Source organism: Notechis scutatus, chromosome 5 (genome assembly GCF_049901735.1).
Source record: "Notechis scutatus isolate UNSWTSFEM ecotype Mainland chromosome 5, rNotScu1.2, whole genome shotgun sequence".
In the NCBI taxonomy this organism is placed as follows: Eukaryota; Metazoa; Chordata; class Lepidosauria; order Squamata; family Elapidae; genus Notechis; species Notechis scutatus.
This window is the reverse complement of record NC_142013.1, coordinates 15,995,053-16,067,141: the sequence shown is the minus strand read 5'-3', so window position 1 is coordinate 16,067,141 and position 72,089 is coordinate 15,995,053. Positions and strand designations below refer to the sequence as shown.

The following is a 72,089-nucleotide window of genomic DNA, read 5'->3' as shown; positions in this document are numbered from 1 at the left end:
TTGATATTTCTGGAAAAGTGAGTTTTTGTTCATATAAATATTTTAAATACTATCTGACAGGGCTTCGATGCTATGCTGAGGCTCAGATTTTCTGAGTATCATCAATATTCTGAATCGTTCCTCAAAGTGGTATTTTTGTAAATTTGTTTTAAGACATCTCTGGATTACCTGTGCTCTGTCTTTTCCATATGAACATATGTTTATGAACCAATATTGCTTACAAGTAGCATACACAGTTTAGCATTCATTATTTTACCCTCTCTTTCTGTCAGATGTGAAATCTTGTCATTATTTATAAAGATTACATATTTTGTTTCTTTTAAAAATGCCCTTAATTTCTCTGCATCGTGGGGAAAAATATTATCTATTTATTGTATGGCACATTCCCATCACATTTCAATAAATAAAACATGAAATAAAAATATAAAATATGAAATATAAAATATAAATATATGTCTAGATCACAGATATAATTTTTGCTTCATTTTCCACAGCCAGGAAATCAACAAAGCCTCCATTATAAACTCTATTTTGGCACTCTGTCATTATATGTTGAATAGTTAGTTTATTTTTTCGCCCTGCACTCACAAATCAGTTATGATATTTTGCTCCATTTATAGAAGGTATCAGCACATCCACCATGGCTAGTGCAAATTTGATTCAGTATTGTCCATATTGCACAGGGCTGGTCAAATTCAAGTGGTTATTTTTTTCAAGATGCAAACAGACTTTGACATTGTTGGGGGCAATTTTCTATCCAATGTTGTTTCTACATATTGTGTAAATCAAACTAATCTTCTACAAGTATTTCAACAGTAGAAATAGCTGGGTGTCTGGATCTCAACCTGTTTTGCTCCAGGCAGAAGATTATTTCAATAATCTTCTTGGAGGTGGGCACTTTTTTTCTGTCTTACTTCTGAAGCAGGTGTGTGGCTCAAAACAGCCAGCCAATATGTGGGAGCAGCTTGGATCATCCCACAAACAATGCACATTGTCTCATGCAATTATAACACTCTGCTGCTGAATAAACCAAGCTGAGTGCAGATATTCTCAGCATGTCCATTGCTGAACCCCAACGAGTGCCACACAATTTGTGCAGGATGGGGAACAATGACTGGTTCATATCCATGATATTCCTTAAGTCACACATATCCCCTGGGTGGTCCTAAACAACAGTTATTTCAAAGTGTGAAGTGTAAAATGAAGCTTAAAAGATATGGCAGCCAATTATTTTATTCATTCATTCATTTAGCATATGACAAAATAAAGTGTCAATATAGATATAGATCAGTGGTGGAATTCAAATTTTTTTACTACTAGTTCTGTGGGCGTGACTTATTTGGTGGGTGTGGCTTGTGGTCATGTGACTGGGTGGGTGTGGCTTAGTGGTCATGTGACTGGGTGGGCGTGCTTGGTGGTCATGTGACTGGGTGGGTATGGCCAATTCAATGTCACTCACATCAAGGGGTGACTCAACTGGCCCCTCCCAGCCATTCCTTATCACCCAGCCTCAACTTATCTATAGTTCTGTAAAAATGTTGTTCAACTTTTTTGACTTTATTATCTGCATACTATAGATGTACTTTCATGGACCACTGAAAGGAGGAAATGGCTCACATGCTTTACTCAAGAGTGTGATAGGCAACAGGCTTTTAAGGGGCTGCCACAAAGAAAGGGGGACAATGTATTATCCAAAGAAGCAGAATGCAAACAAGAAATAATGGATGGAAACTGAACAGAGAGAAGCAACCTAAAACTAAGGAGAAACTTTCTGTGAGTGAGAACAATTAACCAGTGGAACTGCCTGTCTCCAGAAGTTCTGGGTGCTCAATCACTGGAAGTTTTTAAGAAAGACCGGACAGCCATTTCTCTGAAATGGTATAGGGTTCACCCCAACGTCCCTTCTAAGTATTATTCTTACACCTTTCCCAGGATTTCTACTCAGAGTTTGGCATCCTCAGTTTTCTTGCCTGAGCTGGGGGCTGGACTAGAACAGGGGTGGGCAAACTACGGCCCGGGGGCCACATCCGGCCCGTTGGTCTGTCCAATGCGGCCCGCCCTGAAAAAAAATCACTGCCATTGGTCTGTCCAATCCGGCCCGCCCCTGAAAAAAAATCACTGCCATTGGTCTGTCCAATCCGGCCTGCCCCTGAAAAAAATCACTGCCATTGGTCTGTCCAATCCGGCCCGCCCCTGAAAAAAAATCGCTGGGTGTGGCGTATTGCCCTGTGCCGCGTGGCCCCAAAGCTGCAAAACAGTGCGGAGCGATCTAGGGGTAGGAAAGAAAAGAAATTTGCAAAGGCCTCGGCTGGGAGTTCGAAATCACCTTCGAGTGTGACCTCTCCGAAGGTGAGTCCCGCCGATCCCCTTTTTTTTCCGGGGCTTCCAGGCTTAAACTTTGCAAAGGCAAAGCTTGCAGGCTGGAGCGTCTTCCTGCCGAGGAGCGGGAAAGGTTCCACCTGGCGGGCGGGGCGGGCTGCTTGGAGCCACCTAAAGCTAGGCCGCTGCTGGTGGAGCCTTGCCCTGCCTTGGTGCCCGTTCCTGGCTCGGCGGTCCTGCTCGGGCGGCACTTTAAAAAGCCTGCTCCCAGCACCCGAGCAACTTCCCAGCAACTTTCGGCTTCGTTTTAACTCGCGGGCGCCAGGCATGATATTCCGCTCTGAAAAAAAAAATCGGGGCCGGCCAAAGAGACCCCCGCTGCGCGCCCGGGAATGCCCGCTGCTTTCCCTCGCCGGGGCCGGGTGGCGGCGTGTTGCACGGAGTCTGGTCTGTGGCTGGCCCAGCTCCCTTTCCTGCCGCTCAGCGGCCTCCGCTCGCACCGCCCGGGCTCCGCTCAGGTATCCGGCTGGGGCTGTCAGGAGTTGCTACCGCACGGCGCAGCTCCACGCGGCTCCAGTCCTGCGTTGCCTCGGGAAGGAAGGCAAAACCAGGAGCCGCTGCTGCCGTTGCAAAGCACCGCCGCGGCTCTTCCTTTTGCCTTTCCTTCCCGAGGCAACGCGGACTGGAGCCGCGCAGAGCCGCCCGGCGGTAGCAACTCCTGACTCAGGGGCCTCCGAGGGAGGGGAAGGAGGAAAAGGGGGGAAGGGTGGGGGGCGATTCCCAAAATCTTGTGCTGACCCGGCCCGTCTATCAAATTTTAAAAGTCAATGCGGCCCCCGAGCCAAAATGTTTGCCCACCCCTGGACTAGAAGATCTCCAAGATCCCTTTCAACTCTTGTTAAACACATGTGTATTTTATGCTCTGGACTATTAACATTGAATGCATGTAAACCCTGAAAAATATGTGGTAGCCCTGGGCAAAAGAAAGGCAGAAAAATCACTCTAGGTGTAAGGACAGTGTAAAATATTAACACATGATAAATAATGGAACAATTAAAAATAATAGCACAGAGTTTTATCTCTCTCGCTCTCTTCCTATTTTTTTTCTTTCTTTCTCTACCTTCCTCTTCTTTCTTTCTTTCTTTCTTTCTTTCTTTCTTTCTTTCTTTCTTTCTTTCTTTCTTTCTTTCTTTCTTTCTTTCCTTCCTTCCTTCCTTCCTTCCTTCCTTCCTTCCTTCTTCTTTCTTTCTTTCTTTCTTTCTTTCTTTCTTTCTTTCTTTCTTTCTTTCTTTCTTTCTCTCTCTCTCTCTCTCTCTCTCTCTCTCTCTCTCTCTCTCTCATACACACATGCACGCGCGCGCGCACACACACACACACACACACACAGAGCACTTAACAGACAAGCATTTTGGAAGCAGCTCCTTTAAATTTCTCCAAGGCTTGAGTGGATTTCCCCCACCCTCTCTGTCAGACCGCACTCCTTCTCACTCCAGCACTTTAACTCACAAGGGGAAAGCGATACTTGCAGTGTCCATGGGGAATCCTTGGAGAAGTTTTTAAAGGACTTGCTTCCAAAATGCATTTCTTTTACGTTGCAAAAGTGCTCCTAGGCTCGATTCACCCCCACCTCCTCTGTCAGACTGCACTCTTTCTCACTCCAGACACTTTAACTCACACGGGGAAAGTGATACTTGCAGCGTCCATGCCTTTCTTCCTTTTCCCCAGGGAGAAAGAGGACGTGGGGAACGGAAAGCTAGGAGAGCGATCGCAAGTGAGCGACCGGGCGACCAGGTTGGGGGCATGGCCAGCCAGGGGTTGCCACCGGTTTGGCGACCCATGCCAAATAACCACTACCGATTCGCCTGAGTAGGTGCGAACCAGTTGAATACCACCTCTGATATAGATGTAGATACAGATACAGATATATAGTAGACAGTACAATATAGGAGATAATATATTAAGATAAAAGCATAATAAAATCACCATAATATGGAGCCATTATTCCAAACTGGTTTCCTAGTTTTAACCCAGTTAATCCTAGTGATCTCCTGGCTATAATCACATCACACCCTATTAAATTATCCCCCAAGGTATGGAAAAAGGGTAACTTTCAATGATGCAAATCTTTAAACAGCCTTTATCTGGAGGAAATCTTTATTTTACGGGAAATGAGTCAAAGAAGAAATTCTAAGGTGATATAAGAGTTGTTGCAAAATACAAGGAAGCAGTGTGGAAAACTGGAATCAGTAGCTGCAAGGCAAATTTGTCAAGTTAATTAAATAAGAATTCCTTCGAGGCATTTTTTTAAACTGTTAGATCATATTCCTATGTTTTAGTTTGTACTAATGGTGCATTTGGCACTCAGCTGGATCCACACATCATTTTTAAAAGATTGTTTTGGCTCATGACTAACTACTGATTTCTAGCATAAAGAAGGGGGCTTTATCACTGATTGAAAGCATGTTTATTCATATTTTCAGAATGCTGACTTGGTCTTTTTTATTTAAAGATGTTAATCACATGTCACAGCAGCTGACTTTTTTTTGTAGAAAAACCCCATTTAACATTTTTAGATATAATATTGTAAGCATCCAACAGGTTTAAACGTTAATAATTTCAGTAGGGGTTTAAGAGATCTGTGGCCCAGTTAGATCATATGAAAAACAAAGTGATGCATAAGCAGCACATATTTACAATGAATAAAGAAGTGTTCAGAATCAACATTATTCCCTAGGTATCTGCAAACTAGACCAGTGGTGGGATTCAAATTTTTTTTTACTACCAGTTCTGTGGGCATGGCTTGGTGGGCATGGCTTGATGGGCATGGTAGGAGAAAGATGCTGTAAAATATCCAGTCAGAAGTGGTATTTGCCGGTTTTCTGAACTAGTCAAAATTTCTCCAGAACTGGTCAGAACCTGCTGAATACCACCTCTGAACAAAAATGGCCCTGGTATCAGTAGTATGAGATGGATTGAGAGACAATAACTAACCCCAAAGTCACTCTTTCTGGGATAAAGTGGGATTTCTAAAGCCCCCCTGAGTTATTTTTGCCTTATAACTGGTATATCAAGGGTGTCAAACTCAACACCCGGAGGCTGGATCTGGCCTATGGGGTGCTTAGATCTGGCCTATGGGGCTGCCCTGAAAACAGCAAAGGACTGGCCCACGGTGCCTCTGCAGGTGAAAACGGAGCTTGGGAGGTCTATGTGGGACCCTTTTGAGCTCTGTTTTCTCTGGCAGAGGGTTGTAGGAAACCATCACAGCCAAAAATGGAACTCAGAAGCCCGTTTTCTCTGGCAGAGTGTTTGGGCCACCACAGGCACCCCCGACATGAGCGATGTTGAGCTGACCATGCCCACTCTGGTTACACCCACTCCGGCCCCCCAAGGTCAAACACAACCCTGATGCAGCCCTCAATGAAATTGATTTTGACACCCCTGTGGTATATTGTTCTCTCAGGCTCTACATTTTTTAAAAAAAATGTATACTTATATGAGCCATGATGGTGCAGTACTGCAGGCTACTTCTGCTGATTGCGAGTTCAGCAGTTCGATTCTCACCGACCCAAGGTTAACTTGGCCTTCCAAGTTCTAATTCCAAGAGCTGGAATTAGAAATGAAACATCTTCAAAGAAAAACTAGAAAGTCCAATTGCCTCTTGGAAAAAAAAAGCACCTTTAGGTCAGCCTTCCGTCCTTCTGAGATCAGTGAAATGAGGAATCAGATTGTTGGGGGCAATATGCTGACTCTGTAAACCACTTAGAGAGGGCTGTAAAGCACTGTGAAGTGGTATATAAGTCTAAGTGTTTTTGCTTTATATATTATTCATTTTTCTTATCTGTAAGCATCCTAGACTCATCAAAGAGTCAGGCAGCCTCAAAAATTGGATAAATAAATAAATATTTACTAAACCTTGTCCAAGTCATTTATATGTATCTTGACCAGCACAGAGCATAGAAGGAAGTCTTGAGGGATAATATTATGCTTTCTTCCAATCTGATGCATATACACTAGATAAATTTGTTGAGTCCAACTGTTTACCCAGCTTTAGCTCAACAAATTTATCTACTGTATATGCATCAGATTGGGAGAAGGCATAATGTTATCCCCCAAGACTTCCTTCCATCTAATAGTAGCATTACTCAATCCATATTTTGTTGTCTTCTTTATTAGAATCTCATGGAAGTCATTGTTCAAGTCAAGATGTACTATGTCTACAGCATTCCAGTGATCAACTGAATTTTCATCAAGAAAGAAAGTCATTCTAGACTTCTAAACATTATATCACACTGTGCTGAACATATTACAAGCAGACGTTTGAGAAACAAAGCAAAGTCATGCTGTGTACAAGATGCTAGTTGACTCCATGCACAAACAAGCAATATCATGTCTCTTGTGGAATTATTTGCAAATTAGGTGCAGCCCACAAAACAGAAAATACCAATCCCTCCACTCCCATCCTAAATTTATTTATTTATTTATTTATTTGATTTGTCAATTGCTTACAAGATAATAAGTATAAGTATATACATAGTTATGAATACATGAAATGGGTACATATAAGAAAAATAAAAGAAACAACAAGACAGGGATGGTAGGCACGTTGGTGCACTTATGCACGCCTCCTACAGACCTCTTAGGAAAGGGGTGAGGTCAATAGTAGACAGTCTAAGGTTAAAGTTTTTGGGGTTTGGGGAAGAAACTACAGAGTCAGGTAGAATATTCCAGACATTGACCACTTTGTTGCTGAAGTCGTATTTCCTGCAATCAAGTTTGGTGCGGTTAACCTTGAGTTCGTATCTATTGTGTGCTCTTGTGTTATTATGGTTGAAGCTGAAGTATTCATTGACAGGTAGGACATTACAATGTATGATTTTATATACCATACTTAGATCAGACCGAAGACGGTGTAATTCAAGGTTTTCTAGGTCTAGAATTTCAAGTCTGGTGGCATAAGGTATTCTACAACGAGTAGAGGAGTGGAGAACTCTTCTTGTGAAATATTTCTGGACTTTCTCAATTGTTTATTTTATTTATTTTTATTTATTTATTTGATTTGTCAATTGTTTACAAGATAATAAGTACAAGTGTATACATAGTTGTGAATATATGAAATGGGTACATATAAGAAAAATAAAAGAATAAGAGAAACAATAGGACAGGGACGGTAGGCACGTTGGTGCGCTTATGCACCCCCTACAGACCTCTTAGGAAAGGGTGAGGTCAATAGTAGACAGTCTAAGGTTAAAGTTTTTGGGGTTTGGGGAAGAGACTACAGAGTCGGGTAGAGTATTCCAGACATTGACCACTCTATTGCTGAAGTCGTATTTCCTGCAATCAAGTTTGGTGCGGTTTACTTTGAGTTTGTATCTGTTGTGTGCTCTTGTGTTGTTATGGTTAAAGCTGAAGTATTCATTGACAGGTAGGACATTGCAATGTATGATTTTATATACCATGCTTAAGTCGGACCGAAGGCAGGCGTAATTCGAGGTTTTCTAGTTTTAGAATTTCGAGTCTGGTGGCGTAAGGTATTCTATAACGGGTAGAAGAGTGGAGAACTCTTCTTGTGAAATACTTCTGGACTTTCTCAATTGTGTTAATATCACATACGTGATAAGGATTCCAGACTGATGAACTGTATTCGAGTATTGGTCTAGCAAATGTTTTGTATGCTCTGGTTAGTAGTGAGATATTACCAGAGAAAAAGCAACGTAGGATTAGGTTAACAACTCTTAATGCCTTTTTGGCTATGTAGTTGCAGTGAGCTCTAGCACTTAGATCATTAGAGGTGAGTATTCCCAGGTCCTTTACAGAGCTTGGGTCATCAACAAGATCTTGACTATTCAGCTTGTATTTTATTTTCTGATTTTTTTACCAATATGTAAGACAGAGCATTTATTTGTTGAGATTTGGAGTTGCCATATGTTAGACCATTCAGATACATAGTCTAGATCTTTTTGAAGGGTAGTAGTATTGTCTGTGGTATTGAACAGCTTTACATCATCAGCGAAGAAGAACGCAATTGCTCTTGATATGATCACAAAGGTCGTTTATGTAGATTATGAAGAGAGTTGGTCCTAGAACACTGCCTTGGGGAACACCACTATTGACAGGTACTGGATTTGATAGGGCGTTCCCAATTTTGACCATTTGTTGTCTGTTTGACAGGAATGCTTCTATCCAGTTATTCAGTTGTCCAGAGATACCATAAGATTTTATTTTTAGGAGTAGTTTGTCGTGTACCACTGAATCAAAGGCTTTGCAGAAGTCTATGTAGATTGCGTCTATTGCTTTGCCCTGGTCGAGTTGTGTAGTCCATATGTTTTTGCAGTGTAAGAGTTGCAGATTACAGGATAGTTTTTTTCTGAAACCAAATTGTTTATTGGAGAGTAGGTTGTTTGTCTCTAAATGAAGGATGATGGATTGGTTAATAATTGATTCCATGACTTTACAGGTGACGCAGCATAAGGAGATTGGTCTGTAATTTTCAACTAGGCTTGGGTCTCCCTTTTTGAAGATGGGAATGACTGTGGCTTGTAACCATAGGTTGGGCAAGGAGCTGGTTCTGAAAGATTTTTCAAAGATTATGCTTAGAGGTTTGGCTATGGCAGCGGATAGTTTTCTTAAGAAGTAGGCACATAATCCATCCGGTCCAATAGATAGAGATGGTTTTAGGTTGCGTAGTGCTTTTTCAACGTTGTCTACTGTAAAATCGATATGTATTAGATCATTATTGTTGTCTGTGGTACGGCTAGGAAACATTGGGCATGATCCATTACTGTTTACAAACACTGAGCCGAAGAATGTGTTAAAGATGTTGGCTTTAATGGTGTATCGCTGCAGTCTTTACCATCAGGTCCTATCAAGGGAGGGATGGACCTTGAGTCTTTTAGTTTGTTGTTTACAAAATTGTAAAAAGCACGGGTGGAATTGGTGCTTAGAAGGTTTTCCTCTTGTTTAATGTGGTAATTGGTGCATTCGGTCTTTATCTGGTGGCATAAATTTTTGTATCGGTTTTTGAAATTAGCAACGTGACCAGATTTGTTTTTCCGCCAGAGTGATCTCTTTTTGGATTGAAGTTTCCTTATTGATATGGGTAATCTGCTTTTTTGTTTTGTTTTTGGAGTTGATGTTGGAACATATAGTTTGATGACTCTTTTGACTTCAAGTAAAAATATGTTGTAATGGTCTTCAACAGTATTGCATCCAGTGAATAGAGATTGCCAATCGAGGGATGAGAGATCGTTATCTATAAGATCATAGTTGCCTTATTTTTTGTGCTAATATCTTATTAATTATCTTATTAATACCTTATTAATTGTGCTAATATCAGATACGTAATGTGGGTTCCAGACTGATGAGCTGTAATCGAGTATTGGTCTAGCAAATGTTTTGTATGCTCTAGTTAGTAGTGTGATATTACCAGAGAAAAAGCTACGTAGGATTAGGTTAACAACTCTTAATGCCTTTTTGGCTATGTAGTTACAGTGGGCTCTAGCACTTAGATCATTAGAGATGAGTATTCTAAGGTCCTTTACAGAGCTTGGATCATCAACAAGAACTTGACTATTCAGCTTGTATTTTATTTTCTGATTTTTTTTTGCCAATATGTAAGACAGAGCATTTATTTGTTGAGATTTGAAGTTGCCATTTGTTTGACCATTCTGATACATAGTCAAGATCTTTTTGAAGGGTAGCAGTATTGTCTGTGGTATTGAACAGCTTTACACAATCCAATCCAAAACCCAATCCACAAATAAACACAACCCAGACAAATATTGATATCCCAATCCTCATCAGAGAAGCCGTTGAGCGTGAACGGAAGCGTCAAACGCCATCTTATTTGGTCTAGAAGACATCAATGTCAATGAAGACATCACAACTGTCCGAAACATCATCAGAGATTATCAAGCATCAACCATCTCCGCTGATGAAATACTTGACATTTCCCGCATCGACCGAGCTCAAAAATAGAGACGGCTCTGTGGCCCACGCTTGTGCAGGGTCATTTGCAAAAATGAATCAAGCAAACGTAAATTCATTTATACTATAAACTCACTCGCCAAAACCAACACCAACCATAAGAACCTCCGTTGCCGCCCTGACCTAACCATACAGCAACGTGCCCGCTCCCGTGTACTCCGCATCGAACTCAAAAACCGTCTAGACAATGGAGAGAAGGACCTGTACATTGACTACCATGCTGACTGTATCAAAAGTAAGCCACGCAACCCAATACTCAGCTTTTACCCTCAACCACAACCCTACCTCAACCCATCCACCATCACCCAAGACTAGGCACGCACGCCCCAACTACCTCAATTCCAACTACTGCCGGCCTTAAATGCAAACTACTCAATGCAAGAAGCCTCGTGAATAAAATACCTGAACTTCTCTTCCTCCTAAATATGGCTAACTTCGACATTATATTTGTCTGTGAAACATGGCTCAATGCATCTCTCCCCAACTCCATTACCACAGTAAGAGACTATCATGTTTACCGATCAGATCATGAAAATCGTCGAGGAGGTGGTGTTGCTATATTCTATAAAAATCCTTACATCTAAAAAATATCCAAGTTACCCAGGAGCTTGCCCTTCCTGAAACCATCATCTGTGAACTATCCTCAAATATCACAATTCGATTCTTACTATGTTACAGAGCACCTGATTATGACATCGAACATGTAAACAAGCTAAATACATTACTAACATGGGCTGCATCCTGCCCATACCCTTTTATCCTTCTTGGTGATTTCAATCTACCTCATATTGACTGGACCCTAAATGATTGTACAACTGAAATCATACACACAACCTTCTACAATGCTATTACAAATCTGGGACTGGAACAACTAGTAATCAACAACACTAGACTAAACAACTGCCTCGATCTCATCTTCTGCAACAGTTTGAACTTAATTTACGAATACAAACTAAAGAACCCTTTTCCAGTAGTGACCACAATATGATTGACTTTTGTCTCAACATACGTCCACACAAAAATCACCACAATGATGTAATCCCTATTGTAACTTCAAAAAGGCAACTATGATCTTATAGACAACGATCTCTCATCCCTTGATTGGCAATCTCTATTCACTGGATGCAATACCGTTGAAGACCATTACAACATATTTTTACTTGAAGTCAAAAGAGTCATCAAACTATATGTTCCAACAACAACTCCCAAAACAAAACAAAAAAGCAGATTACCCATATCAATAAGGAAACTTCAATCCAAAAAGAGATCACTCTGGCGGAAAAACAAATCTGGTCACGTTGCCAATTTCAAAAACCGATACAAAAATTTATGCCACCAGATAAAGACCTAATGCACCAATTATCACATTAAACAAGAGGAAAACCTTCTAAGCACCAATTCCACCCGTGCTTTTTACAATTTTGTAAACAACAAACTAAAAGACTCAAGGTCTATCCCACCCTTGATAGGACCTGATGGTAAAGACTGCAACGACGACACCATTAAAGCCAACATCTTTAACACATTCTTCGGCTCAGTATTTGTAAACAGCAATGGATCATGCCCAGTATTTCCTAGCCGTACCACAGATAACAACAATGATCTAATACATATCGATTTCTCAGAAGACAATGTCGAAAAATCACTACGCAATCTAAAACCATCTCTATCTATTGGACCGGATGGAATATGTGCCTACTTCTTAAGAAAGCTATCCACTGCCATAGCCAAACCTCTAAGCATAATCTTTGAAAAATCTTTCAGGACCAGCTCCTTGCCTAACCTATGGTCACAAGCCACAGTCATCCCCATCTTCAAAAGGGAGACCCAAGCCTAGTTGAAAATTACAGGCCAATCTCCTTATGCTGCGTCACCTGTAAAGTCATGGAATCAATTATTAACCAATCCATCATCCTCCACTTAGAGACAAACAACCTACTCTCCAATAAACAATTTGGTTTCAGAAAAAAACTATCCTGTAATCTGCAACTCTTACACTGCAAAAACATATGGACGACACAACTCGACCGGGGCAAAGCAATAGACGCAATCTACATAGACTTCTGTAAAGCCTTTGATTCAGTGGTACACGACAAACTACTCTAAAAATAAAATCCTATGGTATCTCTGGACAACTGAATAACTGGATAGAAGCATTCCTGTCAAACAGACAACAAATGGTCAAAATCGGAGCGTCCTATCAAATCCAGTACCTGTCAATAGTGGTGTCCCCCAGGGCAGTGTTCTAGGACCAACTCTCTTCATACTCTACATAAACGACCTCTGTGATCATATTAAGAGCAATTGCGTTCTCTTCGCTGATGATGTAAAGCTGTTCAATACCACAGTCAATACTGCTACCCTACAAAAGATCTTGACTATGTATCTGAATGGTCAAACAAATGGCAACTTCAAATCTCAACAAATAAATGCTCTGTCTTACATATTGGCAAAAAAAAATCAGAAAATGAAATACAAGCTGAATAGTCAAGATCTTGTTGATGACCCAAGCTCTGTAAAGGACCTTGGAATACTCACCTCTAATGATCTAAGTGCTAGAGCCCACTGCAACTACATAGCCAAAAAGGCATTAGAGTTGTTAACCTAATCCTACGTAGTTTTTCTCTGGTAATATCACACTATTAACCAGAGCATACAAAACATTTGCTAGACCAATACTCGAATACAGTTCATCAGTCTGGAACCCTCATTACGTATCTGATATTAGCACAATTGAGAAAGTCCAGAAATATTTCACAAGAAGAGTTCTCCACTCTTCTACTCGTTGTAGAATACCTTATGCCACCAGACTTGAAATTCTAAAACTAGAAAACCTTGAATTACGCCGTCTTCGGTCTGACTTAAGCATGGTATATAAAATCATACATTGCAATGTCCTACCTGTCAATGAATACTTCAGCTTCAACCATAACAACACAAGAGCACACAATAGATACAAACTCAAAGTAAACCGCACCAAACTTGATTGCAGGAAATACGACTTCAGCAATAGAGTGGTCAATGTCTGGAATACTCTACCCGACTCTGTAGTCTCTTCCCCAAACCCCAAAAACTTTAACCTTAGACTGTCTACTATTGACCTCACCCTTTCCTAAGAGGTCTGTAGGGGCGTGCATAAGCGCACCATCGTGCCTACTGTCCCTGTCCTATTGTTTCTCTTATTCTTTTATTTTTCTTATATGTACCCATTTCATGTATTCACAACTATGTATACACTTATACTTATTATCTTGTAAACAATTGGCAAATCAAATAAATAAATAAATAAAATAAATAAACATCATCAGCAAAAAGAACGCAGTTGCTCTTAATATGATCACAGAGGTCATTTATGTAGAGTATGAAGAGAGTTGGTCCTAGAACACTGCCTTGGAGGACACCACTATTGACAGGTACAGAATTTGATAGGACACTCCCAATTTTGACCATTTGTTGTCTGTTTGACAGGAATGCTTCTATCCAGTTATGCAGTTGTCCAGAGATACCATAAGATTTTAGTTTTAGGAGTAGTTTGTCGTGTACCACTGAATCAAAGGCTTTACAGAAGTCTGTGTAGATTGCGTCTATTGCTTTGCCCTGATCGAGTTGTGTAGTCCATATGTTTTTGCAGTGCAAGAGTTGCAGATTGCAGGATAGTTTTTTCCTGAAACCAAATTGTTTATTGGAGAGTAGGTTGTTTGTCTCTAAGTGGAGGATAATGGATTGGTTAATAATTGATTCCATGACAGGTGATGCAGCATAAGGAGATTGGTCTGTAATTTTCAACTAGGCTGGGGTCTCCCTTTTTGAAGATGGGGATGACCGTGGCTTGTGACCATAGGTTAGGCAAGGAGCTGGTCCTGAAAGATTTTTCAAAGATTATGTTTAGAGGTTCGGCTATGGCAGTGGATAGCTTTTTTAAGAAGTAGGCACATATTCCATCCGGTCCAATAGATAGAGATGGTTTTAGATTGTGTAGTGCTTTTTCAACACTGTCTTCTATAAAATCGATATGTGTTAGATCATTGTAGTTGTCTGTGGTTCGACTAGGAAATACTGGGCATGATCCATTGCTGTTTACAAATACTGAGCTGAAGAATTTGTTAAGGATGTTGGCTTTAATGGTGTCGTCGTTGCACTCTTTACCATTAGGTCTTATCAGGGGTGGGATGGACCTTGAGTCTTTTAGTTTGTTGTTTACAAAATTGTAAAAAGCACGGGTGGAATTGGTGCATAGAAGGTTTTCCTGTTGTTTAATGTGATAATTGGTGCATTCAGTCTTTATCTGATGGCATAATTTTTTGTAATTGTAATGTGATTGAAAATCTACATAGATTGGCCTGAGGCTTTGATAGAAGTAGGTAACATCAGTATAAGATGGTATCTTTTCTGAATAAAGCAGTAATGATCATTATTAAGAGATAAGGATGGCACTCAAGATGGCGAACTTGACAGCACCCAAGGAGCTGTGGTGGCACAGTAGTTAGAATGCAGTATTGCAGGCCAACTCTGCCCATTGCCAGGAGTTCAAGGTTGGTTGACTTTCCATCCTTCTGAGATTAGTAAAATGAGGACTCAGATCATTTGGGGTGATATGCTAACATTGTAAACCATTCAGAAAGTTCTGTAAAGCACTATGGAATGGTATGTAAGTCTAAATGCTACTACTTGTTCTCTTCATTGTAAACTTTAATTTTATCCCCAGCTTTCCTAAGAGTTTTTCAGTGATGAAGCCAAAGCCAGGTTTTAAAAAGCAGTAATATTTACCAAACACCTGTAGCTGTATTTCCTGACTTTGGCACCCTGCAGGTATATCTGTAGCTTCTGCAATTCCTGAGACACCATGGCAATTGCAGAAAAGTTCTGTTCTGACCACTGCAGCAGATGTTTTGGGGTCCACACCCAAAATACATCTTAGGTGCTGCGACTGTGCTAGCTCTAAAGCTGTAATGGGGTTTAAACCAGAGGTAGTTTTCAGCAGGTTCTGACCAGTTCTGGAGAACCAGTAGCAGAAATTTTGAGTAGTTCAGAGAACCGATGGTAACCTTCCCCCAGGAGTGGGGAGGGAATGGAGATTTTACAGTATCCTTGCCCTCCCATGCCCACCAAGCCATGCCCACAGAACCGGTAGTTAAAAAAAAAAATCAATCCTACCACTGGTGTAAACCCTAAACCTCAACTCCGGTAATGAAGATGATGAAGATGAAGAGGATGATGATGATGATGATATAATGACCATGGTGATCAGAAACACCTAGAATTTGATTTTTGTAAAGACCTTTACACCCAGTGTTGCAATGCCCACTTTCCTTTAAAATATATGTATTTTTACACTGCATTGCAGAACTATTGGAACAAGGCTACAAGCCTTCAGTTCAGCAATGCTAGTCTGTGGACCCTCAGTAGAATGGAAGAACAAAGAACATCATGTTCACATTGTATTACTGTACCATTGAAGAAACAAAGGTAAGGTAGGCACCAAAGTACCTAATGTCCCTGTCCTATTGTTTTTATTTTTCTTATAAGTATCTATCTCACATATTCAAAACTATATTTATTCTTATACCTATATCGTGTAAGCGATTGACAAATCAAATAAATACTAAAATACAGTAAAGGAGAGGCAGACTGCATTTCGTATCAAAAGAGAATATAGGAAAGAAGTTTGACGGAATCCATATATGTAAACATCTAGGAAAACAAAGGAAAGAACATGGATAATGAGAATGGAGCATTTCCAAAAAGGAAAAGGCTGGTATTGGTACAATAACTATTCAGAAAAAAGAATATCTCCTGCAGGCATCATATAAAACATAAAAAGTGGGTGATGTTTGATTGCATCTGCCATCGTAACCTTTTGACTTTCTAGGGATGTCCATGGTTGTCCACTTGAACTCATGAGAAATAGGAGATAAAATAGCAGTCTCTTTAGCATGAGTTATCGCCCAGATGTAGTACTTGCACATAAAGAATTAAGTTCCTGAGAATTTGCAGAAGGAATCCTCTTGTCAGTGATGTTCTCAGAATAAATGTCTTAGTAAACTACATTTGCTAAACCACATATTTCCTTTTCCTCTCATGAATACATCTGCACAAAAATTAGACATTGGAGTTGGGAAAATCCTAACAAAATGTGTTTCTTTTACTGTGAGGGAAAAAAAAACATCTTCCAGTTAACTCTGCAGTCATATCAAAGCAAATTCCTTCCTTAATCTAAATATTTAAAGCACTAATACTATGCCAAAAACTGAAGTGTACTTCTTCAAGAATAGCTTATTCATAAAGTGTTTGAAGGCATATTTCGTAGGTATATAGCAGTGGTGGGATTCAAATTTTTTTACTACCAGTTCTGTGGGCATGGTCTAGTGGGCATGGCTTGGTGGGCATGGTGGAGAAAGATACTGTAAAATCTCCAGCCACAAGTGGTATTTGCTGGTTCTCCGAACTACTCAAAATTTCTGCTACCAGTTCTCCAGAACTGGTCAGAATCTGCTGAATACCAACTCTGATATATAGTATAATAGTTATGGGATGAGGTCTGGGGAGAGCCAAATTTAGGTCTACCCTCAGCCTTGGGGATTCACTTGGTGACTTATTCTTTCATCTCAATCCACTTTACATAGTTGCTTTTATGGGGGTAAAATAAGAGGAGATTCCTCCCCTATACACACATACACACATCACTATGACTTTAACTGTTGGAGATGACCTGACTGAGTCCAAGGATGGGGTCAAATGCATCCTCTCTATGCCCCCATAAGAGACCTAAGTCCAGTCCCCCCACTCTTTGAAGTTCATTGACTCTTATCTGGTGTCAATTTGCCTTATCCCTTAGTAGATCAGATTCTTGTGTATAGTTTGCATGGAATAAACTCATAGTACCTTTGAACTCTATCCTGGTTCCCGATTGCCTCTGCTGGAAATTAATCTAGAGAATAAACAAAAATACGAATAAATGCAATTTAAATTGTATTGGTGTAGACAAATTCAATAGGCTTGCAAAGATATTCACATACCCTGATGATCACTGATCACTGATCATCCATGAATGCTCCTTTTTCTGTTTAGCTTATGGCCAATATATCTAACCACGATACACAATCACATTTGCTAACAATCCTTCTCATCTAAACGCACAACTTTTCCCTTATGATTTATATTCTCCTGGAATTGTAACCTTTGTTATATCGATAAAAGGCATTTGATTCACAAACTGGATGTCCCAATTCCTCATAACAGTTGTGTTTACAACTCTGCCATTTGAAGTGGGGTGTGGAATCACTCTGTTACAATAGCAACTAACAAACACTTATTCACATTTTTCAAAGAGTTAACATCTCTCTATAAACTGTTCTCTTTCTGGACACAAAGGAAGACAATCCTTGATATGTAATCACATTCATCCTTGATTGAGCAGTCTCTGTTGCTCTTAATAGCAGGAGATCATTACAATATGCTAGTTTTAATAAAATGATCAGCTGCCCAGAACCCAGCAGAACATACAATTCTGAGCACACTACTATTCATCCATGTATTGCTACAGGAACTATGCCGATTTCAAGTAGGCATCCAGATGGAATTTGTTGTGCTAGTTGTCTAACTTTAAAGCCATACATGTCACGGGTCTAAGTGACACAAGGAATTTCTTGTCTCCAGTAGTTTCTGCCTCTTCCACCAGTGTCAGATCTGTCCAGCTTGGACAATTAGGAAAGAAAGACCCTTGACTCCATTTATAGTTAAAGGTAAACTTTTACTAAATGCCAAGTGGTTATGGCATTAAAAAGACAGACCTGAACATCCTACATAAGCCCGGGTCACTAATCCTCTCTCCGGTCATCTCCCAGTGACCTGGGAGAAGAGACCCTCTTCTCATTTGAGATAAGTTTCAAATAAGAACTTGTAAAAAAAAAGATTCCAAAGGAAAAACAGAAATAAAATTTAACCACAGTATTAATGCCATTTCAAATATCCTTCAGAAAGAAAACAATCTTTTAAGATGCAAAGCTGTTAAGATGGAAAGCTATTAATAAGAATGAAAATATTGAGCTGGACTTCAACTACTATAACATCTTAGTCATTTGTAATGGTAGGAGTTGATGACTACCAGAAAGACCTAACCTTATGGAAAGCAGAGAGAGAGGGAGAGGGAGAGGAAGAAGGACAAACACTTTCTTAGAAGTGTTTTTCAGACACTGAAAGCATCCTGTTTCTGGCCCAAATTTAGAACACATTTGAGATTAGGTATAAAATAACAACTGCTAAATGCCCAGGTTTAGAAGGCAGGTTTGTGCAAGAAAAGGTGGGTGTTCATAACCCTGAAGGCAAAAGATAAAAATCACAGAAACTTTATACAATAATCTGAGGAAAGTTCAGAAATAGAGTGGGTTGAAAAGGCAGGGAAATTCCCAAAACAAAAGGCGTATCTGAGCCTGGGCTACCTGAAGCGTCATACAAGGTAATGTCTCCACTCACAACAGGAATTTCCCCCACCTAAACTCTACATCTGCTTAGGAAATTTTCTGTCAGGATCAAAATTTGGAAGGACAAGGATTCCAGGAGGAAGGGGAGAATTATTCGGCCAACATTATCTGCTCTCTTACCAATAAATGTCGGTGAATACAATCCATATTTCCTGGCTTCCCTATTCAATATGGAAGCACATAATTCAAAAAGGTGCTTCAGGATGTCTGTCTAAAAGCCTTGGATCCTCCATAGCTTCTCAACAGGATCAAGGTAGCTGTCTGGAGGCACATCTGAGGTCTTCACAACAGAGCAGTTTGAAGAAGATGATCCAGAGGGCTCTTTTGCTCATTGAACACTATGCATTCAATGAGCGAATCCTAATGTTGGCACTATACCCAAAAACTAGTTTGTGTAGAAGTAAAGGCATCAAACTAGAAACTGGGAGATTGCGAATTCTAATCTTGCCTTGGGCACAAAGCCACATGTGTGCCCTTGAACCAGTTACTCTCTCAACCCTAGGAAGGAGGCAGTAGAAAACCATTTCTGAAAAACTTTGCCAAGAAAACTACAGGGTCTTGACCAGACCTCGTTCAATGGGACACAATTGAATGGGAGAAAAAAATGTCTGCCATAGACAGCCACAAGATAGCAGAGGGACATTACTGTGGAAAAAAAATCAGATTTATTATGGGAAGGAGAACTTGAAATGTGTATGTTCAAAATATACAACCAATGTATAAAATATGAACATTTATATACATATGTCTATACTGAGTTTTATAATTACCCCTTGGTTGGGGTCTCAGGGGTGGGTTCTCACCTGAAATGTGTCTCAAAGTGACAGTGACAATCTTATGGGTGGTGTAGGTTGCCCTTGCTGTTATTAACTTACAAGTCAGATAAGATATGTGGATGTGTGGATGTTATTTTTCATGGATATCTCCTTCTTCAGACACCTGACACTGTGAAAAAAATTCCTTACAGGATAGACAAAATGAAAGGAAAGACATTATGAAACATCATGAAAAAACATCTACTTAAATGAAGATGTCATAAAAGGACAAGGTGTAATAAAAGGACATCTAAAAAACACACATCCTGGAAAAAATACCTTACAGACTTTTTTGGAACAGGAAATGGGCTAATCTATATCATTATAATAATAAAAGGGAGATTAGGTAATCATTTCAGTTGAAGCAAGCTTAAGTCAATTTGCAAGGCACCCAAATGCTATATAAGTAGACAGCACATCTTAAAACTAACTACCCCTTGGCTTGGAAGCAGAAAAACAACAGCCAGGATGAGAAGCCTCTGGCTTGTGCTCTTTGGTGGGGCAATAGCTTTTGCTTTGCCTGTAAAACAAGAAAAAGAAAAAACTGGTTCTTATGCACGTAAGGCCAAAGATGCAAATGGAAGTGTATATTGATGCAAGGTAACTGTATATTTATAATAATGTTAGAAATATAGGCAATAGCAATAGCACTTAAACTTTACAGCACTCTCTATGTGGTTTACAGAGCCAGGAATGCCATTAATATTAACTATCTAATCATTATTTTTTATTTCTCACACACATAAATGCATACATGTAATTATTTTATTAAATTCCAGAAGTAAATAGAAAACCTGAGATTAATGAAAATAGAGAAAGGTGAGAAAGAGATTAAAAAAACTCTCTTGCAAAGGTTGTAAAGTGATAGCTTCAAGGAATATAGAATTATCTATTTATCTGAAGATCTAGTATTACACAATAAAGTGTTTTATTTGGACCTCGGGTTATGCTTTATATTTATAAACAAATCTAAAATCTGAAATGTAATCTGAAATCTATCTAAAATATAACGGAAAATGTAACTGCGTTCAAATACCAAAATATTTTCTTACAAAGAGGACTTGAATAATAGTTGGACTATTCACACCCATCCCAGCAAACACTGTGGACAGTTAAAATGATGAAGAATATGGGAAATTACTGGCCTAATCCTGTAAGGAAGGTAGGAAGAAAACATTCTGGTGTTGCTTACAGAAACTGCCTCTCCATTAATTCTTATTACATTCTTGGCAGGACTAGACTTCCTGTCTCAGGAACCTCTCTGGAGTTTTTCCCCCCTCCTTTGCTGATACTTTGCTTGTGTAGAGTGACCATTCAAAGTTACAATGGTACTGAAAAAAGTGACTTATGACTATTTTTCACACTTATGACTGTTGCAGCATCCCCCAGTCATGAGAGGCCAGGCAAGGAGATGCGTGCCTCGATGTGAGTGATGTTGAGTTGGCCACATCCAGCCAGTAACATGTCCATCAAGCCATGTCCACCCAGTCACATGACCACTAAGCCACACCCACCTCCTAAGCCACACCCACAGAACTGATTGTTAAAAAATTTGAATCCCATCCCTGCTCTACCGTGATGCTGGATAGATTGCTGATAGTTGAATCTTTTGTCCTCTAATTTCTATCACTTATAAAATGTAGAACAAGTATAACAGAACTGATGTGCTCATATTGGCCTTAAATAATTAGATATGCATTTGATGAAAGACTTCTAAATCATTCTAAAATGTAAGCAAATTAATTAATAGATGTGTATAATTTACTATTTCAGAGGTACCTAGAAAAATATTACAACTTTACATCAAATGGGCAACAAGTCTTTAGAAGCAGAATCAGCAACCCCATGGCAAAAAAGATCAGAGAAATGCAAACATTTATCGGATTACAGGTAACAGGAGAAATAGACTCCAATACGCTGCAGGCAATTCAAAAACCCAGATGTGGAAACCCAGATGTGGGCCAATTTTCCTTCTTTCCAGGTCAACCCAAGTGGCAGAAGAAACATCCAACCTACAGGTAATTTTTCAACTCAAGGGAAGGTTCACATAATTCATATTGATGCTGAAAGCTTGAAAGGAAGACCTCCTTCTCCTGTTAATTTTTTCTTTCTTTCTTTCTTTCTTTCTTTCTTTCTTTCTTTCTTTCTTTCTTTCTTTCTTTCTTTCTTTCTTTCTTTCTTTCTTTCTTTCTTTTTAAACAATTTTATTTCGGTTTTCACAAAACACAGAAAAATAAAACATCATTTTTTAGTGAACAGCTTGGTTCCAAGTTTTCAAATCTCCATACATATATAATCTCATTTACATATTCATCTTTCATATTCAATTTCATATCTTATCACTATAAATATTCTTTATTAAATTTTCCCCTCAAATACTTCCCTCAGGCTTATTTTATAACTCTCTCATTCATTTCTAAATCTATTGCATATATTTTTCAAGGTTTTCATACTTTCAAAATAATTATAGTTATACTTTTACTTTCCAATTGTCCTATGTACAATTTCAATCCATACCCACATTTTAAACATTGCAAAACAAGGTTCCCCCTATAGTTGCCAATTAAAGTGTGTCATCTTCATATCTTTTTCAAAGGATACTGAACTACACACCAGATATGGAAAAAGACAATGTTGACAAAGTCATTGAGAAAGCTTTTAAAGTTTGGAGCTGAGTTACGCCATTGACATTCAAGAAAGTTCCAGGTTATGCAGACATATTTATCTCTTTCCATTCTGGAGGTAAATAAGCTATTATATATGTACAATCTGATAATATGTTCCATATATAAAGGGCTTATGGAAATATTTAATACATTCATAATTCTTACATCAGGACTTTTCTTAGTCTTAGAACTTTTCCCTTGCCAAATGGAATACACTTTCTACCAATAGTATTTAGATTTTTTTTTTTAAACTATTGGACATTTCACTTTAGAATACTAGGGCTTGAACAGCAACACTTGGAATTGTATTGTGTCCTCATAAACAATCCCACCTACTTGGCATTTAATATTTGTTTTCCTAGAGCAAAGGTTTATATTAGAATTCCAAATTTTTTATTACTATAATTATCCCAAGTAACATCACTGAAATGAAGTTGATCCCTCCCCCCAAAAAGTAGACAGAAGCAAAATTATGAACACAGACATCTTGTGTAGTGTTGTGCATCTACATATAACTCCATGTATGCAACAGCTGATCCCTTGTTGTTGTTTTTGCAGTGACTTTGATGAAAAACTTAGATATTTTTTAAAACTATCTTTTTAAATCCATGATTTTGTTAACCCCCCCTCCTAATAATTGCAAAATTGACAGCTCTACCAATGATGTTAGTTTTCTGGCTGGGAGCCCATCATCTATGTTTGTGTTCAGTATCTTCAAGCATCAGACTAATTTGGAGTTCCAAAATTAAGTCATTAAATTCATTAACTTGTTAAAACTCTTGATAGGAATAAATTTCAGTTCATCTGATCATCCTCGTTTCTTCTGTTGAATCCAAGTACAATTTAATACAATTTCAGTTTTGCTTAAACCTGATGAAAAATTAAAGACATAAACTTGAGTATTACTGTAGTGTAGATCAGTGATCCCCAACCTTTTTTACGCCGCGGCCCGGTTCCGGCATCAGCTGGGTGCCGGCCCGGTACGCATCAGCTGGGCGCCACCATCTTTTTGATGAAAAAGTGCTTCCGGTGACCTCACCGGAGCACTTTTTCATCAAGATAATGGCGCCATGCTCGGTGAGCTTTTCCGGGTAGAAATGGCTTTCTACCCGAAAAGCTCACGAAGTGCTGGCGCCGCCATCTTTTGATGAAAAGGCTTCCGTGAGCTTTCTACCCGGAAAAGCTCACCGGCGCTGGCGCCGCCATCTTTTTGATGAAAGCGTGCTCCGGTGAGCTTTCTACCGGAAAAGCTCACGGAAGCGCTGGCGCGCCATCTTTTTGATGAAAACGTGCCCGTGAGCTTTCTACCGAAAAGCTCACCAGAGCGCATGCCGCTTATTTTTTTGATGAAAACGTGCTTCCGGTGAGCTTTCTACCTGGAAAAGCTCACCGGAAGCACTTTTTCATCAAAAAAAGATGGCGGCGCCCAGCAAGCCAGCGGCCCAGTAGGACCTGTTCCGCGGACCGGTACCGGTCCGTGGACCGGTGGTTGGGGACCCCTGGTGTAGATGGCATATTTCAGAAAATCTATTTCTAAAGTTTACACAAAAACATTAACTCATTTCAGGGACTAAAGCAATGTCTGAGATGAGACAATAAAATATTTTTTTGTTATATTTAGCTCATGGAGATTTTTATCCCTTTGATGGACCTGGTGAAACACTTGCCCATGCTTATGCTCCTGGTCCTAACATTGGAGGAGATGCCCACTTTGATGAAGATGAATTCTGGAGCTATGGTGTAGAAGGTAATAATAAAGATAAAAGATATGAGAATAAAATCATATTAAAAAGTTGTTATTAAACATCCCAAAGATGCTTTTTCAAAAGTCAGCGAGACTTTGTTTTCCTTGAAGAAGATTTGCTTCTCATCCAAAAAGCTTCTTCAGTTGGATGAGAAATGAAAACATCTTCAAAGAAAAACGAAGTCCAGTTGCCTTTTGAAAAAGCATCTTCAGGACAACCGTGACCTGCATGATTGAGAATCTCCATAGACATTCTTAAATATCCTTGTCCTCAAGAACAAAATTGCACAGAGAAATAAGTGTCATGGCCCCGTCAGAGCCTGAATCTGCAGGGGAAGATGAGCTAGAACCTAAACCAACAGAGATTGAGTGGGGGTAGCTTCCTTGTCTTCAGAAGAAAATGGGGAAGGTCAGGGCCTTTCAGGATTAGGACAGCTTGTAGACAGGGAGGAACAGGGGCAAGATGAACATGAGAGACAGAGCTCAGGCAAGGAGCAAGGACCATCTCCTCCCTATCCAAGAGCTTGGAGAGTGGAGAGAAGGCATGACCAGAGCAGACTGAGTAGGCTATTCAGGAGAAGTGTGCCCCACCCCTCTTCAAAAGGCATACCTGGAGAATGAGATTTAAGGAGATGCTGTGGGAAGGGGCATTTGTTGGGAACAAATGCTGAGTTCCTGAAGTGCTGAGTGCCGACATTTGAATTTTCGAAGAATCCTTGCATTCTTTCTGGTGTTCTGTACTTTTGTTTCCTGAACTCTTTGATTTGCCCTGCTGGATTTATGGCTGTGCAGCCCTGGGGTACACAGTGCTGGGCTGGACTCATTGGAGCCAGAGGCTGCTTGAGATTTTTGTGGGGGTTTGTATTCACTTTGCTCCTGGACTTGCCAGAAATGTGGGAGCGTTTGGGGAAATTTGGAGCAATAAAGGGAAGGTTTGAACTGCAAGCTGTTTATCTCTGTGCCGTGGCCCAGGTCATCACAATAAGATTTATAGTGACAACTTACCAAAATGGGGTGATAGCTTTGATCTAACAATGTTTCCTCTCATAATTGCAGTAGTTTAAAGCAATAACATTTGAACATATTAGAAATGTTATTATAGGAGATTTTTGACTGTAGATAAGTAAAATACAGTAGAGTGGTATGGTGGCCTAGAGGGCAAAGAACTGAAGAAGAAGCTTCTTGGATGAGAAGCAAAACCAAAAAATTTTATTACCGGTTCTGTGGGTGTGGCTTGGTAGGAGTGGCAGGGGAAGGTTACTGCAAAATCCCCATTCCCTCCCCACCCCACTAACCTGCTTTCCAGCTCCGTTCTCCTGTGCAGGGCAACAAAAGGAGACCAAGTCGATCAGCTGGGACTCGGGAGGCAGAGAATAGATGGGGGTGGGGCCAGTCAGAGGTGGGTGGTATTTGCCAGTTCTCTGAACTACTCAAACTTTCCACTACCAGTTTTCCAGAACTGGTCAGAACCTGCTGAATGCCATTGCTGAGCAAAACGTCTTCCAAGAAAAACCAGAAAGTCCAGTTGCCTCTTGAAAAAGCACCTTTTGGATAAGATTTAGAATGGGTGTTTACAATATGATGTTTCTTATCACCCATTTAGGTACCAATTTATTTTATGTTGCTGTTCATGAGTTTGGCCATTCCCTTGGGCTCTTCCATTCTCAAGATCCTAATGCAGTGATGAATTCAATATATAAGACGCCCATGGCAAATCAACCAATTCTATTTTAGGATGATATTGCTGGCATCCAGTATCTCTATGGTAATTTAGAAAATGTGTGTAATCTAAAATATTGTACCGTGTAACTATTTCTGAACTGAGAGAGAACTAAACTCAGGCTGAGTTAAAATGTCTATCTAAAAGTCATCTCTTATCAGCATGTAGATAAGGAAACACCAGCTTTTCACCAGCCTAAGATGATAGTTGGGACTTCAGCTTCCAGCCAATGCATACCTCTGGAGGTTACCACATTCGGGATTTTATGCAAAACTTTGTGTATATTGTATGCTTAGCCAACAGAAAAGTATTCCGCCTCCCACTAATTTTATGCATCTGACGTTCTTTTAGGAGCATCATCAAATCCACCTCAAGATCCAGTAGAAAAGGGTGAACCAAGAAAACCCAGCAGCCATGACAAACCAGCATTACCATCTGCTTGCAAACCTGGCTTGACATTTGATGCTGTGACCACTTTTTGGGGAGAAATAATGTTTTTCTGGAATAAGTAAGGCCTGTAATTTTCAACCAGAATCATCATCTTCTTGTCCTTCTCCTTCTCCTTCTTCTTGTCCTTCTCCTTCTCCTCCTCCCCCTCCCCCTCCTGTAACTTGAAATATTTATATATATTTTTGATCCATTCAAGGCTGTAATAATATTTAATAATCCTGCATGTTGTTTTAATTGCAAAAGTTCTATGAAATTATTTTATGGGCTGCATGCAGCCAGAGGATAATAAGTTGCTTTTCCATGATCTGCGCTGTTAAAAATTTAATAATAAATCCTAGTATAAAATAATGCCCCAAATGCCTGATAGCATTCAAGACATCTTCCATAGCACCTCATTTCCTTTTTCTTTTTTCTTTTCTAACTCCTGTCTTTCTCCAATTAAGGAAAAAATGCTGTTGCCAAGATTTGAAACTTCAGATATTAAAAGTTCTTTTAAAATGCTTCCAGAGGTACAGGGCTTTAAAACAAAGATGTGTTTTTAATAGATTTTTTTGGCGAAAACACTCCCAGTACAGACAGATTGATTTGAATCTGATTTCTGAATTTTGGTCATTCCTACCATCTAGAGTTGATGCTGTTTCTGAAAATAATGAGAAAGATGAGGCTTTTTTTTTTAAGGTAAGCTATTATTATATATACCAGGGCTCTCCTCTCCTTGTTCTGTATTTGATTCAAAAATGTATTTTATTGAAAAGCTGGACAAGAAAATAGCACATCTTTGACTCTTTAAAGCAGCCACCTCTTTTCCTGGAATTGTGTGGCAGTCTTCTGCAGATGTAGGGGACATCTTTGAAAAAATACAGCTGCTTTAAAGAGTTGCAAGTAGGGACTAAATTCATGCCCTCATGTTCCCTAAAGTATTTTTTGGGAGACAGTTCCATGGTACCGTAACACAACTGTGAATTCTAGGGTAAAAGTACCAATTTAGCAAAAGAATTTTGTTTCATTTGGAGAGCAAATAATCTCAGGCATATAACCTGTCTTTTGTATGTTGCCTGGGTTATTTGAATTATAGGCACTTCTTGCAGGCTTCCTACTCATTCACTTCTAGAAACCCTTGGTACTCATAATCTGCTTGATTACAGGCAACCAGTTCTGGGTTGTGAAAGGAGATTACCTGCTTCCTGGGTACCCCAAATCCATCCACAGTCTGGGCTTGCCCCAAAGATGTCACAAAAATTGATGCTGCAGTTTTCAGTGCCAATGAAAAGAAGACATATTATTTTTCTTCAGACAGATACTGGAGGTACGACATAAAGTCACATGCAATGCAAGAGGGCTTACAGCTGACTTTCAAATGTCTTTGGCAGCATTGAGGTTGTCTGCCTTTTTAAAGAAAGCGTGCTAAATGTTTATTCCAGCATACCTTTGAGACTCCAACTAATAAAATGGTCACTTCCTTGGCTGTATATTTCATTTTTTTAAAAAATTGTGGGCAATTCATAAAAACAATGCAGACCGTTTGTATGCATACTTTATTTTAGCAGCCAGTGGCAACATGTTGTATTGCCTTATATATTTAAAACAATGTAGCATTATTTCATTTCCAAATTGATTAGTGCTCTCTAATGGTAGCCACAGATATTATTTGATTACTGAATAGAAAAATTTATTCTTTTCAGAAAGCAATTACTAGAGAGCTGGATTTGGGGGGATAAAAAGTAAGTTGAATTACAGTACATTTTGATGTCTATAAAATGAATTTACTGATTAAGCCAATAAGGACAAAACCTCATGCACTGTATTTTAGACTTCCGCTCTGATCTATAAATAATACAGATTAGTAATAGTTGTCAACTTTGGATATAGAAGGTCCCAATTTTAATTTCTGGCAACTCCAGACAGAGTAGAAAAGACTCTGCTCTTGGTGTAGAAAGGCTCTGTCAGAGTATTGATGGCTTTCTTTGGCTGATCCATGATCCAGCTCAGCTGAAAACAGCTTCCAATTTTCTTTCAACAAAGCAGCTTATAAGTTCCATTTTTAAAGAAAACTTGGCTCCAAAGGAGCTTATAAGAGATGGGCAGACTGAACCCAGGGGAGGGATGACTTGAGTCCCTTCTTATCCACAAGAGATTTAAGTCCAACTTCCTTGAATTCCATTGATTTTTGTCTACCACCCATTTGCTTTGACTGTTGGTAGTTCAGATTCTTGTAGTGAGCTTTATCATGCAATAACTCTGTATTCATTTGACCTGCCTTGGCTCCTGATTTCTTGTTCTTGACAGAACCTATAGCCTCCACTGATAAAACTCCAATTTCCAAATTTTCTATATAATGATTTTTAGCACTGTTCTCCTGTGTTTGGTCAGACTTTATCTTGAGTGTCATGTTTAGGTCTGCAATATCTCTAGTTAAAAGGGATGCAGAAAAGCTGAAATATGTTCAGAAAAGGGCAACAAGGTCATCTAAGGACTAGAAACTAAGTCCTGTAATAGGACATTTAAGGAATAGAAAATATGTACACTTGTGAAGTCTGAGAAGGAATATGAGATTATTACTCAAATACCTAAAAGTATGTCACACACAAGGTCAAGGAAGGCCTGTTGTCTCTTGTTCCAGAATGCAGGATATGGCATAGTAGATATAAATTACAGAAAGACATTCCAAACGAATGTTAGAAAAACTTCCCAACAGTGAAAATTATAACCCAAAGAAGTGGAGTTTCCCCTCCGTTTCAGGTTCAAGCCTTATGCTTGGGATACTTCTGTTCCCTTGCAATCACAAGATGAGCGACATTTAAATTTGATTTGATACATTTGATACATAAACAAATATTTTAATTTAGATTTCTTTTCTGAATGTTAAACTTAGATTCCTTCCAAATCTATGATTCTAACTCCAATTTTGGATTGGCTTAAGTTTCTTCCTTTTTCCTTCCTTTTCTAAGTTACGATGAAAACAGCAAAACCGTGAAGAGGAAACCCCAAAGAATCCAAGATGGCTTCCCAGGCACCTCAGGCAAGATTGATGCTGCCTTCCACTACAATGGTAAGGAACAACTCTTAGAAGATGCAAGTAGGAATTTTGTGCCAATATCGCTTTTTTTAAAGGAAACATAAATAAAGCATGCTCTGAAGGGCTAAATGACTTAGTTATGTCCTTCAGGATTTCCCCATAAGGATATTTTCTGGAAAATGATACAGTAAAGCAAATGTAATTAATCTTTATTTCTTTATTACAACTTATAGGCCACTCCAGTCAGAACCAACCTGGAGTGGCAGGTTAACTACTTGCAATTGTAATAATGTAAAATTAAATGCAATTTTCATTTAAAATTTAGATTTGTCCACTGATTTCAATGCAAACCTCTCTTTGCTCACCAAAATTGATGGGGGCCTGATCCCACTCCAGTTTAGATGAGTAACACAAATCTTAAACCTTTCCATCATCTCTCTCTCTCTCTCTCTCAATTTTATTGCTCGCAAAATGTAGACAAAAAAATCATTCCAGGCAAGTGTGTTCATTGTTGCATTTCCACAATAGTGGAAGTAATTATAATGACTCTACCCCTTGATAAGTATTTTTCCATTTGTTTGAAAATGTACATTATATTCATGTTTGCTTTCTTTCCCCTTTGTAGATGTATTGTACTTCTTAAAGAGAAGAAATCAATATGAGTTTGATCCTAACACCAAAAGAGTTACTCGGATCCTAAAGGCCAACAGCTGGTTTTCATGCTGAGAAGATAAAGAAAAAACTGATGAAACATAATTGGCTACTTTACATTTAATGTAATCCAGTGTTTTGTGCGTGTGTGAAAATATAATTATTAATATATAATAATATATAAAATGTACTGTAATAATAAAATATAATATATATAGTATTCTATTGATAGTGATTATTGTCCTATATATGATAACTGCTGTAAGATTATTACATGTGCAAAAATGAAAAGACTAAAATACCTACAACAGAGGAATGAGTGGTGAAGATGACAGAATTAGCAGAGATGGCACCATCAATTTGTCTAATTAGAGACAAAAAAAACCATTTATTAGTAACAGGAAATCCCTTGTGGACTTTTTTCTGAAAAAAATAATAAATTGTGATTTATGGGTTTGATGATCAGAAAAAGTAGATTTTGGAAAGAAGGAAATGATGTTGCCGCCTTTATAGAGACAGAAAGGATAAAATATAAATCTAGTAGTACCTGCTATTACAAAGATCAGAAACTGTTCCTTTATAACTTTTTCTTTCCTTTCTTTTTCTTCTCTATTTCTTTCTTTGCATGTTTTCATTTATTATTTTTCTTTACTTTTTTCTTTCAAAATGTGTATTGCTCTTATTTTCTTACTTTTTAAAAAAATAAAAATTACATATGTAAAAAAAATATCAGCCGTCCTATCATCAATTCACCTTACCTAGGGATTATAAACCAACTCTGGTGAAATATCTATGTATATGAGTAGAATGATCCTTTTGATTCTGCTAAAATGTCCTGCCAATTTTTTAAAACGGAAGACTACATGGCAGTGAATTTCAGTCAAAAAAGTCATAATGGTGGATGCCACTGTATAGTTTTTGATGACAGCTATCATTTTATTATGAGTAAAAATAAAAATAAAAAGGAAGGACTTCAAGGAAGCCATGCCATGCCATGCACTTGCCTTTTTTTAGTCAATCCATCTCAAGGGATACCTTTGTTATTATTGTTAGTCATGAAGTCATGTCTGACCCATCGCAACCCCATGGACAATGTTCCTCCAGGCCTTCCTGTCCTCTACCATCCCCCAGAGTCCACTTAAGCCCACACCGACTGCTTAGTGATTCCATCCAGCCACCTCATTCTCTGCCGTCTCCTTCTTTTGCCCTCAATAGTTCCCAGCATTAGGCCTTCCTTCTCATTAGGTGGCCAAAGTATTTGAGTTTCATCTTCAGGATCTGGCCTTCTAAAGAGCAGTCAGGGTTGATCTCCTCTAGGACTGACCAGTTTGATCGCCTTGCAGTCCAAGGGGCTCACAGGATTCCTTTAGGCATTTGAACAAATGAAGGTGTTCATGCTATATACAGGCATTTAGTTATTTGTACAATCAAGTGGTGCCCATTCATACCTTTCTCAACCTCACCGAAAGACCAGCTTAATTATTCTGCTATTTCTATCAGAAAATCTGGTAGATTTTCTTCTCATCCATTACAAAACAAGATAAATAAATAAGAAGATACTTTGCTGCCCCTTTTCTGCTTTCTGCACAGAGGTGGATTTATAAACTGTACAGATGCAGATAGGTAACTCAACAAGACATCCATAACAAAGAACATTTATTGGTTCATCAGGTATCCTCATAACTCACATTTGTGATGAAGTCCTTCTTTAATGATCAATCCTTTGAATATCTGCCTTGTAGTAAAATATGGTTATCTCCTAACCCATCTCATAGCGATAGAAAGAAGCTGCCATGAGTTAGAGAGTTCAGGCAAAAGTGAGGAAAACCTCCCCCAAACCTTTGAGGGTCAATTTAGTGACCAATCAGGATTACAGATGTGGCCACGTGACATGAACTACATTTCCCAGGATACCTTTAACTACATTTACCATGATGCATTCCCTTAAGGAGACAGCTCATAATTCCTAAGTAACTATCCAATTCCCATAGACTGGCTGGCACAGCATAGCCCCTTTAAGTTATCCAAACCTGGCTGTTTATTTAAATTAGCTTAATTATTCTGCTACTTCTGTCAGAAAATCTGGTAGATGTTCTTCTCATCCATCACACAAGATAAATAAATAAGAAGATACTTTGCTGCCTCTTTAAGTTATCCAAATCTGGCAAATCTGGCTAGAATAGAATAGAATAGAATAGAATAGAATAGAATAGAATAGAATAGAATAGAATAGAATAGAATAGAATCTTTATTGGGCCAGTGTGATTGGACACACAAGGAATTTGTCTTGGTGCAGATGCTCTCAGTGTACATAAAGGAAAAGATGCATTCATCAAGACTCAAGAATCATAAGGTACAACATTTAATCATAGTTATAGGGTACAATAAGCAATCAAATCATACTAGGAAACAGTCAATAAAAATTGTTAGGATACAAGCAACAATGGACTACCTCAGTGTTTCTCAACCTTGGCCACTTAAAGAGGTATGTGGACTTCAATTCCCAGAATCCCCTAGCCAGCCATGCTGGGGAAGTCCACATCTCTTGAAGTGGCTGAGGTTGAGAACCATTGGGCTACCTCATTCTGCCAAATGGAAAACATGTCTCTCTTAACAAAAGGTTCTATTATATCCATAGGCATAACTGAAGAGCGAGTTTAGGAGAGAAGTTTTTACATCCAGTGCTACATAAAAACTTCAGGGACCACACACAAGTGATCAATATGGAGTATCTGTTATGCACGCTATAAAGTTGGATTATACTGTAGACTGGTTTTGTAATCTCTGGAAACTCCTAAAGCAATTGGAAGGGATCTGAAGTATTTCTTGTAAAACTTATCCCTCAGGATACAGTTCCAAAACAAATAAATCTATTCCATCATGGTAATAAAACTCTTCCAGACATTCATTGGCACATATATTGCAATATAACAGAGAGAAAACATTGTATAAACCTTTTGACGTTTGAAGTTCATTATTTCATTTTTAATGAATTTCCATTAATCCTGAGCCCTACTTGTAGAACTTCACAGTTTCCCCAAACCCCAAAAACTTTAACCTTAGACTGTCTACTATTGACCTCACCCCTTTCCTAAGAGGTCTGTAGGGGGCGTGCATAAGCGCACCAACGTGACTACCATCCCTGTCCTATTGTTTCTTTTTATTTTTCTTATATGTATCCATTTCATGTATTCATAAGTATGTTTATACTTATACCTATTATCTTGTAAGCCATTGACAAATCAAATAAATAAATAAATAAATAATCCTGAGCCCTACGTGTAGCACTTCACAGTTGTTTAGCACTTAACAGTTGTTTATTTGTACATACTCTTTGTACATACTATTTATACTATCCTTTTTAGTTGCAGAATTGTATTATCTTTCACTAACAAATATGCTAATTACATTATTGTTGCAATATCAAATGAGGAGTGCATGATAAATAGATAGCTGAAAAATAGATCTGCAAAGATGGATAGTGAGATGCCCAAAATTTGGTGGAAAAATAGCTTAACTATTAAATTTATATTCTGTCTTTTTTGCTGATCATGAAAACTGACAAACACCTGTAGCTACTTTACACTAACTGTATTCATACAAATCAGGTTACGACAACATGCCAAATTTGATCAATATTAATCTGAAATAGGTTTTGTATGGTATAGCACATTATGAGAGTTCATTTGATTAATTTACAGTTTAATGTGTCATCCAGCCCTAGAAAATGGATTGAAGTAATAATCAGATTCTATATTTATGAACACAACTATGGAATCGGATCTTTGGTTCATCTATCTCAGGGCTGCCAAACTCGTGGCATCACGGCGGTGTCACATGACATATTGGGACTTTTTTCCCCTTTGCTAAACGAGGCAAGAGGATGGCCAGCGCATGGCACATATGGGCGGGGGTCGGGAGTTTGACAGCCATGATCTATCTCGTCTATCTACACTAGCTCTTGGTTGCAGGCTATCTTAACTGGGTACTTTTGATGTACCATTAAACTCTGCTCTATCACTGAAGCTATGGCCTTCTCTAATATTTAAGCATTGATCAAGATCAGGAAGCAATCAAGATCAAGGGAGTATTAATACCACTCTACAAAACCTTAGTGAGACCACACCTAGATTAATATATCCAGTTTTGGTCACCACACTATTAAAAAGATGTTGAGACTCTTGAAAGAGTGTAGAAAAGAACAACCAAGGTGATTAGGGGACTGGAGGCTAAAACATATGAAGAACGATTGCAGGAACTGGGCATAGCTAGTCTAGTAAAGAGAAGGACCAGGAGAGACATGATAGCAGTCTTCCAATATTTGAGGGGCTTTCTGAAACTTTCTGACTGTGAGAACAATCAACTAATGGAACAGCTTGCCCTCGGAGGTTGTGGGAGCTTCATCACTGGAAGTTTTCAAGAAGAGACTGGTTTGCCATCTGTCAGAAATGGCGTAGGGTCTGCTTATGTGGGGAATTGGACTACATGACCTACAAGGTCCCTTCGAACTCTGTTAATCTGTATCTGTATCCATTTAAAATAGCTGACAAGATCCAGACCTATGAAGAAAGTATCATCATGAATATTTAGAATCTGAAGTTTATATCACATTCTTAGATTCATTCTTCCGTGTAATTACTAGGATGATGTATGTCATTTTCAGTCATTTTCTCAAATTTCTCAGAAATACTCATTTCTTCAGTCCAGTCCAATATGTTTATAAGCCATTACTAAGATAGGGAAACTTCCCTTGCATCACTGCTCTTACATTATTCACATCCAGTGAAGCTTCCCAGAGTGTGCTGAAGCTTATTAGAAATAGGCAGCCATTCCTTCCACAGCAAAGAAAGGACTTCAAACATACGTATCTGAGCGCTTCCTTCTCTAGATAGCACTGCGGGAGAAAATGATGTTTTCTGGAAACTGCAGGACAGTTAGATTATTTGGCTACCAGGAGGAATTGGCAGCCACATTACAGGTGTATTATGTGAACAACAGAAGGGTCCTCTGGTACATGGGTGACATTTTTCTATGATAGGAGTGTGTGATAGATTAACTTTGCTCCTTAGAAATTGTCAAAAAAAAATCAATTTGTAGAAGAAAGGAGAAAAAAAAGTATAATGACTTAAGAAACTAGTTTGCTCAGGAACCTCCCATGTCTAATTTAATCCCCTCTATGGACACAGTGGCTCAGTGGCTAAGATGCTGAGCTTGTTGATCAGAAAGATCAGCAGTTCAAATCCCTAGTGCCGCGTAATGGAGTGAGCTCCCGTTACTTGTCCCAGCTTCTGCCAACCTAGCAGTTCAAAAGCATGTAAAAATGCAAGTAGAAAAATAGGGACCACTTTGGTGGGAAGGTAACAGCGTTCCGTGCGCCTTTGGTGTTTAATCATGCAAGCCACATGAAATACAGATTAATTCATTAACTGTGGAGTGAGCGAGATCAGTTTTCTTATCGTGATTCATATATTAATCTGTTCATCGGTACAAGACTGTTTTGTGTCATAATTATTTTGTGAATGTAGATAACACGATTTATTGCCTCAATCTCAATTGCTACATTTTCCTTCTCCCTGCCTTCTCCTTTAACTCTTTACTCCCATCTGCAAAATCATATGCATATATACTCTTCCCATAGGATAACATTCTATTCATCTGATGAAATGCACAATTATTCTACAAATTCTTATATCCTAGTAACTGTTCATCTTTACAATGCCACAAAACAGTGAGGATTTTTCCTGGACTAACACCGAGATCCTCTTTCTAGAAATCCCAGATACATAGTGCAATCTGGAAGAAATATTAAGGAAAAATAGTGTGAAATCCTTGATATTATATATTAATAATTATTTTTTCTGGTATCTATTTCATAGGATGTTTTAATATAAGCTGTTTAAAAATCCTAAAAGGGTAGGCTTCCATAAAGAGTTTGGCTTAGGTAATATGGGGAGAAACACGTATGGGAAAAACAATTCCCATGCAATGGAAACATGGCTATAAATAATGAAAAGTCAGCTTTTGAGTCAGAAAAGCAGAAGAGATGTCCAAATACAGATATACAGCTTTTCATTTATTTGTAAAACATCAGTGAAGGGGGGGAGGGGAATTAAAAAATGAGCCATATCCAAAAACAGAGGGTAATTAAGGTTGTCATGAGATGTTAGCTCATTATCTGATATTTCAACACAACATTGCCACTTCCCTTTGTCCCAAAACATCCTGTTCTGTCTTTTTTTACCCAAAAGAAATGTTAGTTTGCTGCTAATGGAGTCATATAAATCAGAATACTGGCAGGAATGACGAATAGCTTCTGATTCTTATTACAAAAGTCTAGAGGAAATAGACTTGGTGGTCCAGCTGTGTGAATGTGTTGAACTTCATAGATGGTTCAAATTTTCTTTCAGCCAGAAGACCTTCTTGGTTCTATGCACTATTTGGTATCTTACCAGCTAATGTAGCTTGCCTAGAGACTTGCTGTTGAAGGAGGAATCAGGAACCTACAATTCCCAACAAAAGAAAATTAACACCAGCCATGAAAAAGCAAGAGTTTCCATATAGAATATAAGCTTGCTGATGGTTTACTATGATCTTCCAAATGCAAATCCACATGAATCATTGTAATACCAGGAGGAAATAGGTTTACCATACTTTTGATATAAAGTAAACAGAATCCCCTTTCAGGAAGGGCCATAAAAATAATTACTTAAGTCACACACACACAGGTTAATGGGTTCAATTATAGCAGTGATGGGTGTGCTATTGGCAAACCTGAAAGGACAAGTTCAAGTAGATCATCTTGGAGAAGATCAATCTATGTCAGGGGTCTTCAAACTCAACAGCTTTAAGACTTGTGGACTTCAATTCCCAGAATTCCTCCTCCAGTCATGTTAGCTCAGGAATTCTAGGAGTTGAAGTCCACAAGTCTTAACTTGCCAAGTTTGAAGACCGTTGATCTATGTCAGCGGTCTGCAACCTGCGGCTCTGGAGCCACATGTGGCTCTTTCAGCCCTCTGCTGCAGCTTCCTGTCAGCTGATCTCACCCCTGGCTGACCCCCTCTCCTCCCCGTCACTCCTCGCCTGGCCTGAGAAGATAAGGGTGATGGTGGGGGATGGAGACTTGCTCCCTATTCCATAGCAGGAGCTGACTGGGTAGGAGTGAATGACGTTACATTGGCCACGCCCACCCTGTTACACCTGTTGTTAAATTATTGGCTCCCTAGGTTTTCTTTTCTGTGGGAAATGGGTCCAAATGGCTCTCTGAGTGTTTAAGGTTGCAGACCCCTGATCTATGTGGTCGCTAAGAGTCAATGCCAATTTGATGACAATATGAATCATGATCAATTTATTTGTGAATGTTTCTAATTTTTTAATATCTAACATTTATTCCCAGTGCTGCCATTTTCCATACTAAGAAACATTTTAGTGAAAAAAAAACCTCTCTGGATATATGGCCCACCGGGGCTGCAAACCTTTAGATGATCATCAAATGGCAACCAAAGAGTTGGCTGGCCTATGTAATATTGTTGTCATCCAATGGTCATCCAGATCTGCAGCCCAGGTAGGGCACTCTAGAGATAGAAGGCATTGTAAAAGTTATGTGGAAAGAAAAAAAACATTTTTCTAATAATATTAAGATTTTTAACAACAGTTTTCTGATAATATATATCAAGGTTTGCATAACTATATTCCAACTGAGACTGCATTTGGCTTTTGAGCTACATGTGATGCAGGGCAAAGTAACCTAAGAAAATCTGGTTAATGCCAGAAAAAATGTGATTTGATTAATCAAATACCAGGTCTCATATCACATTAGGCTTTATATGTATTAACCAGTAGCTTTAATAGCACCCAGAAGAAAACTGGGAGCTAGTACTGCACATACAACAAGGATGCAATTTATAAAAATCTGGGGACACCCAATACTGCATGTTCCACTGCATTCTGGACCAGTTGAAACTTTGGGGCAGTCTTCAAGGGCAACCCCCTGTATAGTGGGTTGCGGTAGTCCAAACAGAAGTAACAGAAGTAATGAGTGGCTCTGAGGCCTCCCAATCCATGAAAGGTGCAATTGCTTAAGAAAACAAAGGTTCCCCTAGTTGCACTTGCCCCCTGCTCCTTGAGCAGTAGCTTCAAATCCAGGAGGCCCCCAAATTGCACACCAGTTGCTAATTATTAATGCAGAAATAATTCACACCTGTCAAAGGCAGGAAATCAGGAAATCCAGGCAGTTCAAATGAATATATAGGTTTACTTCAAGCTTAAGCTCTCTACAAGAATCTGATCTATTACCGGTCAAAGCAAATTGGAGGTAGATAAGAGTCAATGGAATTCAAGGTGTGCTGGACTTAGATCTCTTGTGGGCATGGAGGGACTTGAGGCTGATGAAGCATTTGACCCCTCCCTCGGGCTCAGCCTGGTCATCTCCTACAATGCCTTAACTAACACTTGTTTGGTCTGTTGTAATGTGCTTTATGTAGATCAGCCTTGAGATCTGAATAAACTTTCCTAATTCTGAGTAAAGCATAGGCATTTGCTGTAGAACAACTAATGGAAAATAAAGACCTAAAGCTGTGGGGTCCTTGTGCTCTCTGAGCTTGGTTGTTTTCTTGCAGACATTTCCTTACCATACTGGGTAACACCATCAATGCACTGAAAATGTCTTCAAAAAAACTAACAACATCAGAGAGCACCAAGGACCTCATTGTGCAACTCTGAGCTACAAATATTCCCTTCTATCAGTTCTGAAGCTGTTGAGAGAATGTCCTTGTCAGGTAAACTACTCTCACAAAGCTTTACTTATAGATTGAGTACTATGACAAAATCATCATCATCCCAGAGACACTGAGAGTCAGGTGGCATATAAATTGAAATTGTCATTGTTGTTATCATCATCATCATCATCGTCGTCGTCTCCTTGTTTCTATTCTCACATAATTGTCGGAGTTCCAAGTAATGCACCCATAGAAAGCAGAGCTTAGAAGCAGGTAGATTCCTCAAATAACAATTTATTGGATACATCATATTGGCACAACTGGTGAAAACCAACTCTGAAAGTTTTCACCTAATTAAAAAAATGAAAGTTGCCCCTTGCCTCAAGTCATCAGTCACATTGTCCAATAGAGGTGCTGGCTGGTTGCTTGGTTACTCCTCTCCCCCTCTCCCCAGCACCTGTTGGAATGTCCTTGGTTCCCACAGGAATTTTTTTTTAATTACAAATCCCAGCTATCTATTCCCCCCCTCCCTGTCTCTTCTTCTGTCTTGTGGCAACCCTGAAGCCTCAAAGATGACCTCAGCCAGGTTCACTTCAGGATTGACAATAACTGGATGGAGGGAAAACTGCATGAATTGCCCATTTCTAAAAATTCTCATAGGTGGAATATGTAGCTCTTCCGTTTCCTTTACTTGTGAATGTCCTACCTTTTTCACTTCAATGGTCTACAGTCTCCCTGGCTTCCCATGTTTCAGCTAAATATCAACAACTTTTCCACAGTGGCTTTTTCAGTAAAGAAAAAAAAAATGAACCACTATAGAGAAAATAGAAGAGGGGAAAATAAGCTCAACTGTGCCACCTTGCAGAAATACAGTTCAAAAGCACCAACTGCATTACTAGTGGAAAAACTAAAGCATTCCCACAATGAGGTGCCAAAAGAAGGAAGGAAGGCAGGTTTCAACACATTATGCAAAAACATTGCCTTAAATAATGAATTTGCCTTGTTCCCTAGAGTACTAGATTTACACACACAAAAAAACCCCAAGGAATCACAAAAAGTTATTAAGATGAAGTCATTAAAATTCATTTACTTCAAAGAAGTGATTTTCATGTCCAACATATTTCAGAACATAATGTTATCCAAAATAAGATTCTTCACTTTCTTAACCCTAATATTCATAGGGTAATGATCAAATAAAATAATACTGTAATGGTTCTTTGCAATTCACGGTGTTGGATATTACCTTTAAAGCCCTGGATGAAATGAGTTCAGGTTACTTGATGAACCATCTCATCCCAATGGAACAGGTCCTTTTCACCCATGCCAAGAGAGGAGGTGTGTCGCAGACTCTGTCGGTCAGGGAATACCAGATGGTGAGGGCCAGGAGAAAAGCCTTCTCTGCCATCGCTCATGCCCTTTGGAACCTTTTACCTCCTTATAGGTGAGATTGAGTCCCTCCATCTTCTGCAAGAGCTTGAAGACCTGGCTCTGCCAATTAGCCTGGAGTCCCAATGAAAAAATATCATACTGGAAGCGATTGACGGGCCAACAGTAATACACCTCACCTTCTCCCCTGAGCATTTGCTCCCACTCCCCATCTTTGAACATAATTTCTATTTGTATTTTTTTTTTATTTTTTTCAAGTTTTTTGTTTTTATTTTTTGCAAACATATCAATGTGTGAGCAGTGTGGCACCTGAGTGTCATATATTTTGATACAAATAAAGTAGTGTTAATCATATTTATTTCATTTAACAAGCTTGTATAATTTTAATAATAATATACATATTTATGTTAAATTATAATCTTTCATTATTTAGTTATTCAATATTTCAATGTGTTATTTTTATGCCAATCATTCTATTCTAAATGTCATACCTTTTAATACAAATAAAATATTATTAATCATATTTATTAGATTTAACAAGCTTATACGTATAATTCTGATAATAATACAAACATTTATGTTAAATTATAATCTTTCATTATTTACTTATTCAGCTTATAATCCTTCATTATTTGGTTATTCAATATTTCAATATGTTATTTTTATGTCAATCACTGTATTCTGCGTGTCGTACATTTTAATGCATCATAATTTGTATTTTTAGTATGTGTGTGTGTGTGTGTGTGTGTGTGTGAATATATAAATACATATATTTACTGTTTTCAATCTTTTAAGCTGCCCAGAATCATCTTGTGGCAAGATGGACAGCAAACCAATGTAATAAATAAATAAATCATAAACACCATTTTAAAAAGTTTCCCTTTAGCACCTGTCTCATGGAAATCTTATTCAAGAGTCAAAATGTTGGCATGACAGGGAAAGATTGAACCTTTCACCGGTCAGAGAAAATACATTTACTCAAAATTAGTTTTAAAGCTAAGGTCAGATAAAGTGCACTTTATCAAGACTTCCAAGTCAATCTTGACTCCTAACCAATGCGCAGACACATTCCTTCATTTTTTCTTTTTGACAAAGTTTTAGAAGTGGTTTGCTCTTGCCTTCTGTTTTATTTTATTAATTAAATGTACATGCCACCTCTCTCATTCAGAAATGCAGCTCTTTGTAGATTTGAGAGGAGCTGATTCAAACGGGCAGCTGGTAGCTAAGGTGAGACTACAATCCATGGTCTCCCAGTTTCAGGACCAATGCTTTAAAATGACTGCAGCAAAGTGGTTCTCGTAATCTTAGGGTACTGAAACTAGATGATGATCTGGCTGAACTTTTATGAATTATGTTTGAGAAATCATTTTGGAGTGCCAGATGACTCAAGGAGAACAAACGTTTTCCCTGTCTTCAAAGTGTGGGTGGCGGGGAGATACTGTAGACAGGAAAACAGTCTGTTGGATATTGCCAGACAGATCTAATTATTATTATTTTTTTTCTTCTTCTTCTTCTTCTTCTTCTTCTTCTTCTTCTTCTTCTTCTTCTTCTTCTTCTTCTTCTTCTTCTTCTTCTTCTTCTTCTTCTTCTTCTTCTTCTTCTTCTTCTTCTTCTTCTTCTTCTTCTTCTTCTTCTTCTTCTTCTTCTTCATTATTCCCTACATGATCGAAATGCCATACAGGTAGTTCTCAACTTATGATCACAATTGAGCCCAACATTTATGTTGCCAAGTGGGACAGTTATTAAGTGAGCTTTGCCCCATTTTATGACCTTCCCTATTGACTTTCCTTGTTAGAAAAATCACAAAAGGTGATCACATGACCTTGAGACATGGTAACTATCATAACTCCACAATATTCTGATTTGCTATTTAGTTAAAGTTAGCCTGGATGGATTATCCATTAAATGGATTCATAATGGGGTCAAAGACTGGATCAAGAATCTGAATCAAAGAAGGATCAATCTCAAATGGGGTATCGTGTGGTATCCACAAGATTCGTCCTAGGACCTCCTTTTCAGTACATTAATTAAATCCTTAAGTGAAAAAGGTAGAGGGAATGCAAATGATACAAAACAATATGGAGCTGAAAATAGAAATAAAATTAAAAACAATTGGTACAGGTGAGGAAAATGTCAGTTAACAGAGATATATGGAAATGTCTTCATTTAGGAAAAAAGAAATCATAAATGCAGTTATATGACAACATATCTTATCATACTAAAATCCTAGTACTTGTGATAAACATCTTGGAACATAATTAATTATAAATTGAAGTGAGGTAGCTGCAAAAAGAAGAACATGAATTCTCTTGGAAGATTTTTAAAAGTTCCTAACCTAAAGTCCAACAATGAACCAATTGCCCAGAAAAATCGTAGATTCAAGCAAAGATTAGAAAACCATATGTCTCAAATATTTTGGATTTTTGCACTGAGCAAAAAATTGGACTCTGTGGCCTCAATGACATATTCCAACTCCAGGATTCTCTGATTAGTTATGAGGTCTTGTATATATCTTCCTCCTTTCTAAACTCAGCCTAAATATCAGTAAAATAAAGGTTTCCTGGGAGTGTGAGGAGAAAATATCTTCGAAAGACCAACGAACTAAATGAGATGCACACCCCAGGAACATCCTTCTTTCTTGCAAATTCTGTCTTTATTTTGACTTTTAACCTTCAATGGTGAAACCTGTGTAAGGTGAAAATAATGCTTAAGCATTACTATCTGAGTATGTTCTCATAACTGGAGGGGGCTCCTTTTTTTTAATTAGCCCAAGGAGTTGTGAAAATGTTATTGCTCATGGATGACTCCTTCCTTGATTGCCAATCGGAGGATAGTGAGTCAGTACAGAGATAAGTGTTCAACTTCTATATAAACCGAGGGTGGTTGAAACCCAGAAACATTGAAAGGGGAATAAATATTTTATAGGACAAGAAGCATCTGCAGTGATTTTAACTATGACAGGACTCTCAATTTGGGTGTTTCTGTTTCTCACCTGCAACTTATCTGCTTTTGCCACTCCCGTGAATTCACCGATCAATGATGCTGACATGGATTTAGTGAAGGTAAATATACACTCAAAAATTGCTGAAGTTTTACTTGAACTCTAACTTTACTGAATTCTACTTTTAACTTTTCTATCCTGGAGTAATTTTTTTTCCTTATTGATATCAGATTTACCATTGTGTCTTGTGAGATGTGTCTCATCTTTCTATTATACTTCGTAGTAAAAGTGTTGTTATTTAAGATAATGGGTTAAAGTCCATTTCTATAAAACAGTCTGTCCCCCTTAAGCTTGCACCATCATTAAAAAAAGCTACATCTTTTTAGGGGTTCATTTTGTTAAAAAAAAAGTAAATTCTATTTTTTGGGACTTTAACCTTCAAATTTATGGGAAGAATCTTCATCCTCTTCCCCAAAGCCATAGAATGATTTTTGGATCTGCTGGATATTATTTTATGTTATTAATGCCCACATGAATGACAAGGAAGGATCTGAGAATTATAGAATCCCATCAAAATTTCCCTCGCTTGGTTTCTTTTAGTTTTAATTTTTTTTTAACAAAAAATTCAGAGTGACTTTACTTTTGTTTCCTATCAGAAATACTTAAAGACCTTCTACCAATCCAATGATGAGAGAAGAGCTAAGATCCGTATGGATGAAAATGAAATCTTGACTGAAGATCTCAAAAAAATGCAAGAATTTTTTGGGCTGAATGTGACTGGAAAGCCTGACCTGAAAACTTTGGCAGTGATGAAGAAGCCCAGATGTGGTGTACCTGACTTGGGGTCATTTGTTCTTTCAGATGGCAATCCTAAATGGGAGAAAACCAGTATTACCTACAGGTAAAAGGATTTACGTACTTTTTTAAAAAAAAAAATAGGTATCAGCTTAGCATACAGGTAGGGGTATCAGAGAACGGGGAGACAAAAAGTCAAAATCGTAATCACATGATTGAATCCCCGTCCCTTTCATGTGTATGTCACGTGACTGTGACTGCCATCTTCCCTTTTTTGAACCTCCTTCCAGCAGATGCCCCTGAATCAAAAGAAAATATGAGCTTTGATTAGTCTTAGCATCCAGTCCATTTAGTGATGAGAAATTTCTCTTAATGTTTTGCAAACTTTCTTATTTTGTAGCACATTTTCAAAGACCTGTTTAAGACTAGGAGATATTCAAAAGGAGAAATCTTGTTTAGTACACCAGGGATCAGACTGGCCTCCCACTGACAACAAGTATTTACTTTGTGAAATCACAGAATGTTTATCAGTCAAGCAAAAGCTTTTTAACATTGATTTAGCTGGAAGCAGATATAGGCCATCACATCCAGCAGAATCTCAAAAAACTTGTGGCTGGAAAAGAGGCAGCTTTTGCACCAAATCACATCTAAATGCCTTTTAATGTAGTTTTTATTGTTTTTTTTAAAAGGAAACCTAAAGAGAAACTTCAGAGCAGCAAATTAAATCAGGATCCCTTTCTGCTCACTGGGATAGAAATCATTGTTAGTTCTGCCATTATTATTATTATTATTATTATTATTATTATTATTATTATTATTATTATTATTATTATTATTATTATTATTTCTTTTATTCATTAAGCATGAAACTCAGTCAACTGAACATTCAAAAATGCATCACAAATACCATTGACTGGTGCTGATGGTTGATACGGGTTGCTGCCAGAATCCTAGGTATCAACCAAATACCCTGTTTCTCCAACAATATGGCCTCCCCAAATAGGAAGTCCCAGCATGTTTTATAGGCATGAAATGAAATTAAGCCCCTCCCCCAAATTAAGGCCTATATTAAAACATGCGAAATGGGGGAATGGTGGGGGCTTGCCGTTAGGAAATGTTGCTGCCTATGGTGCATTGACCCCGATATGAAGTGCCCCACCAATGCTGAGGTCAACATCCAAGCCATCGCTGCCCGCCCACCCGAAGATGCAAGGGGGGGGAAATTAAGTCACCCCCGAAAAGACGGCCTAGCCATTTTTTCGGGGCTCAAAAAAAAATAAGACCCGGCCTTATTATATGAGAAACACGGTACCTTCTTAAGATGTACAATGTTCTGAGTAGCTTTTGCAGTTCTGCTGGTGTTATTGCAGGAAGCTGCAATTTCTTGATGTATTTAGTAAAATTCTTGGACATGGTACCAAGTGCCCTGATGACAATGGGTATCAATGTTACATGTTTCATCCATAATTGCATAGTTTTGATGAGCAGGTCACGATATTTCGTGATTTTTTCCCCAGTTCTTTTTCTTCAACTTGCTGTTGTTGCTGTTGTTGTTAAATGCCTTAAGCCCTTATGAAAAGAAACTTTGCTAAGGCCTACCCAGACTCCATTTAATATGATGAATTTCCATTTGAGCCACTTTGGTCTAGTAGTTAAAGCAACAAACTAGAAAGTTGGAAACCATGAATGTGTTCAAATCCTACCTTAGCCATAAAAGTTGGCTAGGTAACTTTGGGCCAGTTATTCTCTTTCAGTTACCAATTCACCTTGCAGGTGTCTGTTTGGGGAAAATAGGAGGAAGAAGGTGTGTTGGATACATTCACCTCCTTGAGTTATTTGTAAAAATAATAAAGGTGGGGTATACATAAAATAAATTTTAGGTTCAGTAAAAAAAAGCACTGCTTTCTGTGTAAAAGGTTCCTTTCCTGCAGGTTCAGATGGAATTGGGGTAGTTCTGGAATCCTGGAAACTCAGTATCTCCAATATTGGTTTAGATAGACCACTCTTGTGGCTGCCTAATAATTTACTCCTCTTTCATTTCAAAGGATTGTAAGCTACACTTCAGATATGCATCCATCCGATACAGATGAAGCCATCAGAAAAGCATTTGAAGTCTGGAGCAATGTTTCACCTCTAACTTTCACAAGACTCTATGATGGTGAAGCGGATATTATGATCTCTTTCTATACCAGAGGTAACCATATAGGTTTAGCCCTGAGCTGAGCCTGGCTTCAGGGACCATTGCTGAAGCAAAAATTAACTGCCTAATTGAACTCCTTACTTCTTCTACATTTAGACCATGGTGATAATTCTCCATTTGATGGTCCTGACGGAATCCTGGCTCATGCCTTTCAACCAGGGAAACATCTTGGTGGAGATGCTCATTTTGATGAAGAAGAATTTTGGACAAAAGATGGCCCAAGAGGTATGTCTAAATCATTCTTGAACTGTAAACATACAGATTATGCAAGGATATAAGCACCTGAAATTTATCTACAGATGTAGCCAGATGAGATAGTAGACTTGGAAATATCAGACAGCTTCCACAATAGAGGCTACTATCTCCGAGAACCTGGATGAACTTGACTAGGAATTTACTTTATTTACTTAAACTGTAAAGCAGTCATTATCGCAAGTAGTTTGCAATCACTGAGCAGGTTGAATGGTACAGAAAATAGACCCAATTCTATTTCAAATCCTGCCTTTCCTTTCCCAACTCTCCAAGTCTTCAGATCAGTGGTGGGATTCAATTTTTTTTTTTACTACCGGTTCTATGGGCATGGCTTGGTGGGCCACATGGCATGGCTTGGTGGGCATAGCTTGGTGGGCATGGCAGGGGAAGGATACTGTAAAATCTCCATTCCCACCCCACTCCAGGGGAAAGTTACTGCAAAATCCCATTCCCTCCCCACCCCACTAGCCTGCTTTCCAGCTTTGTTCTCCTGTGCAGGGCAACAAAAGAAGACCCAGCCGATCAGCTGGTACTCGGGAGGCAGAGAATAGATGGGGGCGGGGCCAATTAGAGGTGGTATTTACCGGTTCTCCAAACTACTCAAAATTTCCGCTACCAGTTCTCCAGAACTGGTCAGAACCTGCTGAATACTACCTCTGCTTCAGATTTATCTCCCAACCCACACTGCCTTCTCTATTGCAGCAACTTTGTTCTGGTGCAAGCAATGGAAAGGAAGTTTATAAACAAAAAGATTTTTTTAGAGACAAATGAAACATGCTTTAATTACCTATAAATTAGGTAAATTATAGGTACCTATTTATAGGTAAATTAATTACCTATTAATAGAAAGAGAAGGGCTTGGGAGAGAGCCAAGCCCTTCGCCTTCTCTGTCAACTATGATTACTAAACCTAAATGGGACTATTTCTTCTTCTTTACATGCTAAATTCTGAATTTTGATTTTTTTTTTTAATCTGAAGGAGGAGTAGATCAGTTATGAATTTCTCATTGCTTTCTACAAAAAGGATTTTCTTTTTCATTTTTTCCCCCTAGGCCGTAATCTATTTCTTGTTGCTGCTCATGAGATTGGCCATTCATTGGGTCTGTCTCATTCCACGGATGTGGGAGCCTTGATGTTTCCTAACTACTCCTACACAGCACCAAAATTATTTCGTCTTCCACAGGATGATATCAATGGCATTCAAGCTATCTATGGTACGGCCAAGAGAAATCAAATCCTAAATTGAATGGGATGCTCTTAGACTAGAAAGCATGCCTTAGTCAGCATTAGTGGTGCAGTGATTAGAATACAGTATTGCAGACTTGTTGCCAGGAGTTCGATCCTGACCAGCTCAAGGTTGACTCAGCCTTCCATCCTTCTGAGATCAGTAAAATGAAGACCCAGATTGTTGAGGGCAATATGTTGACTCTGTAAACTGCTTAGAGAGGGCTGTAAACCACTGTGAAGCGGTATATACATCTAGTGTTATTGCTATTTTGCAACTTGATTACCAAAAGTAAACAAACATTTGCCAAGCAGTACAAGCACTGCTACTTGCAAGCTTCTATTCATTTAAGTAAGATTTACAAAAGAAAAAAATTCTGATACCTTGTAACTAACATATTCTTCCAGTTATACTCCTTAAAATAGGGTAATAATTCATTTCATTCTAGCTAAAATTCCCCAGTACTAGCAAAGTCATATTGGAATTTGTACTACTCCAAACACTAACATTAAAAAGCAAACATTGATAACTACAATTGTTTTAGCATCTATTTAATAGCTTCCATATCATTTTTTAAATCATTATTTAGGGAAAATAGAGAATCCAATACAACCAACAGGACCCTCTACACCAGAAGCATGTTCTGCTAAGACTACTTTTGATGCTGTTGCCACCATACGTGGAGAATATTTGTTCTTTAAGGACAGGTAAGTTACATTTTTAAAATACTTTAAAATAGTTTGAGTAATATTTTCCCAATAAACAGGATATGGCCCTTATATTATTATGATATGGAACTCCAGCTAAATTTTCCCTCTTCGAAAAGATGCCACATTTGCTAATATCATGCCACTTCTGTTTTACAATTAGACACTTCTGGCGTAAACACCCACAGATCTACAATGTGGAACTGTATTTCATTACTTTTTTCTGGCCAACTCTGCCTTCCAGTATTGATGCTGCTTATGAAAACTCTGGGCAAGATACCGTTTTAATTTTTAAAGGTGAGTAATGAAAATGCTTTGATTTCCTTATAAATTTAATGAGACTTGTTCTTACCATAGCGGAAAAAGAATTGTTGGGAAAGAAGAGGGAGCCTTTGTTTGATACACTTTGTTTGTTAGTCTCCCTCTAACATGTGCACCTCTAACAAGCCAATCAGCTGAGAGGATGAAGAAACAAAAAGCTAGGAGCGACCCTCCCACCCTCCCATGCACTTTTTGGTCTTTTATCCTCTCAGTTGATCCTTGGAGGCTTTTTTCCTCCTCTCAGCTGATCGGAGGCTTTCTTTTTACTACCGGTTTGGATGAACCAGTTTGAACCGGTAGCATACTGTTGTGGAGTGGCGGTAATAACCTGAGGCAAAACTCGGAGCGAACTTCAAACTGTAACTTTATTACAAGAATAAAGGGTTGCCGCAGCTGCCGAGCTAACAGGGCAGTCAGCTGGCGGCAACAGCTGATGCCGTTTGACAGCTCCTTTTATAGCCGGCTGTCAAACGGCATCAGCCAATAGGAGCGGTCCGCGTTTCCGCTAGAAACGCGGACCGGAGTGAAGACTGCGGGTTAGTCCATTGAACGCTACACATACCACCACTGAAATAGATACACAGACCCCTGAGTTATGAATGCCCATGTGTAGAATTTTAAGCATCTAACAAAAGCTCCATCTTTCTTTTAAAACCAGTATCCAGTTTCTCCAGAACCTGTGTGTAATAGTGGGAAATACGACAAGGCTCAGAAGTGATCATTCTTTCAATATTGAAATAATATTTTTCTTAACCAAAGTTGGGGAAAGACTAGGGCAGGGGGTGTCAAACTCACAGCCCACAGCCCAGATGCATCATGCACTGGCCACGCCCACCCCAGTTTTAGCAAATGGGGGCAGTTGTAATACATCACATGACAACAACATGACGCCACGAGTTTGACACCCCTGGCCTAGATTATCAAGAAATATAATTACTTTTAATATTATTTCTTCTCTTTTTTAGGAAACAAATATTGGGTTCTAAGTGGGTATGATATAGTTGACCAGGCTCAAAGTATTTACAGATTTGGATTACCAAGAAATGTGAAGAAAATTGATGCTGCATTTAGCAATCCAGAAACTGGAAAGACCTATTTTTTCATTGGGAACAAGTATTGGAGGTATGGATCGGTGTTGTGCAATCTTAATATGATTTGCTTACAATGTTGTTAGTCTTAAGGCATTAATCTTTAATGAGCAATGTATAACTGAAATGTATATATAATAGTGTATTGGTAAGATGGTAATCAAAAGAGGTCAAAATCTGCAAGTTGGTGGGTATGCATTGTGCTCCAAGCCCAAGGCCTGTTGTACATGAATAGAGCATGAAAGTATAACATAGATTTCCTTTGGATAAGCAGCAGACGTTGCCAATCAATCAGCTGTTATCCTGGAGGAACACATCCAAGGAGAACATGCTAGAAATTCTTATGTTTCAGTTTTGCTTACATTGATTGGTCAGATAAAGCAAAGTATATAACCCATAAGGTTCTTTTAATGCCTAATACAAATGTGTGGATAATCTGCTTGAATATTTGATTCAAAGGAAATGCAGTTGAATTTGGTCAGGTTTTATTTCAAAGAAAAAAACAAAAAAACAAAACAAATAGAACAAAATCATGAGAGTAGAGGGTGTGGGGGGAGAGAATTTAATTCTGGAGTCCAAACAGATTCGGTAGCTTAGTTTGGATATGCAACTCAATCAAATCTGGAAATCCAACTTGAATCAGATCACAACAGATGGAGACAGACATTCCCCGATTTGCCCATTCTTCATACCTAATATTGGAACAAAACAAAGCCTTCTCAAATTTCTTCTTCCATTTGAGGCACTTCCTAGAAAGCGTTCTATTTGCCAGTCCTTTCTCAGATAACATTCTCAATCTTGACTGGCTTCCTGGGTTTTAGAAGGAGTACTCATTCAAATGTGTCGCCCAAAGTCATTTTTGTCATTTGAAAAAAAAAAATACCATATTGGACTCAAGACTGTTAAGTGAATTAATTTCCACTGAAATCCACTGGACTTTAAGCACAATTATTTTTTTCAATGGGAACCAAATCCAGCCATTTTAAGCTGGACCTTTGCCACATTTCTTAATGGCAGGCAGCCATTTTTGGCTTGTGGCTATCTTTATAATTCAGAAGCTGAGTTTGGTTTTCAATGGCTCAGAAGGTGACTGGTTCTCTGCACCTTCTTTAAAAAGTACTACAACAACCAAACATCCAAAATTTGCAAGTGGTTTTTGAGAACACCCGAGTGAACGTATCCAGCATGGGAACTTTTGAGGGTCAGGTCTGCCTTTGAGATGTTCAAGCAATATCAAAGATAAACTGCAGAGTTTTAAAAAAAAAAAAAACAGAAGAAGGCAGTGGCAAATCTTGGATATGGCCATAGAGTCATTTTCTCCTTAGAGAGAAAAGTATATTGAAAAATTTTTCATTTCTTGTATTTGGCTTGGCTTCTTCAATTGATCATTGCCAACTTGAATCCTTTTTTCCTTTAATTAAAGAGACTTCTATATTGCATTTCAATAATGGCATTTGTAATCTCCATTCAGATACAATGAAATGGAACAAAGCATGGAAAAAGGATACCCCAGAAATATAGCCCAAGATTTTAAAGGGATTAAACCCAGAATTGATGCTACTTTGTATGACAATGGTAAGTAAAGGAGTCAGATGCTTTTATAGAGAAACAAGGTTTACCTAGAACTCAGGTTGACTTAACTTGTATTTATATTATCATCAGCATTATTAAAGGCTTTCTTCCCAGTATAATGGAATATACATAATGGGTTATACACTGCACTGGGCATTATAACTTTTAAACCTTCTGCATTTAGGAGGCCCTTCATTTTAGATAGTGGTTTTTGTAACACTCCTTTAACCATTTTGAATTTTTTTACTTCATCTTCATTTTTAAAAAAACCACAAGAGACTTGTGGCACCATAAAGACTAGCAAATGTTAAGTGTACAAAGGCATCTATCATCTATTAATTCAGCAAATAAAAATAAATGAAGCCTGTAGCTATGTTCATGCATGGCTTTAAATCTAAATTTTGCTGAATCAGAGTTTGTGATATAAAATACGAGCAGCAATGACCTAAGGACTAAATCACAATTGGTTGGATTCAAATGGCTGGTTGTCATGAGGCTTAATATTTTATATGATGAACCCAGACACTAATATCTGTAAATCATTATGTAGGACTTAATGAGCTTTCGTTGTACAAGCCCAATCAATCATTGATTCATAAACTATGCTTAAACAAAGTTTAGACCAGGGCTGTCAAACTCCTGGTCTGTTGGCCGGATGCATCATGCGCTGGCCATGCCCATGCCTAGTTTAGCAAAGGGGAAAAAAGTCACGATACGTCACATGATGCTGCTGTGACAACGTGAGTTTGGTATCCCCGGTTTAGACAATATGTAATCCAAGTCTCAAAAATAAACAAGATATACCTTTGCTTTTTCCCCCCCTGTTGGACGTTATTGTTAGCTTAAAGTTACAGAATCTCGTCCTATCTTAAGAACAAAGTCTGTTCTAATTAATATTATCATGAATGTTTTTACACACCTAATTCAAATTCACATTAGAAATCTGTAAAGAGGAACTTATCTTTAGGTCTGAAAAAAAAAAGATTTTTTTATTTATATTTCTTTCTTTTTTTTTTCCTCCCCCAGGATATATCTATTTCTTCCGAGGAACAAAAGTGTTTCAGTTTGACCCTAAGAATGAAAGAATTGTTCGGCCCATTCGAAGAAGCAATGCTTGGCTGAATTGTTAAAGCATTTAATCAATGCTACTTATTGGTTACAACTAATTCTGATTTACAGGCATCACAGAATTTAACAAGCTTGACTGAGAATCCAGTAATAACCTGTGGTTTTGTTTTTCATATAAATGTAAAGCAAGTTCAGCTGATTAACTACATTAAACTCTAATATGTAAATATAATATATACTGATCATTGAATAAACTATTTATTGTGAAATATATGGTGATTGCTTCTTTTGTTTAAACATATGCAACTATTACTACATTATTACAGAAGAATTACATTGCTGTACTCTGGAGTAACTAATTAAAGAAATTCATAAGATGCTGGCTAAATTAGCCAAAAACATGAAAAAGGGAAATAATATTTATCCACATTAACTTCTACGTATAAAATATTTCATTTACCATGAATTGATTTGAGAAGTCACCATTGAATATGTTAATTCACTTCACTGAATGTGAGGCTATATGAGAAATTTATATTTGCTGTTTGATGTATATTAGTCACAGATGTAAAAATTTCCAGCAACACGTTTTCATAGTACAGTCATCCAATGATGTAGTACATTCATGAATGAGACTTTCAGTCATCCTGATTTTCAGGATAAAAACATAGCTAAAATATTCTGCAGTATTACTACGTACTTTATACTATGGACTCCATAATAATATCCATTATATCGCTAATCTTTCCATATCACAATGTATCCTATAGAATTCAGTCTGTACATTTAGGCCTGTAGGTTGCTCTTACTGGAAGAAAGTGCCAATAATGTCCGTTTTTTTGGAAAAAATTTAGGAAAAAAAAGAAATTTTGGGAAGGTAAGAATTCTGGATTAGACAGGACTAATCCAGTCTTAGAGATGCAATTTTTTCAGGAGGCAACTGGATTTTCTTGTTTTTTCTTTAGTAAATCTCGACAGACTTTTAGAGATGCAACACAGCTTTCTATGTAGGACACACATTTTTAGAAGAATGTAAACAGCTACAAGACAAAATTGCCATCAATTCAGTGATTATTTCTAGTGACTGTTTACCTATAATCTCAGAGTTTCCTTCATACTGTACAAAATCCGTTTTCCAATACTGATCAAATCCTCTTCATATTTTCTGAATGCTTTCTTGCCTTTGGGAAGCCCTTTCTGTTTTTCTACCTCATTCTCATTCTCCCTCATGGGGGGGGGGGCATTTCAGAGCTTTATATTATGGTTATGTGGAGAAAAAGGATGTTATTGACCTTATTTATCCATCAATTATGCAGCTTCCCAGAAAATTCACATTTCCTGCTTTTTCTGCTTTGAAAATGCCCCATGACCAGGGTTGCTTCATGTTGTCCTCTCTTTGCTTAAATCTAGTTCTCACACTAGTGAAAAAACATGGGACCAAATCTGACTATTGCAAAAACAAGGAACAGAAACAGATCTTCTCATCAAAAGTAGGGGGATAAGCCATCTGTCACACAGAACAGGAAGAAAAGGAAATGCAAGAAGTTTGGAGTGCAAAAAACAAACAAACTGAGGGCAGTACTTGAGTTGCAACAGGGGCTGAAATTCTTTTGGTCATGGTTTCCTAACTTGCTGCAATAATTATTATTGGTTACTTACTTCTGGATGCCTGGGCTCATATTAACAATTTACAAATGAAGGATCCCATCAGCTTGAATATTCATTAGATCAAACTCTAGCCCTATTTCTTGGAGGGAGGACTAGTGAGCCTTGAAGAGTGAATAAGTGCATTAATGTTAGGAAATTGCCAGCTATGATGGAAGGAGAAGCGAAATGAGGGCCTAGCTTGGAGTCATTGCATAGTGGAAAGTGGGAAGCTTTATCTTCCTCAGGAGCCAGGAAGCCTTATCTGGTCGTTCCCAGGAGAAGGCAAGTAGTCTGGTGAAATTTTTATAGCAAAAGTGATAGACATAAAGTTACTGACTTCAGCTATTCATGTGTGGCACTGACTGCTTGCATCTGGCAATTAATAGCTATAAGGCTAAAGTCAGGGATGGTATTCTACCGGTTCGGCCTGGTTCAGCCAAACTGGTAGCTTTGAGGATCATCTTTGAGTGAACTGGTTCGCTCTGACTATCAGCTGCTGGGTCCACCCTCCTGCCTTCCCCGGCTCTCAACTGACCTTTATTTCCTGGTTTTGAAGCTGCTTTGTGTGACACAGTGGATTGCCGTGCATCAGCTGTTGAACACACAAGGAAAGTGCAGGATTTCAGGAGGTTAGTATCAACCCCCACTGCATGCGCGCAAAGCGTGTCCACCAAGCCACTCCCACAGACCAGTGGTAAAAAAAGTTGACTCCCACCACTGGCTAAAGTATCTTTTTGCTTCTGTATACCCTCACCACATTTCCAGAAATGGTAGAACATAACTAAAAATTTTAGACTTATCTTTTTGAGGAAGGTCTGCAGAATGAAAACTGTACATTGGCTACAGCTTCCAAGACATTTTTGCATTCTTACTGTATAGTAGATTGTGCTTTAAAACCAAAATGGTTGTTTTTATGTCACATTCTTGGCAATAGTGTGTTTGTTTGGTCTGCTGGGTGTATCTTATAAAACTTTGTGATCATGGTTTATTCAGTATAGTTAACTGAATGATCACAAATGGGAATCCCATTTTGAAAGTTAACTGAGAATGATCACAAATGGGAATTCCATTTTGAAGAAAAGTACACAGGTTTTTACTACAAATCACCGTGCTTTCAATTATTTTGTCCTCAAAAGCTTTATGTATAAGCACTGGAAAACAAAAACTGGAAAGAAGACTTTCTTATTAGTCAGGCACACTTCTGTAAAAAAAAAAAAAAAAAACTACCAACAAAAACCTTTTGCTTACTTTCATCTCCAGATATGTTTTCACAAGCAAGGAAATACAATTTTATTTAAATAGGGCTTGGCCCTAAACTAATTTTAAATATGTTATACTTGTATAGAAATTATTGTTTTATTGATTGACATTTTTCTCTTCTGGATTTTTTTTTCACTCATCTAACTACTTTGTTGTTGTTCACACAACATGCTTTAACCATGACAGGTAAAGACTGAGCAGCTGCAATCATACAACATAATAAATTTTGCTAATGATTATCTTGCTTCAGCTTTTTTAAGATTTGGTATATGTCTGTGTTGGTGAATCTTTTTGGCACCAAAACAGGAGCGCGCATGCTCTGAAAAATGGAAGAGCAGCCCCCTGGCGCATGCGTAGGAGCACCAGAAACCAGAAGAACAACTCCCAGGAGTGGTATACAAGAACCTGAAGAAATTTTGTCCTCCCTTTTTTTTTTATCATTACTATTTGGCTTCTTTTTTCTACTATTTTTTATTTCGAACTACAATTGGTTATTTCACAATTGGATTAAGGTTTAGAAGAACCTCAAGATTTTGAATTGCTTAAAATGAGTAGGAAGCTAACACCTTCTGGTTCTTCAACTTCTACTTCCTCCTCTCCACCATCTGGAGGACAACATTCAATACAGACAATGTTAAAGCAAGAAAAAGAACAAGAAAAAGTGACTCTGCAGATGATTATGCAAGGAATTCAAAATATTCAAGCAAGATCAGAGAATATTAAAAAGAGAATAGAGAACATTGAACAAAGAACAGAGAACATTGAACAAAGAACAGGGAAAACCGATGAAAAAGTGGAGAACATCCAACAAATGATGTTGAAGTATGATGAGAGATTCCAAAAAATTGAAGAAGAAGATAAACAAAGAGACAAGAAGATTGGAGATGTTGATAATAGATTAATGGTGGTTGAACAAGATAAAAGTGGTATGTTGAGATGGGAGATGGATAGATCAGAATTCTATCTTAGATTCCAAAACGTAGAGGAAGAAAAAGGACAAAACTTAGCTGAGATAATGATAGAAATACTGGCTGAAGCTTTGGAAATAACTCAAGAGAAGATGATGGATGGAATAGATGAGGTTTATCGAGTTTTCACAAGATATGCAATGAGAAATAGCTTACCAAGAGAAGTTCATATTAGATTTACAAAGAAAGCCATTAAAACGCAAATATTGCAAGTGGCAAAAGAGAAAACATTGACATATAAAGACAAGGAGATTGTGGTCTTGAAACAAATACCTAGAAAAGTGAGAGAGATGAGAAGAGAATACCGATTCCTGACTAAAATGCTACTTAAAAAAGAGGTGAATTATAGATGGCTGATTCCAGAAGGTTTATTGTTCACATGGCAAGAACAGAGACATAGAATTGTCTCAATTGAGAAAGCGGAATTATTTTATACAGAATTTTTGGGAGGGAAAGAGGAAGAGGCAGAAAAAGAAATCTCACTAATTGAATTCCAAGAGGACTGCCAAATGGCGATTGAAAAAGAAGAAGGTGCAGTAGGTGGAAAGGTGGAAGCCAAAGAACAATGTGAACCAAGATCTACGAGAGCTGCTAAACCTAACTACAAAATATAACCATGGAAGAGAAAAAACTGATTACAATTAATATAAATAGACTTAACTCAGCCATTAAAAGAAGGAAAACCTTTCATAAATTAGAGAAATTAAAATTTGATATAATTTGTCTACAAGAAGTACATACTAAAAAACAATATGAACAATTGTTGATACAGCCAAAACTAGGGAAAATATTTACTTCCTTGACACAATGTAAGAAAAGAGGAGTGGTTTTATATATTAAAGAGACCATCCCAGCAAAATTAATTTATACCAATGATGACGGAAGAATACTAATGGTGGAAATAATGGACAATAATACAAAAACACTCCTGATTGCAATCTATGCCCCAAATGACAAACAAGAAGAATTCTACAAAAAATTACATATTAAAATAATTGAACTGGACTATGCTAATATAGTTATCATGGGAGATTTTAATGGAATTTTAGACAATAAATTGGACTATACAGCACAGAAAACAATAAAGCAAAACAGACTCTCCCTAAATCTTTTTTAAAATGGTAGATGAAATAAACTTAAAAGATACATGGAGAGAAAGAAATGCTAAAACTAAACAATACACCTTCTATTCAAATAGACACCCATCATGGTCCAGAATAGATATGATATGGATGTCAACAGAATTAATAACTAATATTCAAGAAATAAATATTGAAACAGTACTTGGGCAGATCACAATCCAATGACAATTAAATGGAAAGGACAAAAAAGAAGATCTAGATGGACGTTAAATAATACTATTTTAAAGGAAAAAGACTTCACACAGTGGATGGAGAAAGAAATGGCTTTTTTCTTTAGAGAAAACAATAAAGAAGTTACATCAATTCAGAATGTATGGGATACAATGAAGGCATATGTTAGAGGCTTGATAATACAAGGAAAAGAAATACTATGAAAAGAACACAATTTAATTTCTTATCCATCAATGCTTAAATGTTTTATTCATCCTAACACTCCTCAAGGAGTTTGGTTCTTCTGTGAACATTTAAAAATATATAACTTATACCTAATCAGGAAATGGCAAACTAATTTGGGAGTGCATTTAAGGTAAGAACAAAGAATGGTGTCTGTTTTGGCTCTTTGGGGGTCTAATATGTTTACTTCCAGTAATCCACAAGGCATGTTATACCATTAACCAGATGCTATGCTGCAGGGGGTATAAGCTGTTGGTTAGGCAAGAACTATAAATGAATCAAAAACAAACAGAAGTATTGCCTCAGTGTGATGAAACACAGGGAGACAGGAAAATTAGTAAACAGTGTAGCCTTCTACATTTACAAAGAAAAAAATCCCATGTGGTTTTGCTTTAGTTAAGCCATTAGGTTAGCATTTTCCATACACATTTTGAATTTTTGAAGAGTGTTGTCTTTTTGAAGCCTTTCCTGGGACATGTGTCTTATTTGACCTTAGATACACAATATTTTTCTTTAAACCATTCTCTGTTTTGAGTTTACTACAGCTTAAAGGAGGCCAAAATACTATAAAAGGATATCATGGTAACATTTCATTTAGGTAAAAAAAAACATCATGGCTCGCTGTCAGACTGCTCAGCCAATGGGAATGGACTTCAATTCCTGCTCAGCTCAGCCGAACGTAACACAAACTTCTTCTCATCTCACTCCCATAGCCAAGGTCAGCTCCTTTGGGAGTTTTTTTATTCCATTATGGAAGTAGTGCTTCCCAGCTTCTCCCAACACAAAGCTTGTCAGGCTTAAGGCCTGCATGGCTTCAGTGACAACTGTCACAGAGATTAGAATCTTTCTAATAGCCACTGACCAAGATTGGTTGCTGTGGCATTGTGTGCTTCTCTTCAGTTTCTGCCGTCTTCCCTCCATGGCCATTTTGCTCCTGAACTGGCATGGAGCCAGGAGAGAAGAAGTCCTTACATTTCTAGAGAAACCTTTCAAAATTCTTTCTCTAGTAATCTTGATATTGCTAAACCAGGTAGAACATTGTGAGAGAAAGAGCAGGATCTCTGTAAAGCGAAATCTAAAGATCTGCCAGTGGTGGGATTCAAATCTTTTTTACCACCGGTTCGGTGGGTGTGGCTTGGTGGGCACACTTTACACACATGCACACACTTCGTGTGCATGCACGCACTTTGCATGTGTGCGTGCACCAAACGAGCACTTTGCACAGGCGCAGAGGCGTTCTAACTCACCTCCTGCAAGCCTGCACGATCCCAATTGCTTCAGCAGCTGCTGTGCAGAACTCTTCTGTGACGTGCAAAGTAGCTGCACTTTAAATTCAGAGGATAAAGGTGAGTATGGGAGCCCAGGTGGGCCCAACAGCAGAGTGGCGGAGAAAACCAGCTCAGTCTCCGCTGCTCATCGCTGCTACCGTCTCGGCCAAACCGGGCCAAACTGGTAGAATACCACCACTGGCTCCTGCCCATCTAGCCATCTGCCTAAACCAAATTCTCCCCAGCACCAGGCCATAGTAAGGGAGTGATTGTTGGATTAGGATCTGAGTGGCATGGTGAGAAGAAGCTTGCCTCCCATTCAGAAGGCTGATAGTTAGTTCAATCCTAGGTAGCGGCAGATGTTTCTCTCTCCTTGGGCGCAAAGAAAAAATATCTGCTGTGAACTCCGCATGGCATCAGGAAGGGCATCCAGCCAGTTAATGCTCAGCTCCACCCACTTGCTCCAGTTCTATCCTGAATTAAGGAATTACAGGGTCATAAAAGAGAGTTTTTATTATTGGATTAGGATCATCTGGGAAATGCACCAATTGCTATACTTTAACTTGACTCAATCAACTTTCATGTTAGTACCAATCACCGGTCTCATTACTAAGGCAGAGTTATAAGGTCAGAACATATTATGCTGGCATACTTTCTACCACTGTGTGGGAAAACCATGTTAAACCAGCTATCTGGATGTGCCCTTTGATCCTTTGAAGTTTCTCTTCCTACTGACCTCTGGGTTTACTAATGTGACAATTTTAGCAATAGTGCTTACACTTATATACTACTTCACAGTGCTTTACAGCCCTCTCTAATCAGTTTACAGAGTCAGCATATTGCCCCCAACAATCTGGGTCCTCATTTTATCGACCTCGGAAGGATGGAAGGCTGAGCCAACCTTGGGCTGCTCAGAATTGAACTCCTGGAGTGAGCAGTGAGTTAGACTTGCAATGCTGCCTTCTAACCATTGCGCCAGCACAGCTCCAATACTTTAAGTGGTTTCTGTCAAGTTTAGTGTTACGAAATTGTCCAAAGCTGTTTCTATGAACATATGCCATTGGAAATTACATATGTTTGATTCACTATTATACTCTTCTAAATCAGTTAATAATTATTCTGTTACTACGTGAGGAACTCTGTCCTCCCTCCCATTTAAAAAAAAAAACCCATTCAGGGGTTTCTTTCATTAGCATCTTGGTACCTTTCAGAATGCTGAATCATCAGCACCTCCCAATTAGAAATAAATTGTCATCCATTGTGTGATTTTTGAGACACATTATGTTAAATTACTCAATAGAGGAAACACTATACTCTTGTGGTTCATGATGAATTCAAGATGAGTAACAGCTGCTGGTGAGAAAGATTAAAAGTGTGATTTCCCCATCGTGTACCCAAGGATGCATCTGAATAGTGGAAGTTTATAGTATCAAAATATACATAACACAGTTTACTGCCTCTGTCTCATTCACTCTTTCCTTCCTTTGCTTGTTGGCTGGATAGTGAAAGTTACCCGGTTTCCCTCACGTAAATATAAAATAGGAATTTATCCATGAATAAGTTAGCAATAATCACACAAAAAAGATGTTGAAACTTTGGAAAAAGTGCAAAGAAGAGCAAACATATGAAGAACAGTTGCAGGAACTTGAAATGCTAGTCTAGAGAAAAGAAGGACTAGGGGTGACATGATGGCAGTATTCCAGTATTTGAGGGGCTGCCACAAAGAAGCAGCTTATTTTCCAAAGCCCCTGGGCAGGGCAGGACAAGAAACAATGGATGGAAACTAATCAAGGAGAGAAGCAATCTGGAATTAAGGAGAAACTTCCTACCAGTGAGGACAATTAACCAGGGGAAAAGCTTGCCTTCAGAAGTTGTAGGTCTTAAACACTGAACATTTTTAAGAAGATACTGGACAGCCACTTGTCTGAAATGGTAGGCTCTCCTGCTTGAGCAGGGGTTGGACTAGAAGACCTCCCAAGGTCCCTTCCAGCTCTATTCTGATTGAAGGGTTAAAGGTGTTTTAAATATCTGTGTGGTTACACTTCACATGCTGTATGTCATGACTTTCTAAAATCAATCTGCGGAAAGAGACATAATTGGTGAGATCACACTACACACGGTGGTATAACCCACAATGCCTAACCTCGGGTAACAATGAAAAGAATTGCACTAAGACTGAGAGTAATATCTTAAATTAGTCACAGTTTGGGTAGGGGTTGCAATACTGTATAGGTAAAAAGCGCTGTTTTAGAAACTGAAAGATGTTTAAAGGTAGTCAGGGAGAATTAGAAAGTTGTTTTTGCTAGTTCGGTGCTATAAAGTTTTATATAATCAAGATTTTAAGTCTACTTGCCCTGGGACACCTTCTCCTGGTTTGTGTGCTTGTTGTTGCTAATCAGAACATGACGAAATGTTGAGTCAGTCCACAGCTGGCTTTATGAAACTTAAAGCACAAAAATCTGAAAGCCAGATGAACTGCGATAGCAGAAACAGAAACTTTTGCAACTGTTTAAACAAGGAAACCCAATTTTAAGATGAAACCTATTTTGCTTTTATTTGGGTGCATTGCACTTTCTTATGGACTCCCCACCCTTTCCGAGAAGGGAAGGGAAGAACAAAATGAACAGCTTGCACAGGTAACAATGCCACGGGGCTCTGAGAAACTTGGAATCAGTGGTACCTGAGGTTGAAAGGTGGGGTTCTTAATATTTTTTGAGGTTGCTCTTTTCCTGCAGATGTTTAGTTACCAGTCTATGTAACAACCTCAGGGCATAGGAGAGAGAAGTTTGCCGGTTGTTTATATATAGGAGCTTGTCTTGCCAGTCTTGTTTGGGGTATGTTTTTTCTCCTTGATTGTTCCTTGATTAAGATATTGTTTTTTTTCCTCTCTAATTGTTTATCTGGTGCCATGTCTTACTTCTCTGAGTGCTCTGGCTTTGCTTAAGACACTTTAGAGTGTCAAACTCACGTCATCATGTGACGTATCTGGCCCTCGGGCTGGGAGTTCGACAGCCCTGTTTTAGAGTGATTTGTGCGCTACAGAAATTGCAGTGATAAATTTGTGGTGTATGGGGGAAGTTGTCCTTTTTCATAGATTGTAACGGTTATGTTATGCAACTCCAAAGATCCAGTAATCTTACCCCCGCCCTCAAAAAAACATAGACCATCTAACACAGTGGTGGCTAACCTATGGCATGCATGCCAGAGGTGTCACACAGAGCCCTCTCTGTGGACACGCGCAACGTCACCCCAGCTCAGCTCCACCGCGTTTCACCGTGGCGTTTCTCTCCATCATTTGCAGGAAAATTTCTGCAAACGATGAAACAGAAGCTCACGAAAGAAAAAAATCTCACCTCTTGAAGGTGTTGCTGGGGTTAGGATGCCCCGTCTCCCACCAGCCAGCTGATCTTCGAGGTTCTGCCATGCATGCACAGGTGCCAGAGGTGGCATTCAGCAGGTTCTGACCAGTTCTGGAGAACCAGTAGCGGAAATTTTGAGTAGTTCTCAGAACCAGCAAATACCACCTCTGACTGGCCCCGCCAACCCCATCTATTCTCTGCCTCCCACGTCCCAGCTGATCAGCTGGGTCTTCTTTTGTTTTGCCCTGCACAGGAAAACGGAGCTGGAAAGCAGGTTAGTGGGGTGGGGAGGGAATGGGATTTTGCAGTATCCTTCCCCTGTCATGACCACCAAGCCACACCACACCCACCAAGCCACATCCACAGAACCGATAGTAAAAAAAAATTAATCCCACCACTAATGGGTGCACGCATGTGCATGCACACCCATGCCCCTTGCAGTTTGGGCATGCATGTGCACACTTTGGACACTCAGTAACTAAAAGGTTCTCCATCAGTGACCTATCACATACATTGCAAAGACATTAAAAACTACTGTATAGGATAGAGAAACAGAAAATCGACTTATATAATATAAACATATAGGTAGTCCTTGCTTACAGTTCATTTAGTGATGTTTGAGGTTACAATGGCACTGGGGGAAAAAATGACACAACCATTTTTCACACTTATGACCATTGCAGCATCCCCATGGTCATGTGATCAAAAATTGGACACTTGGCAACTGATTCATATTTATGACGGTTGCAGTGTCCCGGTGGTCATGTGATCACCTTTTGCAGCCTTCTGACAATCAAAGTCATTGGGGAAGCCATATTCACTTAACAACTGTGTTACTAGTTTAACAACTGCAGTGATTTCACTTAACAACCATGGCAAGAAAGGTTATCAAATGAGGCAAAGTTCACTTAACAACTGTCTCAACTTAGCATCAGAAATTTTGGACCGAAATGTCATCGTAAGTCGAGGACTGCCTATATGACTGTCGAGTGACAGTTGCAAGACGTGATGAACATTTCTTAAATCTCAACTCATGAAGGATCCCAACTAAATCTCTGCAAATATAGCCACAATTAAACCACTGACATTTTAGGTCAAGCCAATTCCAATACTCATGGCAGCGCGGCATTCTGACAATACACTTCAACAGACAGATAGACGTAAATATTGTATTTAGGGTGGGGGTCACCTTTACTCAGGCACCTTCACTCAATATTATCTCCTGGTCTGGACAGGATCATTTGTTTAACAAATGTTCGAAGTTGTGATGCTGCTGAATAAAGTGACTTATGGCTGGTCCTCAGATATATGATTCTTGCAAATAACATGATCAAAATGTTAGCGTTGACAACATACATGTATTGACAATGGTTGCAGCATTCCAGGTGGCCATTTGTGCTTTTTCCAGAGAGTTTCTAATAAGCAAAGTCATTGAAGGATGCTGGGTGTTATGAACTAACATAAACGTATTTAATAAAGCTTGACAGCCTTGCTAGAAAAGCAGGCTCGTAATCCTGCACTTTTGATTGGCCCGTGAATAGCGAGCTGAGATTGGTCCTTACAGAGCAACCTGATTGGCTATTAGCAGAACGTATCTCATTGGGTACAATTTAAATGTTTTAACGTAAGTCATTGGTTAATGGGACAGCAGCCAGACCTATAAAAGAGCTGCTGCTGCCCAGGGTTTTGGCTCTGTTCCTGATCGTTAATAAAGAGTTGAAGTTCACCGTTCACTGCCTCGTCTCCGTTCCTTGCGCCCATGCCCAGAATATAACACTGGGTTCACTTCATGGCCATGTGATTTGCTTAAGGACCATGGCAAAAATGTCATAAAATCAAGTGCAACTCACCTAATGATGAAATCACTTAGTAATGGAAGTTCTGTTCCCATTTGTGACCATAAGTGGAGGACAACTTATAACAATGAATGCAAAAATGAATATATGCCATTGCTATTCTACCAAGCAAACATTTAAATAGATTACAATGTATAAAAAAAATTAATGTGAAAATTATGTATTCATTTTTAGACTCAAATGCTTTTCTGTTTTTGTCAGGCATATATCAGTCAGTTTTATGAGCAGAAAGCTGATTCAAGGCAGCGAGGATGGAAGATAAATAATTTATCCTTTGTGGATAAAATCAAACAAATGCAAGACTTTTTTAGATTGAATGTAACAGGAAAGGTTGATGCTGAGACCCTAGAAGTCATGCAGCAGCCAAGATGTGGTATCCCTGATATTGGACAGTATGTCCTGGCTCTTCCTGGATGGAGAAAAATGAAGCTTACATACAGGTAAAACATAATCTGATGATAGATCAAATGAACGAGATGACTCCTAGAACAGGGGTCTCCAACTTTGGCCACTTTAAGCCTGGAGGACTTCAACTGTGCTGGCTGGGGAATTCTGGGGGTTGATTCTGGGAGTTGAAATCCTCCAGGCTTAAAGTAGCCAAGGTTGGAGACCCCTGATCTAGAAGGTCTAAAACAAGACACCATTTAAGGCATGAACAAATTCCTGTAATTGCAGAAATACCAGGTGGGAAAATAGCATACTTACTATGCTGTAACTGTTTAACTAACATCTTTTCTCAGTTTGTTTCAGTGAATGATTTAGTCTTTCCTTTTTTGCTACAAAGCTGTGAATTAGATAAGATACACAGCAAAAAGAAAACAAAATAAATTTACTTTATCCCAAGAAAAGAGAAAAGAAATTCTTTGCGATATCCCCTGAATCTAAGCCTCAGATAAGAATAATATAGTACCTCCTTATTTATATACAGAATAGATCTTAAATAATAGCAATTTTGTCATAAGCTCAGCACTTACAAGTTGAAAAATACTGAAAATTAATTGTCACTCTTAGAACTTCATTTTAAACTGGAAAAACTAAACTTGAATACTTACAGTATCGATGTACAATTTAGGACTTTTGATTGCATTTCTTCTCGTGAAAGTTTGGGAGAACTCTAAAGTTCCCTATAAATAGTATTTTAAACATGAGAGAAAAGAGAAATTATTAATTATATTATATTAATTCATGTAATTTGATTTGATTTAATAATTTAATTTAATTGAAATGAAATATAAGGGAAGTCCCAAAGGTGCTTTTTCAAAAAAGGTGCAAAAAGGTGCTTTTTCTTCCTTGAAGAGGTATCGCTTCCCATCCAAAAAGCTTCTTCAGTTCTGACTGAATGGTGGAGGATGAAAGGGTTTATATTCCTTGCAGTCATCTGGTTGTTAGCACTCTTTCTGAGAGTCGTTGAGGCCACTTCAGAGGTGGTATTTAGCTGATTCGGACCAGTTCTGGCTTACCAGTAGTGAAAATTTTGAGTAGTTAGGAGAACTGGCAAATACCACCTTTGGCTGGCCCCACCCACCCTCCCCCGCCCTTTCCTATCCTATATTCCCTTGTTTTTTAGCTCAGCTGATTCATGTGGCAGAGTGGGTTGCCGTGCCTCAGCTGAGCTAAAAAACAGTTCACCCTACTAGGGCTGACACAGAGGGCGATTTTTGAGTGTTGCACGTGCACAAGCAAAGTGCTTTCTCATAGAGCCGGTAGGAAAAAAATTAGAATCGCACACTGGACCACTTGGAGGGTCACCTGAATAGTGCAAATCGGTGTGGAACCTTCTTCAAACTGCTGAAAGGACTGTATTGTAGCCTGCAGACATTGGACACTGCTATTTTGCAAAAAAACGTTCACTGGAAGGAAATCCCTTAGGTAGGGGGAAGGAGGAAGGGGAAATTGTTTTGCTCACACCTCAACAAAAAATAAAAGTCATATGAATAACTCTATCCAGGAACTGGTCAACATGAATTGGAAAGATTTTAATCATTTGTCTCAATCTACTTGGATCTGTTGTTTTTTTATTTGTATGTTCATTTTTCAGCCCAAATTGTTAATTGCCATAATAGTGCAAGTGATTTTTTCAATTTGTTTTTTAATCTCACTTTTATTATTGTTATGAATAACTCAAGGCAGCAACCATACCTAATGCTTGTTTCGCCTCCTATTTTCGCCCCCTGAGGTGAATTAGGCTGAGAGAGAATGCCTTAGGGAGTGCTTTAACCATTAGACCAAACTGTTTTAGTGAAAAAAATGCTCTGCATTTTAATTTTCTTAGAATTGCGAATTATACTCCCGACATGAGGAGAGCTGATGTGGATGCCTCCATCAAGAAGGCTTTTGAAGTTTGGAGTAAAGTGACTCCTTTGGCTTTTGTCAGGATTCACAGAGGGAGAGCAGACATCGTGATTGAGTTTGCAACAAGAGGTAGAACATTAAACCCTACAGCAGCTTTGAGTTTCTTTAAGCTCTTTTTTATGAAGTGAGAGTACAGCAATCTCGTACCATGTTGTCTTTCAGTGCATGGCCGCTGTCCACGGCAATTTGATGGACCCCTAGGTGTCCTCGGGCACGCTTTCCCTCCTGGTCATTACTTCCGTGGAAATGTCCATTTTGATGAGGATGAAACTTGGGTAGCCAATTTGTATGGTAAGTGGTAATAAACCTTTCAGTTTTGAAGCGCAAGAGCTATTTTCACGGTAGCTGTAAATCCTCCAAGGAGGACAATCCAGAATAATAGTAAAATCATTGAAATGAGTGTCATTGCATTGTTGTGCATGATTATCAGAGGTTGTATTCAGCAGGTTCTGGCCAGTTCTGGAGAACCAGTATCAGAAATTTTGAGTAGTTTGGAGAACCAGCAAATACCACCTCAGACTGCCCTTCCATCTCTGCCTCCCGAGTCCCAGCTGATCGTCTGGGTCTCTTTGAGAAGAATGGAGCAGGAAAGCAGGTTAGTGTGGTGGGGAGGGAATGGGGATTTTGCAGTATCCTTCCCCTGCCACGCCCACCAAGCCACGCCCACCAAGCTACACCATGCCCACCAAGCCATGCCCACAGAACTGTTAATAAAAAAATGTTGAATCCCACCACTGATGATTATCTGAGTGGAATTCCACTGAACCAAGCATGGAACTTTCAATTAGAGGCAGTTCTTGTGTTATGACCATGATTGAGCTCACAATTATTGTTGTAAGACATGATGGTCATAAAATGAGTCACCATGTGACTGGACTCAATTTTATCATCCTTTTTCAGGTGGCTGTTAAGAGAATGTGGTGAGAAAAATGTGGTAGTCATTAAACAAGCACCATGCTCCTTACATATCTTTAGCCAACCTATTGTTCACTATGAAAAAGTAAATGCTAGTTGTTGTAATGTTGTAAATTGTAATGTTGTGAATTGTGATCACAGGGCACTCCAAACAGCTTTGTGTAATTGTGGGCTGGTTGCTGAACATCCAAAATGCAGTCACAGGATTGCAGGAGGGGGTGGAAATCAGAACTTTGAAACCAGGTCGTAACTCCCATTTTTGGGGTCCATCATAACTCGAATGCTCAGCAACTGGTCATAAATTGAAGGCTACCTGTATGGAAACTCAGTTGTTGTGCATGATTATCTGAGTTGAGTTCCACTGAACCAAGCACGGAACTTTCAATTAGAGGCAGTTCTTCTGTTACGACTGATGGGCTCCATAGTTGTGTTTCTTTGGGTCCAAACTCGAATGGTTCTACACGCGTGAGACTACTTCTATTATGGGATGATAACCTTGAAGCAAACGTTTTCATCCAGGAGATTTCTGAGACAAGGGCAGGTTTTACAGCTAACCAAGATAAATAAGTAAGTGTGAATTCCATCAGAAGAAAACAGGAGGGGGGAATCTTACCTCTACTTATTCAGATTACTTTATGGCTTGCTCCTATCGCTCACTCGGAACAAGAATTACCTGAAAGTGCCATCATTTCTTCATTTATTTACAGAGCAAAGAAGATCTAGAAATTACCCTGTTGTTCCAGCAGAAGATGTCAGGACTCCTGTTTTGAAAAAAGTCCCAAAGCTGAAAACTTCTGCTGTTCCTCTCCCTTACTCCGCCATTAGTAAGTTTAAAGATTCTCCCTTTTTAGTGGTGGGAATTCTTCCTTGTAGAAATGGGGGGGATATAATGACATTTTATCAGTAGTTATGACCGTGGGAACAGTCTAGATTAATGTCACTTATTTTTATATATAATTATACATCATTTATGGGAGAGAGGTTCTTCTTGCTTTTACATAAATAGATAGTAGATGTTTGGATAGGGCATTAGTCTCTGTTGGCCACCAATATAGTTCTCAGCTTCAGCTGGAGCTCCCATTAAACTGGATGGAGCCAGGAAACTGCTGATGGAGCTTCATCAGCCAGAAGTAACATATGGAAAAATGGATGTTCTGTGGGCAAAGAAGGAGTAAGGTGTGGACAGCTTTGAAAAGACTAGATTCTGCCCTCCCCAAGCCTCTGCGCACACCCTGAACTTACCTGCATCCAAAACAGGCTATGTGGGGACTCCTGGGAGGGGTGGGGTAGGCGTGGCCAGCCAGGAGTGGGACTTGGGGTTCTCTGAACTGTACAGAATCTTAACTAAAGGTTCTCCCAAACCCCTGTGAACCCCCAGCAGCCCACCCTTGTGTCAAACTCCTGGCCCATGGGCCAGAGGCGTCACGCGCTGGCCACGCCCATGCCTGGTTTAGTGAAGAGGGAAAAAGTCCCAATATGTTGTGGTTAGCCGGCAGCAGGTGCAGACAGCTGAGGAGAGCGAGGACTCAGATGAGGAGCCAGGGCCATTAGGGTCCTGCCAAACTGCTGCTTTCAGAGATTGTGGGGGCTGGCAGCAGTGATGAGGAGCATCCCGAGGAGCCTGTGCCAAGTGTGCATGGGCACAAGATTGCTCGTAGGAAAGAGCAATTACAACAGCACAGGCGATTTGGGAGTAAGGCTGCAAGGTAATGGCCCCTCCTTCAAGAAGATAAAAGCCATCTGTGAAATGAACGTACTTTGCAGAAGGCAAAGACGTTTTGAAACTCCAGCCTCATGGACATGTCAGTATCGCGAGTTTCTATTTAAAGATTCTTGTATTGCAAATTATTTCTTGTCTGTTATCTTTTGGCTGTCTCACACAGTTTGGCAAGGCTTGTGCTTATCACAGCTAATTATTTTGCAGAAGCATTAAAAGGTTTCTGTTCCTTTTGGATTGTGTTTGATTTGTTGGAAAAGGGCATGGGTCAGAACACAATATGTCATGTGACACTGCCGTGATGATGTGAGTTTGATACACCCGTACTAGACCAAATTGGTTCTCTTTAAAATAGGGAAATGTTCCTTATACAAATAAAACATTGTTCTGGTATGTAATTCCTTGTGACGTTCTACTGTATATTATACGCATTTGTTACAAATGTCTCATTTTCTCCACGTAAGCCTCACATTGAACAATCATATGTACATTTCCTTGAGACTGAATCCCAGTGAACTGAGTAGAACTTCATGTATGCATCTACAATCCATGTATAACCGTGTTTTATTGACTTATTTATTATTATTTATTTATTTAGAATTCAACTTATTCCTTGTTGCTGCACATGAGATTGGGCATGTACTTGGCCTCGCACATTCTAATGATCCAAGAGCACTGATGTTCCCCAATTATAAACCCATTGACCCTGATGATTCTCCACTTTCTGAAGATGATATTAATGCCATCCAGGCCATCTATGGTAAGAAAGCATGTCTGCAGAGTTCATTCAAAAAATATGATTCAGTTTTTAACCTAACTTCCTTTAATCTGTTTAAAAACATGTCCAAGATTTTTCCAGGACCTTTAGTCGGAATAATAGAGTAACGGAGTTGTAAGGGATCTTAGAGGTCTTCTAGTTCAGTTCAGGCAGGAAAGCCTATACCTGTGATGGCGAACCTATGGCACACATGCCACAGGTGGCATGCAGAGCCAATTGTGCTGGCCCGAGAGCCGCAGGCAAACTTACCTCACTGCGCATGCACGCGCCTCACAACTTTTTCTCTTTGAGGCTGGTTGATTGTTTCCTTTATTGGTTCATCATGGTTTAGTTCAATATGAGAACATACCTAGTATGTCAGCAAGATCTACCTGGTAGGTTTCGAGCCCGAAATTGACATATATGTAGCAGTGGTGGGATTCAATTTTTTTTACTACTGGTTCTGTGGGCGTGGCTTGGTGAGCGTGGGAGGGGAAGGATACTGTAAGATCTACAGTCAGAGGTCGTATTTGCTGGTTCTCTGAACTGCTCAAAATTTCCGCTACCGGTTCTCCAGAACTGGTCAGAACCTGCTGAATACCATCTCTGATATGCAGCCATTTTATTTAGCTCTATATTCTCATCTTACGTTCCTTTTCTTTCTTTCTCTTTGCTGGTATAAGGTGGGAAGGTTTCAGACTCACCACATTCTTATGGTGGGAGGAGTGGTTAGATAGTGAGGATTGTTTTGGCTAGGTGACTTTCCTTTCCGTGGGAACAGAAGCTGTCCCTGCCAAGACCTGGAGGTGGAGATTGAAGACATTAGGCAACGTTGATTTAATTCCATTGGGGAATGTTACTTTTCTGGGTTGCTTCTAACTTACAATATTATGTGGTGTAATTCCGGTTTGTGTCAGATCCTGAATTACAACAGACTTTGCCAATGCGATGCTTACCTAAATAAAAGAAATTTGTTTTGGGAGGTGGATTTTGCTCATTTCTTTATTTGAATGAGTTTCATCACTTGGAAACCTGACGGTAGGATTATTGGGATAATACAGAAGAATTGCAAGCAAAAATTCAGTTTTAAAGTAGCCATACAAAGCAAGCCCATAATGTGCATTATGAAAGCAATCTGTAAATGATACAATTATTTAATTAAATAAAACTTACACATATTGCATAGCTCACTTCATTTGTCCACAATAGACAAATTTTCCACTCTGAGAACAAGTGTTCCGATTAATCATATTCCATCTGATTATTTTAGGACCATCACAAAATCCTTCAAATGAACCAGTGAAGCCAACGTTACCAAAAGCTTGTGATCCTAAGCTAAATTTTGATGCCATCACTACCTTCCGAAGAGAAGTTATATTTTTTAAGGGAAGGTAAACAGGATTTGCTTACTATAAAAGGAGAAAGGCAGAACAGCTGCGTAGTACATATATGACATGTTGAGTAGCTTGACATTGAAAATAAAATATTTTCGACTCTCTACCCCCACCTTGTGTTCATTGTTGTCCAAAAATTGCTTTTTCTTTTTGGTTTTTCCATTTAGTTTCTCATCTAAGAAGTTTCTTCAGTTTTGAAGTGAAGAAGCTTGGGGTGAGAAGTGAAATGTCTTTAAGGAAAAATTTTAAAAGTCCAGTTACCTCTGGGAAAAGCACCTTTGGAAAAATCATGACCTGGATCTCCATAGACATTTTGCCTCGTCATACTTTTCTGACTCCATTGCAAAAAGTTGGCAATTTTGATCCATTAAAACTTAACTGTAAATATACATACTTTGTGATTCATTTACTCACGATAAACCTTAGAATAGCACCAGGATTATTTTCCTTCAATTTTGGGGGGATTAGAATTTAGAGGAAGCCAATCAAGATAGGACTTGTGTCAAATAATACATGGCTGAACCATTAGATTGCCAAACTACAGGGTTCTAGCTCAAAAGGATTCTTATTTTCTTAGAACTTGGAGCCTGAAATCTTATTAGGATGAATCTCAGGAAAATATAGTGGGCCTCTGAGTAAATATAGAAGCCATTGTCCCACAGATGCTTTTTCAAGAAGCAACTGGACTTTCTGGTTTTTCTTTGAAGATGTTTCACTTCTCATCCAAGAAGGTTCCCAGTTCTGACAGGATGGTATGGAATGGAAGGGTTTATATTCTTTGCATGGGAGCACAATGCTCAGCAGTTAAAGACACCGAGCTTATTGGCTGGAGAGCTGACAGTCCGGGTTTGAGACCTGAGTATTGCTCTGAATGGATGCTGGAGAATGGAAGGATCCACCATCCAGTCAGAGCTGAAGAAGCTTCTTGGACGAGAAGTGAAACTTCTTC

The 72,089-nt window shown here is 38.8% G+C and overlaps 2 protein-coding genes and 1 pseudogene across 2 annotated transcripts in view; all 3 read left to right on the top strand.

The window, feature by feature from the left end:
* Positions 1 to 20,065: 20,065 nt before the first annotated feature.
* On the top strand, positions 20,066 to 29,989 carry LOC148130376 (stromelysin-1-like; annotated as a pseudogene).
* Positions 29,990 to 42,578: 12,589 nt separating this feature from the next.
* Positions 42,579 to 52,381, top strand: LOC113417305 (interstitial collagenase-like). Its single transcript, XM_026675615.2, has 10 exons — positions 42,579 to 43,006; positions 43,542 to 43,786; positions 45,726 to 45,874; positions 45,977 to 46,105; positions 47,184 to 47,345; positions 47,946 to 48,063; positions 48,227 to 48,360; positions 49,350 to 49,506; positions 50,944 to 51,047; positions 52,071 to 52,381. The coding sequence occupies exons 1-10, from the start codon at positions 42,899 to 42,901 to the stop codon at positions 52,172 to 52,174; spliced, it is 1,410 nt and encodes a 469-aa protein (XP_026531400.1). The 5' UTR covers positions 42,579 to 42,898; the 3' UTR covers positions 52,175 to 52,381.
* An 8,808-nt stretch (positions 52,382 to 61,189) lies between these two features.
* The window catches only part of LOC113417302 (matrix metalloproteinase-27-like), a 19,457-nt gene continuing 8,557 nt past the window's right edge, over positions 61,190 to 72,089 (top strand). The window contains exons 1-7 of the mRNA XM_087966201.1: positions 61,190 to 61,426; positions 64,207 to 64,445; positions 66,278 to 66,426; positions 66,520 to 66,648; positions 67,980 to 68,096; positions 69,588 to 69,749; positions 71,017 to 71,137. Of these exons, the coding sequence (XP_087822327.1) occupies positions 61,325 to 61,426; positions 64,207 to 64,445; positions 66,278 to 66,426; positions 66,520 to 66,648; positions 67,980 to 68,096; positions 69,588 to 69,749; positions 71,017 to 71,137 (1,019 nt within the window). The 5' untranslated portion in view covers positions 61,190 to 61,324. The remainder of the gene's footprint in view (positions 61,427 to 64,206; positions 64,446 to 66,277; positions 66,427 to 66,519; positions 66,649 to 67,979; positions 68,097 to 69,587; positions 69,750 to 71,016; positions 71,138 to 72,089) is intronic.

Coding starts and splice junctions, on each gene's coding strand:
- LOC113417305 (XM_026675615.2), top strand. CDS start 42,899: ATGACAGGACTCTCAATTTGGGTGTTTCTGTTTCTCACCTGCAACTTA. Junction 48,361..49,349: donor TACCGTTTTAATTTTTAAAG/GTGAGTAATGAA, acceptor TCTCTTTTTTAG/GAAACAAATATTGGGTTCTA. Junction 49,507..50,943: donor ATTGGGAACAAGTATTGGAG/GTATGGATCGGT, acceptor ATCTCCATTCAG/ATACAATGAAATGGAACAAA.